General features: G+C 46.1%; 1 protein-coding gene and 1 long non-coding RNA gene across 3 annotated transcripts; one reads left to right on the top strand and one right to left on the bottom strand.

Moving 5' to 3' along the window:
- Window positions 1-26,884: 26,884 nt before the first annotated feature.
- On the bottom strand, window positions 26,885-29,613 carry Jun (Jun proto-oncogene, AP-1 transcription factor subunit). The gene has a single exon (XM_041651928.1). It carries the CDS (start codon window positions 28,551-28,553, stop codon window positions 27,549-27,551), a length of 1,005 nt encoding a protein of 334 aa, XP_041507862.1. The 5' UTR covers window positions 28,554-29,613; the 3' UTR covers window positions 26,885-27,548.
- An 892-nt stretch (window positions 29,614-30,505) lies between these two features.
- LOC121448149 lies at window positions 30,506-61,084 on the top strand. 2 transcript variants are annotated; one of them, XR_005974345.1, is made up of 5 exons: window positions 30,506-30,764; window positions 41,406-41,565; window positions 41,940-42,051; window positions 47,294-47,445; window positions 49,084-49,176. It is a non-coding gene; the product is annotated as an uncharacterized LOC121448149 (long non-coding RNA). The 2 variants fall into 2 exon arrangements; XR_005974344.1 differs by lacking the exons at window positions 47,294-47,445; window positions 49,084-49,176 and adding an exon at window positions 60,521-61,084.
- The last annotated feature ends 10,768 nt before the right edge of the window (window positions 61,085-71,852 follow it).

Below are 71,852 nucleotides of genomic sequence, written 5' to 3'. Positions count from 1 at the left end.
TTCTTGGAAAACTGGAAGACCACGTGCAGAAGAGTGAAGTTAGCCTGAGCTATACCACCTCGCACAAAAACCGACTCCAAATGGATCAAAGACTTAAAGTGAACCCTGAAGTTGGGAGGAGAAAACTTAGTGTGGTATACTATACAGATGTAGTGAAGGACTTACTGACTAGGACTGCATTTTGTTCAAGAATTAAGGCCAAAATTTGACAAGTGGGACTTCATAAAACTAAAAGGCTTTTGCAAAGCTAAAGAAACAATCAACTGGTGAAGAAAAAGGCCACATAAATCGAGAGAATCTTTTCCAGATATACATCTGACCAAGGATTAGCCTCCAGACAATATATGAAACAAACAAACAAAAACAAAGAATAAAAAAAATTACTCAAAAAATGGGTTAGGGACCTGAATAGAAGTCTCAAAAGAAGAAAGCAATGACTATTTTTAAAAAAGCCTTAAAAAGTCTTCCTCATCCCTACTAATTTAGGGAATGCAAAGCCAAAGAACTTTGAGATTTCATTTTACTCTAGCAGGAATGGTGAAGGTCTAGAGTAAAACCACAACCAAAGCTGGGGTGAGTACGGGGAGAGAGGACCCTCCTTCACTGTTGGGGAGTTGTAAACTGCTCTGTTGCTATGTAATAAATGTGGAGAAATCTCAAAAAGTTAAAAATAAATATACCCTATGACCTAGTTATGCTACTCATTGGTGTGTGCCCAAAGGGCTTGACACCCTACTCTACAGATGCTTGCTCAGCCATGTTCGTTGCTGCCCTATTCACAGCAGTTAGGAAATAGAAACAACCTAAATACCCTTCAGCTAACAAATGGATAAGGAAAATGCAATATACTGTTCAGCTGTAAAGAAATTATAAACTTTGCAGACAAATGAGTGGAACTAGGAAAGCTCATATTGAGGAGGTGGCAGAGACCCAGACAGACCAATGCCACATGTTCTCTCTCATTGGAAGCTCCCAGGTCCAAATCTTCAGATCTGCATGCATATCCTGGAATGACTGCAGGCATCAGGAAAGTAAAAAGGGTCTATTGCAAGGTTGGGGGTGGAGAAGCAAATGGCAATAGCAGGGCATTGTAGCACAATTAATAAAAACTCAGAGACAGACATTGGTGTTCAAACAGAAGGTCAGAAAAGAAAAACAGCCACCCACAGGCTCTTACTTCTACCTCAGTCCGAAAATGGCCGTCCTGTCTCCAGGAGTCTCAGAATGAGACTGAGATTGAGAGCTGTCTCCTCCTCTAGTTTTTTATTCCTCTCTAGTGCTGGGGTTAAAGGTGTATACACTACTGCCCGGTTTCTATGGCAAAGTAGTTTGGCTACTGGGATTAAAGGTGTGTGTCACCACTGCCTGGTCTGTAGGGCTGATCAGTGCAGCTGTTTTACTCTCCGAACTTCTGGCAAGCTTTATTTATTAAAATACAAAATGAACAATCTGATCAGGAGAAATGAGAAAAAAGGCAGGGGAGGGGCATTAAGTAGGGAGAGGAGGAGCATAGATGGAGAAAGAAGAAAGAGGTAAAAGAACAGAAAGGATGATTGGAAAAAGTCAGTAGGAATCCTACTACTAACTACCTTAAATATAGTACACATAAATATATGAATAAGTATACATATGTAAGTTAGATGAAATTTTCTCATCTGGGCTGACAATACTCCCACCAGGAGCCAAAGACAAACTAACAAAAGCTCAACACCAGGCATGAGATGTCATCTTTGGAGTTGTTGGTCAAGGTTGTCCAGTAGACTCCCTAAACATTATAGGCTATTCCTATTGCCTTTGGTTATCCCCCAGAGGTGGAAGGTAAGTCCCTTTTGCTGAAGACACCATTGCACTTCAGACACAGGGCCCAGAAGAGGACCTTGAGTTGGAATTGACTTTAATGCCTCCTCTCCCTGAGGACTAGCTGTAATGGTAACATAAAGCACCACACAAACTTGGTACCATGAAAGCATCCAAAGGAAGGAAGCTACCAACAGTAGTACTACCTGCTATGAAGCCTATGAACCATACCAATGATCAGCATGGTATGATAAGCTTAAGGATTCAGTAGTAACACACAACATAACCAACAGTTCTCGAATTGGACTTCAGACCTGCCCAACACAATGGAAACCTGGTTCTTTAAACCTAACCAACTACCCAGAGAAAGTGAGGTCATGGATCTTGGAGGAGAACCTACAACCACCACTTAACTAAGCTAGCACAAAATCTAACTACACTCCAGGCATCTGTCCTTCTACCCACAGGTAAGTGTAGTTCTCAGCCCTCACTCGGGAAACGTCTCTTTGCAACAGATGAAGATCGTTATTAAAAACCACAACCAATTAAAATATAAGAGCGGTGGAGCCCAGTCTAAAATGATACATCTACAAAACAGCTCTTTGTACAGAAAGCCTCAGGGAACTTTGTGGAAGACAGAGTAAAAAAGATAGGAAAAGCCAGATGCTCAGAAAGTTTGCTGTGAGACTGTGTCTCTTAGTAATCTCAGAAGTTATACCCTGAAAGTCTCACCAACAAGGCCCCTGAAGCGTGAGCAAGGACAACCACAGACATGACACAGTAGAAAGGGGAAAGGCCTCGAGGCCTCAGCTCTATCCAGAGAACTAAAGAATGCTGAGAGACGGAGAAATGGTCTTCTCCAGGGGCAAGCACACCCATTGGTTATCCAGCCAAACAGTCAGCCCTGAAAACATACATACAAGCAACATCACACAGACCGAGGAGGTTAAATTTAGGAATACATTTGTATATTTAAATACATATATGCCTATCACAACAATTTTTAAAAGAGGGGGCATGAATTTGAAAGAGAGCAAGGAAGGGTTGCTGGAGGGCTTTGAGGGAGGAAAGGGAAGGGGGAAGTGGTAATAATTATATTATAATCTCAAAAACGAAAGAAAAAGGAAAAAGGCAGAAACGGACATTATATGAATGATGTTCCTTGATGTAGAATAAAGAGAAATAACATATGAGTATAAATGAAAGTTGAAGAAAATGAAGATTAGTAATCCTATTAAATATTACTCATATCACGTTTTGTGTGCTTTATTTTAGTGTTTTCCTGTACTTTAGGTGCACATACATGCATATGCATAGGTACGTCTCTCTTACGGAAATCAGGGTGTACCATTCTTGGAAAGGTACTACATGACTGCCAATATTAAGGTGCACTGGATTTTTTTTAACTTCTTTATTGAATCTTTGGGGGTTTCGCAACATGCACCCCAATTCTGTTCAAGGTGCCCTCTTTTTTATTTCCATGTTACTTCCTTGTCACGGGTTGTTTCTAAGATCCCCCATCCAGCCTTCTTGTGTTTTCTTTTCTCTGGGTCTGAGCGAATCCTTGGGTACTTCTAGCAAAATAATTAAAAGCTGGGCTAAGAGAATATTTTTAAAATATATTATGCCTTTTTGAATGAAATATAATTATATCATTTCCTTCTCTTTCCTCCCTCCAACCCCTCTCATGCACCCTATCTCCCCCAAACCTTACACCCTACTCTCAGTCCTTTTGAATTTATGCCCTTTTCCTCTAATTGTTACTGCTATATATGTATCTGAATTCATAAATATATAAACACAGCCTGCTGAATTTGTTTAAAGTTCTTGTATGTGTGTAATTTCTGAGTGATCACTTGGATAATTAGGGGGCTTATCCCTGGGGGTGACCAATTCCCCTCCTGTGGTGGTCTGAATGAGCATGGCTCCATAGGCTGCACAGGCTGGTATGCTCCAGTGGTAGAAAGAGGAGGAGAAACGACCTTGTTGGAGCAGGTGTGTCATTGGGGTTAGGCTTTGAAGTGTAAACAGACTAGTCCCGTTTCCAAGGAGCTCTCACTGCCTTCCATTTGTGGATCAAGAGGTGAGCTCTGGGTGGTCCCTGTGCCGCGTCTTTGTTTCACCATCCCGAACGCTAACCCTCAGAAACCTTATGCCCAATTAAATACTTTTTCCCCTAATTTGCTGTGATTATAGTATGTCATCAGAGCAATAGAAAAGTAACTAATGCACCACCTTTCAGCAAACCTTAGCTGCCCATTGTTGCTTGTCTAGGGATGAGGCCCCATGAGGTTTGAATATCTGTTGGTTCCAGCAGCCATACAGTTGCGGTAGGTATTATGGGTACAGCTTCCCTGTCACTTCTAGGACACAATTTCACAGCAGACTTCCAGGTTCTCTGGCTCTTACACTTCTCCCACTTCTTCTTCTGTGATGTACGTGCAGGAATGGTACTGCAGATGTGTTCCTTGGGGCTGGGCACCCCATGATCGGTTATTCTCTCTGTTTGGACCAGCGGTGGCTTTCTGCAATGATCTCTGTCTGCTGTAAAGAGAAGCTTCTCCGATGAGGGATGAGAGCTATGCCTTGGGTATAAGGTAAGTACTTAGGGTGCAGTTAGACATTATTCAGGTGTAGTAAGTGGTGAGAGACGGTTCTCTTCTACGGTCTTTGACCTCACTTGTCTCAGGTAGTTGGTCAAGTCTCTGGTACAAAGCCTTCTTTTCCCTCTCTTGAATGGGCCTTAATTCATTAAGTTTGTGTGTGTGTGTGTGTGTGTGTGTGTGTGTGTGTTGGGGGGGGTGGTTCTGAGGATAGAACCCACGTTGCCAGGCTTGTGCAGCCTATTCCATGGGCTATCTCAAAAATAAGATATTTTTTAGCACCATACTGTTGAGCTTGAAAGAATCTCATCAGCTTATCAACGTGCATTCAATGACTGCTTCCACTTACAGACTAGCTCTAGGTGAAAGAGAGACGAATTTGTTATAGATCAAGTCATCATTGTGGTTAAAATATGAAACTTTGGGGCATAGCACCTCCCAGCTCAGCCTGCTAGGGCGCTGGGACCGAACCCAAATTGGGAGGGCAAAGCGGAGGGCGGTAGTTCCTTTGTCACCATAGCCTGCCTGCAGCAAGCAGGGTGGGCCCTTTGTTTGCGAGCTACCCAGGCAGCATGGAGTTTCGATCTGGGCACCGGGAGAGACATCATTGGGGTGAGTGAGTGCGGCGGCAGCCGGGAACAGGGAACTCAGACGTTCCTCATCCCTCCTACACTTCCTGGTCATCCTGCAGGGGCTATACTGCCCAATACCTTCTCTCTCTTCCTATCCCATCCAGCTTACATCCAGATCCCCCCACCCCCTGTTTCCCTCCCTCCCTACCCTCTTTGGCGGCATAGCACCTCCCAGCTCAGCCTTCTTGGGCACTGGAACCGAACCCGAATTGGGAGGGCATAGGGGAGGGCAGTAGTTCCTTTGTCTCCATAGCCTGCCTGCAGCAAGCAGGGTGGGCCCTTTGTTTGCGAGCTACCCAAGCAGCACAGAGATCCGATCTGGACACCAGGAGAAACATCACTGGGGAGTGACATCACTGGGAAGGTACATCAGTGGGCAAGAAGAGCTGATCCTGTAAGAGAAGATCCCCATAGGGGAGCATTCGGAGGAAAAGATGGGCAGGCGCCAATGCAAGAATTCACCCAACAATCTGAAAAACAACATGAAACCACCAGAACCCAGCGACCTCACAACAGGAGGACATGAACACCTTAATCAAGAAGAAGTAGAAAAAACTGACTTCATGAAAGTGATAGAGGCCCTTAAACAGCATATAAAAAAATGCCCTTATAGAAATGGATGAGAAGTGTAACAGAAAGTTTGAGGAATTGAGTAAATCAGTGAATGATACCCTAGGAAACCAAGGAAAAACAATCAAGCAGATAATGGAAACAGTTCATGACTTGAAAACTGAAATGGAGGCAAAGAAGAAAACACAAACAGAGGGCCGGCTGGACATGGAAAATCTAGGTAAACAAATAGAGACTACAGAAACAAGCATAACCAGCAGAATACAAGAGATAGAAGAAAGAATCTCAGATTCTGAGGATAACATAGAGAAAATAAACACACTGATCAAAGAAAACAGCAAGTCAAACAAACTCTCATCACAAAACATTCAGGAAATATGGGACACAATAAAAAGACCAAACCTAAGAATAATTGGAGTGGAAGAAGGAGAAGAAATGCAAACCGAATCCAAGAACACATCCGAAAAATTATCCATTATGATCAAGTAGGCTTCATTCCTGAGATGCAGGGCTGGTTCAACATACAAAAATCTATCAATGTAATCCAGCATATTAATAAACTGAAAGAAAAAACCATATGATTATTTCATTAGATGCTGAAAAAGCATTTGACAAAATTCAACATCCATTTATGTTAAAAGTCTTGGAGAGATTAGGGATACAAGGGTCATACCTAAATATAATAAAAGCTATATACAGCAAGCTGACAGCTAACATCAAATTAAACGGAGAGAAACTCAAGTTAAGCTATCCCGCTTAACTCAGGAACATGACAAGGCTGTCCACTCTCTCCATACCTCTTCAATATAGTGCTTGAAATTCTAGCAATAGCAATAAGACAACATAATGGGATCAAGGGGATTCGAATTGGAAAGGAAGAAGTTAAACATTTGTTATTTGCAGATGATATGATAGTGTACATAAGCGACCCCCAAAACTCCACCAAAGAACTCCTACAGCTGATAAACAGCTTTAGTAATGTGGCAGGATACAAGATCAACTCCAAAAAATCAGTCGCCCTCTTAAACACAAAGGATATGGAAGCAGAGAGGGAAATCAGAGAAGCTTCACCATTCACAATAGCCACAAACAGCATAAAATATCTTGGGGTAAATCTAACCAAGGAAGTGAAAGATCTATTTGACAAGAACTTTAAGGCATTGAAGAAAGAAATTGAAGAGGATACCAGAAAATGGATGGACCTCCCTTGCTCTTGGATTGGGAGGATCAACATAGTAAAAATGGCAATTCTACCAAAGGCAATTTATAGATTCAATGCAATCCCCATCAAGATCTCATCAAAATTATTCACAGATCTGGAGAGGACAATAATCAACTTTATATGGAAAAACAAAAAACCCAGGATAGCCAAAACAATCCTATACAATAAAGGATCTTCTGGAGGCATTACCATCCCTGACTTCAAACTCTATTACAGAGCTACAGTAATGAAAACAGTGTGGTACTGGCATAAAAACAGAGAAGTCGACCAATGGAATCGTATAGAAGACCCGGATTTTAACCCACAAAACTATGAACACCTCATTTTTGATAAAGGCACTAAAAGTATACAATGGAAGAAAGAAAGCATCTTCAACAAATGGTGCTGGCACAACTGGATGTCAACCTGTAGAAGAATGAAAATAGACCCATATCTATCACCATGCACAAAACTCAAGTCCAAATGGATTAAAGACCTCAATATCAGCCCGAACACACTGAACCTGATAGAAGAGAAAGTGGGAAGTACCCTACAACAGATGGGCACAGGAGATCGCTTCCTATGTATAACCCCAGCAGCACAGACATTAAAGGCAACATTGAATAAATGGGACCTACTAAAACTGAGAAGCTTCTGTAAAGCAAAGGACACTGTCACCAAGACAAAGAGGCAACCTTCTGACTGGGAGAAGATCTTCACCAGCCCCGCAACAGACAAAGGTCTGATCTCCAAAATATATAAAGAACTCAAGAAACTAGACTTTAAAATGCTAATTAACCCAATTAAAAAATGGGGCACTGAACTGAACAGAGAATTCTCAACAGAAGAAGTTCAAATGGCCAAAAGACACTTAAGGTCATGCTCAACTTCCTTAGCAATCAGGGAAATGCAAATCAAAACAACTTTGAGATACCATCTTACACCTGTCAGAATGGCTAAAGTCAAAAACACCAATGATAGCCTGTGCTGGAGAGGCTGTGGAGGAAGGGGTACCCTCATCCATTGCTGGTGGGAATGCAATCTTGTGCAACCACTGTGGAAATCAGTGTTTCGGTTTCTCAGGAAATTCGGGATCAACCTACCCCTGGACCCAGCCATACCACTCTTGGGAATATACCCAAGAGATGCCCTATCATATGACAAAAGCATTTGTTCAACTATGTTCATAGCAGTATTATTTGTAATAGCCAGAACCTGGAAACAACCTAGATGCCCTTCAATGGAAGAATAGATGAAGAAAGTATGGAATATATACACATTAGAGTACTATGCTGCGGTAAAAAACAATGACTTCTCGAATTTTGCATGCAAATGGACGGAAATAGAAAACACTATCCTGAGTGAGGTATCCCAGACCCAAAAAGATGAACATGGGATGTACTCACTCATAATTGGTTTCTAGCCATAAATAAGGGTCACGGAGACTACAATTGGTGAACCTAAAGAAACTAAATAAGAAGGTGAACCCAAGGTAAAACATATAGCTATCCTCTTGGCTATGGGAAGTAGACAAAATTGCCGGGGAGAAAATTGGGATCTTGGGGGTGGGGTGGGATGGGGGTAAGGGGTGATGGGGAGAGAAAAGGGAGAAGGGAAGGAGGGGGGAACGTGGGGAAACAGGAGGATTGGGATAAAGGAAGGTTGGACAGGGGAGCACGGAACCACAATTCTTAGTTAAGGGAGCCACTTTAGGGTTGGCAAGAGACTTGAACCTAGAGTGGCTCCCAGGAGTCCATGGTGATGTTCCCAGTTAGTCCCTTGGGCAGCTGAGGATAGGCAACCTGAAATGACCCTATCCTATAGCAATACTGACGAATATCTTGCATACCACCATAGAACCTTCATCTGGTGATGGATGGAGATAGAGTCAGAGACCCACACTGGAGCACTGGTCTGAGCTCCCAAGGTCCCAATGAGGAGTGGAAGGAGGGAGAAGATGAGGAAGGAAGTCGGGACCACGAGGGGCGCACCCACCCACTGAGACAAGGGGGCTGATCTATTGGGAGCTCACCAAGGCCAGCTGGACTGTGACTGAAAAAGCATGGGATAAAACCGGACTCTCTGAACATGGCAAACAATGAGGGCTGATGAGAAGCCAAGGACAATGGCACGGGGTTTTGACCCTACTTCATGTTCTGGCTTTGTGGGAGCCTAGCCAGTTTGGTTGTTCACCTTCCTAGACATGGACGGAGGGGGGCGGACCTTGGACTTTCCACAGGGCAGGGTACCCTGACTGCTCTATGGACTGGAGAGGGAGGGGGAGAGGAGTTTGGGGCACGGGGAGAAGGGTGGGAGGAAGGGGAGGGAAATGGGAGGCTGGGAGGAGGCGGATACTTTTTTTTCCTTTTCTCAATAAAAAAAAATATGAAACTTTGAATCAAACAGATCTATGAACTTGGCTGAAATTCTGATTCTATTTCTATCTCCCTAATTCATGGGCAGCAACAGCTACTAGGCTGGTTATGGTAGGGGTGAATATAGGTAGGGGTGAACGCATAAAGTTCTTGGTGTAATGCCAGCACAGAGGCTCAGTAAATATGTAAATAAATCACGTGCCCCTTCCCCCTCTTCAACCATGGCTGCCCTCTCTCACTCTCACAGACTACTGCCTGGCAATCTGGGAGAGGGGAGACAACAATAGTCAGGCTTTATGACGTTGTACCCCACAAAGTGTGGTCCCTGGCCAGAGGCGTTTCTCTCTGAAGTGGTGGAAGATGCCTCATCTGCAGCCCTAGGCAGACCGAAACTAGAGTTCTTAGCTTTGGAAGCTGTGAGACCATTTGTGTTCAGAAGGCCTTGGAATAACTAATTTAGCTTTCTGACTCCAGTTTCATCACCTGTAAACCTGGATCTTTCATTTTCCTTAAGCCATTACCCCGGATAAGCAATGACACAGCAGGAGGCTCTTTGGCAATCTATAGAAGCACAGTAAGTAAGGTGCTCAAATCCCATGGTCCAGGTTTGGATCTTTTAGCTCTGCAGCATGCGTGCTTCAACTCCTTTAGCTAACTCTAAAATGGGGGTTTTGATCAAATAGCTTCTTTAAAACTTGGCGTCTCTAATGACGGCTCCACTCCACATGTTCAAATCTGCATGGGCTCTCCCGTGTAGGAAGCATTGAGGTGATATCTGTCTATGAACCACCTGAACTTCCTCTCAACTCAGAAACGTGAAAACACGGGTGGATTGTCTATGCACCGGACATCTTTTCAATCTGGTAAGAACAGGAGCTGTGGAATGTCGTTAAGTTTACACATAATAAGGGCCAGCAGTGAGGTGATACACTGTAGGTCCTTAGCATAGGGTGGGTAATTATACCTCCAAGATAGGACCTTGTTTGCTTGCTTGATTTGATATCGTTCTGAGGATTGAATCCAGAGTCTTGAGGATGCTTGTTAAGCCTTTTTTGTGTAGTTACATGAAATTTGAACTTCTAGAGGATTTGGTGCACACTTTTTGTATTAGAAGCTCTCTGATTTGCATCAGAGAATCCTATAGACCACCTCACAGGGCAAAGGGGAACAAAGCCGCATCTTCTCACAATTAACAATAGGTAGCTGGGAAATATCCAAACTTTCCTCTCTTCTAACCTTTGTGAAAGCAATATAGACATGGGAGATATACTCAAAGTAACAATCAGAACCCATGAGATAAAGATATTAATCAAAATACAATACCTCATCCATTTGTGCATTTATTTCTCTACTCTCCGAGTCTTAATGGAGTCCCTAGTATGAGATACACTATGGCTAGGTATACAGGGATGAAGGATTAGAGCATGAATAAAGATAAATTAGACAATTAGAGTATACTCTAACCAGGTGAGACATATATCTAGGCAGGTTTAATCAAGGTCAGAGAGGCGTGTAAGTCATGAACTATATCAGAACATTTTGCTAAAAAGCAGAGCTGAAGAATTGGCCCATTCTCTTCCTGCCAATCATGTATCCCAGTATGAGTGTGTTTCTATCCACGTTGGAGGAACACCTTCTAATACTGTGTGAGGGGAGTTATCTGCAAGGATAGACAGCAACCAGCATGGCAGACATCAGGTACCTCACAGATTAGGGGAAGTGGGAGACTAATGTTGTTAAGGCCAGGATCAGAGTCCCTGGATGACAAAGTCGGGTTCTACAGAGAAGGGTGCAATGAACACCCATCTCAGTTTGTTTACCATGTCTACGGCCTTTCCTGGACTCCTAACCCCAGGAAGGATCCTGCCAGTGGCTCACCCTTCCTGTTATTTGATTCTTTTTTCGGATGCCTTTGATAAAAGTAGATGTGGAAACCCAACCTGTGAAAGAGCAGAACTACCCTCAGAGCAACTTAAACCTTAGTCTCCCATGCCTTGGGTAAGAACCCAGGAGCCCAGGGCAATTGAATGTTTGTTCTGATCTCCATCCTGAAGCTAGATGCTTTGTTCTTTCACACCTTCCCCTCCCTCATCTTTCCTTTAACAAGAAATTGTCTGCGCTTTCTCAGTCAACAGAGCACACCCCAGAGGCTCAAAAATAAGCTTCTTAACCTGGATTTGGACTTCTTGCCTTTCTTTGGTGTGGGTTCTTGGGAAAGTACTTAATATCTCTGAACTTCACTGCCCCCACCCCTCCCAGAACATTGGCCTTGAAGTGGGACTGTGGCAATTCCAAGGAGGTCACCGCTCAGCATCTGGTGTTCAGACCCCATTTTTCTCTTAGGTTACTTTCTGCAACCCCTGGATCTCCTCATCCTTTCTCTGTTCTCGAACGTTTAGGAGGGATCAAAAGAAAATTCGGTTTGGAAACTTTTCATAAATGCAGCATAAATTCACCATATCAAATGAACCTAATCTTGAGAAAGAACTGCAATCCCCCTAACTTTTCTCTGGGATTCCAATTCCTAAGATGCAAATGGCAGTTGAACCCTGCTCCACACCAGTCTTCTATTTCTCCAGACTCCTTTTATAAAGCGGAAATAAATCTTTAACTCCTTAAGGCTATTGCTACTTGGCTCTCACATATTTGTGCAGGCTAATCTGATCCTGATTGAGTTGATTCTTCTTTTTTTAATTTATTTATTTATTAAAGATTCCTGTCTCTTCCCCGCCACTGCCTCCCATTTCCCTCCCTCTCCCCCAATCAAGTCCCCCTCCCTCCTCAGCCCGAAGAGCAATCAGGGTTCCCTGCCCTGTGGAAAGTCCAAGGAATCCCCACCTCCATCCAGTTCTAGTAAGATGAGCATCCAAACTGCCTAGGCTCCTACAAAGCCAGTACGTGCAGTAGGATCAGAAACCCATTGCTATTGTTCTTGAGTTCTCATTGACTTGATTCTTATCCCTTTTGACCGCAGTTGGTGTTCACTGAATATCTGTGCGTCTTTCTACCCCTCCCAGTCTTCCTGGCAGGTGGATTGGACCTGAGCAATGAACTCCAGACAGAAGTCACACTTTCGAGTTGAGGCCAGGGGCTTTCTTCTGCTGCCCTCTCTCCTCTGCCATAGTAACAGTGGAGGTGAAACGATGAGGTGGGATGTCACACAAGAGAAAGAACAGGATGCCTACTACCATGAATATAGAAAGAATGAGATGCCTGAGACAGTGGAAGTACAGAGACTTCCTTTGATCTGACTTTGTCTGACACTTGGAATGACTAAAAAAATTAACCTTTTTTACGTTCTGAAATCTCAGTCTGTTAACTCAGCATACTTACATCTTGACTAATAGGCCCCATTTTAAAGATGGTGAGAGGGGCTGGAGAGATGGCGCAGTGGTTAAGAGCATTGCCTGCTCTTCCAAAGGTCCTGAGTTCAATTCCCAGCAACCACATGGTGGCTCGCAATCATCTGTAATGGTGCCCTCTTCTGGCCTTCAGGCATACACACAGAAAGAATATTGCATACATAAATAAATAAAAAATATTTAAAGATGGTGAGAGTAAATTTGTAGGTAATTACATAATATGTCAATCAAAGGGCAAAGGAATGACATCTTTCTAGTTCCTCATAGCCATGCTCTATGGTCTGTGTCTTCCTTGGGGCTGAACACCACTTGTCATATCTTGCTTTTGTAGTTCTGTTTGCTCTCATGTTGGTCCTTCCAACTCTCCCTCTCTTCTCTTTCTTTGGTATAATAGAGAGAAATGTGAAAGGCCTAGGCCTTAAACTATGACATGAAAAAAAAAACCATAGAATTTCTTCTCTTGGAATTTATCTTGAGTCTTAACTTCTGAAAGTGGCTGCTTAGTATCTGGCTCCCGTTTAATCTGTGGCTAAAACGACAACAACAAGACACCCCTAAAATTCATCTTCACCAATGGATTTGTAATATTTGATTTTACTTGTTGAACACAGCAGGAGCAAGGTGGGATACGGCCATTATACTGTAACTGAATCATTTAGCTTTTTGATTTGGAGTAGTCTGTTCACAGGTAAAGTTCACGTATTCAATCATTGTTATCAATGATTGGGACAGTGACAGACCTAGAATATGTGGAAAAATCTTGGTGGCATAGCTCTTACTTTAAAGAAATATCTAAAGCCGGACTGTGGCGGCGCACGCCTTTAATCCCAGCACTTGGGAGGCAGAGGCAGGCCTGTGAGTTCGAGACCAGCCTGGTCTACAGAGCTAGTTCCAGGACAGGCTCCAAGACTACAGAGAAACCCTGTCTTGAAAAACCAAAAAAAAAAAAAAAAAAGAAATATCTAAGATGTGTGTGTGTGTGTGTGTGTATGTGTGTGCACTTATAGATGATATAGATGCAGACACATATGCTTATATCACAAATGAGAAAACTATTTTGCTCACTTGATCCCGATTCTCACAATAATGGGTTTTAGCAAGATTTTGAAAAGTTGCAGAATACTGAGTGTTGAAGAGCTTTCCATGCATCAGCCTCTTCACTCCATTACAACTGCTTCATCTGTGCAGTGGATAACCAACTTATTATTCAGCAAAGCAAGGAGATCTGCCCAGAGCCTCATACATAAAATTCAAATTCAGTGCTTCCAACTCTAGAACTTGAAATCTTTCCCAGCATACCACGAGAGTAGCCCAAGCCATCATCCTAACACGGCAAGTTTCCTTTACCTTATTGAAGATGAACGTGATGAGCCCAGTCATCTTCCTGGACTCTCTGAATTCCTATTTCTCAAGCCCTCTCTACCTGCTGAGTCTTACTCTTCATTCCTGAAATAGGAAATGTCCTATAAATAGAGTCTGGTCTGGCTTCCAGGCCCCTGGCTGGTGGAAAAGGGTATTTCCAATGCATACTCTTTACCAGTCTGTTCAAAAATAGTGTTTATATACTTGGTCCTCTAAGGCTGACAACACCTGTACTTATGACCCAGCGTAGGTCATAAGCATGTGTTGGCAAGGCCGTCTAATCTTTAATTGGGGATTAGTGGGTGGGAGGAACAGACACCGTGAAGTCTGGACTCTGACCCCATCTACAGGCATTGGTTCAAACCCAAGGGTCCTGTGGAGGAAAGCTGTGATGTATTGACTTGATACATTGGATTACTCCTGCTATTTTATTTGATTTGTACTTTTAATCCTTGGGCTAGCCAAATGGAGAAGAAAGCATATAGCGAATCCATTTCGCTTTAAAGACCCTCTGTACTACTTTGCCCATTCCAGTGATTGTGATTCCAGTGACTTTCCTTTTCCTGTTCTCTCATCTCAAAATGAATATTTTGTTTTTGTTTCGGCTTCAGAAAACGGGGCATACCACAGGACACCTGAGCAAATAGGGGCTCTGGAGGACTCGTGGTGTAAGGAAACTCATTAAGTTTCGAGTCTGTTACTGTGAACCCACAGTGAGCACCAAACCCCCATTAAGACTCAGGACATCTTCAAAGGGTGTTTCTCCTTTGTCCTGGCACTTGGCAGCTAGCTGCTTCTAAGAGTCTTTGGGCAGGAAAAAGAATCACATTTGGATACCTAGGCCTGTCAGGTCAAAAGCAAGTCTTGAATCCAGACCTCAGGAACCCAGAACAAACTGAAATGGCAAGCCCTCCCCATGTCAAAATATGGCCTTTCCTCCATACAGAATGCAGCCAAGCTGCTCGGTGGGGTGCTAACTAACTGCAATGTTTGATATATTAGAAAATCTGACTCCTTTTAAGTTTCTATCAGATCTGCCGAAAATTTAGTGCCTTAGCCAACAGTGTTTTATTGTTGATGTTTTTGTCTGAAATAGAATCTCAGACAACAGGGCATAAGCCCAGAGAAAGACAGAAGAGAAAAATGTAACCTCTGTGCTTTCTCATTCTCCATCTGTGCCAGGGAAAAGGGCTGATACTCCTGGCAAGTCTACTATGTCTCTGGTGTTACTCAGGAATATGGAGTTGCTTGGAATCTTACACCATTTCTAACGCTCTGGGTCCTTATGACCGTTTGAATATGACATGTCTTCCACAGTCTCATTGCTAGCCAAGAGTGCTTTTTGTGGAGGTCTGTGGGCCTTAGGAGCAGGAGGCCTACCAGCAGACATATCCATGGGCCTCCTATTTTGCTTTCTGCTGCTGTGATTAAAAACATTCTGATAAAAAGGGTAACTGCAGGGAGGAAAGGTTTACTAGGCTTTATCCATCATTCAGGGAGGCAGGGATACAGCAGAAACTCAAGCAGCTAGTGACATTACATCCACAGTCAAGACAGACAGCAATGAACCCCGCCATGCTTGCTTTCTCTCACCTAGCTTTTTCCTTTCTTATATACTTCAAGACTCTGTGCATAGGAAAATGGTGCCACCCACAATAGGGTGTGTCTTCCTACACCAATTCACAGTCAGTGCCCACAGGCCAACCTTATTTAGACAATTCCTCAGTTAACATTCTCCTCCCTAGTGATTCGAGGTTTTTTGTGATGTGGGATGCCCTTCTGAATAAGTATTGCTTTTATTGGCTAATGAATAAAAACGTTTTGGCCAATGGCTTAGCAGAGTAAAACCAGACAGGAAATAGAGAGAGAGGAGGCAGAGTCAAGGAGATCCCATATAGCTGTGGAAGGAGACAGACCCTGGGACCTTACCAGTAGGCCACAGCCTCATGGTGATACATAGATAAACAAAAGTATGTTAATTTAAGATGTAAGAGCTATCTAGGAATACACCTAAGCTATGGGCCAAACAGTGTTGTAATTAATATAGTTTCTGTGTGATTATTCAGGTCTGGGTGGCAGAGAAAAGAACGTGCAGTCTCAGGTTCGTTTTGTGGACATTTAAAACTAACTGTCACACTATGGTCAGGGCTTTAGAAGCTGAGGTTCTCTGCTAAGATGTGAATGTTGCAGCCGTGATGGGCAGAGCTGAGCCAGGTGCCATGGTGGACTGAGAACTGAAGCGAGCATCTCTCTTAAGTTATTGTCATCTGGCATTGGTCAGGTCGGCAGGGAAAACACAACCACATCTTTAGCAGAGATAGCTAGTGACCGAGAGCTTTGTCTTCAAGACAAACTTGGTTCCTGTCCCTTAGCGTCCTGGGACTTTTTTTTACAAATCATACTGCTTTGGTTTCCTTGTACGGTATAGAATCTATAAGGCTTATATGAGGAAATATGAAAATTGTGTGTCTGATAAGAGCTATAGAAGCAGCACAGGTTTCTCAGAGCCAGGGACCCAAGCTCATACATTAAAAGGAGGAAGTGTGCCTTCAGGAAAAGAGCGTTCCTGGTTAACTTCCATATAACTTCTGAGGCTGTTGAAGACTTGAGGGTTTGGACACTAAATTTGGTCATGGAGTATTAGGTTGAATTCTTGGAATCCCTGTCCAGTGTGTTTATCCTTCCCTGGAGGGAATTCTAAGTCCTGACTATCCAGGTCTCCTGGCTGCTTCTTACACTTACCTTTGCCACAGACAGGTTCCCACCCCGAGGTGACTAATCCCTCACATCTCAGGTGAAAGGTCATTTGTAGTGACTAGGCTGACTGAGTCCCCTCACCGCCACTCCCACTACTCTGGCCGGGCTTTGACTACATCTGTGGTGACACTGTTTGCTCTATTCCTGCAGTCCTTTGCAGATTGTCAAGTTCCAGAGAACCAGTGAGTCACAGCTATTTAAGAGTTCTTTTTCTTATCTGGTGATAAATAAATTCATCTCCATGCATTTGGGCTGAAAACAGTTGCGCTTTGGCTGACAGGCACTCTGAATTGTATGCTCTTTAGTCCCTGATTGCGCCTCACACTACACCACCATCATCCCGTTTTAATGTCCAGCTTTTACTCGTTCCTTTAAGTCATAAGCCCAAGGAACTTCTACAGCAAAGGAGAAGCTATTCAACTCTATTACACAGGTATCTGTTCCCACTGTGTCCCCTGCTATGATAGCAGTCAACATGATTAATGCCGCTAGTTTTTGATGTCTGCGTTGCTTCTCTCCTCCGGGGTTTACCTCTTGCTTATAGAAGAAGAGGAAATCAATACTCATGGGGTGAGGGAGCAGAATTAGCAGCATCTTTTGCAAATCGTGGGAAATCAGTCCCATATTAATATCTACTTTACTTTTCTCATTGCTATGGCCAAATACTTGTCAGGAAAGAACATGAAGGGACAAGGCTTATTCTTATTCTGGTTTATGGTTTGAGGGGATAGAGTTTATTTTGGGGGCGGGTTGGCTTGGTGGCAGAAGAGTGAGTTGCTTGGTCACTCTGTGCCCACAGTTGGGCAACAAAGGGGTGTTGTCATGTGATACACCTTCTTTTCCTCATCATCTTGGGACTTCAGCCCCTGGGGCAATGCAGCTAACTGACATTGAGAGTGGATCTTCTCTCCTCCTCACTTAAATCTCCTTGGAAACACCTTCAAAAGATGTTCCCAGAGGTATCTCTTCTAGGTGTTTTCAAATGTAGTCAAGTTGACAGTGAAGATGAACTTTCACAGTATCCTAAATGGAAAGCTTGTAAGTCTATTTTGCCACAAATTACCCCATTTTAGCCTAGAATGGTTTTAAGACATACACCAGTGATCGATCTGCTATAATGTTTCATAGTTGTAACACTGGATCTACCATTCACATATGATTAAAGTCAATTTTTATTACTAGGAATTTTCAGGTACTTCCCCCACATTCTAGATTCTGGGTGTCACGAGCTTTGATTCATCCTGAGGAGGAGGAAATTAAAGTTCCTCAGTGTCTCCTCATAATTCGGTCACGATAATAAGTTATTTCATTCTTCCCCTTTTGCTGCTCTAGTGATGGGATTGTAGAAAGACTGTTGGAGACATTGATAGTGATGACATCAGATAAGCAGGTAAATAGAGGAAAATAAAAAGCCCAGCGTGGGTTTTCAAAAAATTGTCTAAAGAACACCAACTCTTTGCTTAATGTGTCTAAATGAATCCATTTTAATAGTGATCATCATAATAGCAGCTCTGCTAATTTTATTCCCCATGGCTGTGATAAAGTGCGCTGACAAAAGCAACTTACGAGAAAATTCGGTTCTATGTCAATCATGGTGGCCGGGAGAGAAAGGCAGGAGAAACTCGAGAGGCAGCTAGTCACATTGTATCTACAACATGAACACAAGTGTTAAGCTCACTTTCTCAATTCTTAAACATTTCAAAACCCCCTTCCTAGAAAATGGTGTCACCCATGGTAGGCAAGTCTTCGCACTCAATTAACATAGTCAAGATAATGTCCCACAGACAAGTCCACAGGCCAGCCTAATCCGGACAGTCTCTCAGTGACACTCTCTTCTCCGGGGATTCTAGACTGTGCTATGCTGACAATTAAAAGTAATCATCACAGTAACCAAGTCCAGCTCCCTTTACCAAAACCTCATGTATCTTGTATCATTTAATACAATCCTCCTGGGTATTTGCTATTAGGGAAGAATGAGCCACTAACTAATTAAGAGGGACCAAAGAACAGCTAGTGAATTCTGACCCAGAATAAGATGTGTATAGCTACCCCTTTGTCCTGTCTACAAATCCCTGCTAAGGATAAGCACGAAAATCACCAAATCAGCTCAGGCATTAGACATGTTCTGTTTGACCCTCCAGATCAGTTCCTGACCTATTCCCTTCTAGATCTTGATTTTTCTTGGAAGATCTCCTCCAACCTTCCTATCTGGCCACAGAGCTTTCAGAGACTCTGTGCCTTGGTTTCAGAGATGGGTGGTTAACAACTTTTTAAAAAAGGCAACTGATATACCTCCCACCCCTTGTGGATATGAGACCTAATGAGACCAATGAAGCATAACTCTGGGGGCACGTGAGGAAATGCTGCACCTATCTCATTTGTGTGGACAGAGAGCTGAACTGCAGATGCCAACCAGAGACAAGAATGAAACTGATCATCCCTACAGTGGGCGGAGATACAGAGACAGACCAAATGATGCCATCTGACTTGCGTATATACCTCCCCCAATGGCTTTCCAGTGAAATCCCTCTGTTGAAACGGAATTATCTGTCAATGGCAGTCAAGAAGTTCTAATGGATACATCTATGCTTTGACAGTGATAGGCCTGGCCCTTTTCCACAAATTAGTTTACTTAATTCTTGCAACAATCCAAGAGGAATATGTTATTAACTTCATTTTAGAACTAAAGCAACTGAAGCTCAGAAAAGCTAAAAATTTTTCCCTTCCGGGTAGTGTTTTGTTAAAATGCTGCTCCAACCTCTGTACTACTTTCTCTAGGAATGGATTGTAATTGGTGTGAGCATCATGTCCCTTTCTCGGAATTCCATGTCTTCACTCCTTTCTGTCCCTTCGCAACACTCCCAATTCATTCACTCTCTCTCCTCTCTGCTCCTACACTTTGACTTCAGGAATACAAGGAGTGGATATTAGTCACACAGAATTAGTCATTCTTCCTCTGGAGGCAGAAGGCTGGCTGGCAATGATGACCACAGTGTACTCCTGAACAACACGCTGGGTGCTGGCAACTCTTTCTTTTCAGGCACTCAGCCATTCTTGAGGGCTTCTCTGACAACATCTGGATGACGGGGAGGACTCTAGTCTGATAGATACCCTGCTTGGTTTTGGTATTTCATTGCTTGGGCATTTGTATGCAGCCAGTTGTGTTTGAAACCCTGCCTCTTTCTGACTTCACTTCCTAAATGTGCTGACATGCCTGTGAGCCAAACCAAACAGGTTCACAATGCTGTGCCTGGAGAATATTCCCCTTTGAATACAGCTGGCAAAACAAAATTTTCTCCAACCTGCAGAGAGGACTTGCCAGCCCTTGTATGACCGAGACACGGGCCCTTGGAGACCTCATTGGATTTTTAATAGGAAATGGTTTCAACTCAGCTATCATGGTGTGTGTGTGTGTGTGTGTGTGTGTGTGTGTGTGTGTGTTCATGGTCATTTCCTTCTGAATTAACAAACCCACACTGAAAAAATGCCTGATAGTCACTAGCCTGCTATAGATAGGTGTTTTGTAAAAATGATCATCCCAGCAGCCATTTGTTGATGCTATGGTTGGTTTCTTTTTAACAAAAGGAAAAATTGGGGCTTGGCAAGATTAAAGGACTTGCCCCATGCTCCCCAGCCACAAGAAGCAGAGGTCAGCTCTAAGCCAGCAGTGCTTACCTTCCAAACTTGCCGCTGCTGCCGCTAGATCTGCCTTCATCCCACCCCCACCCCCCATCATCAGGCTTCGGTTCTTTGTACATCCAGCAGAGTGGTAAGGAGCCGTGGGAGGGACAGGGGTTCCAATACCTTCTCAACTCTGTAAAGTTTAGCCAGCTTGTTTTCTTTTCTGAATCTTTAATTTTTTTAAATATACGCAAAATGAAATGACAAAGTATCCGTGTGACAGAGAAGTCATGAGATCAACAGAGGCAGACATTTATATGGCAAGAGTACTCCAGGGCAAGGTCAATTCTTTGGAGTCAGCTTATGAACCTTCATTTCCTCATACATAAAGACCGACCGAATATCCTCATGGTGAGTCCTAGTGTAGTATCTACACTTATAAATGGTATCCACTATGAATAGTATGTAGATGCCAATTGCTAGTATAAAATACTGTGGCAGATACTTTTGGTTCCTACTGGAAGTTGCTGCTGCAGAAGTTTGGTTCTCAATGGAGTTAGAAGAGGCTTGACAATGCTACTGTACACACAGTCCTCTAATCTCAGCATTCAAAACCAACACGTTCTAGTTTTTTGTTTGTACAATTAATAAATATTTGCCATAAGATAAATATTCAAGGGTATTGGGGGGACTCTGATAAATATCTATATTATTTAGGAATCTATGTTGATGGATACCCCATTCTGAACACATTGAATCTCATAGTCACTGTTAAGTCTCTGCTTGGATAACATTTATATTACTGTGGTTTGAACTGAATGGCTAACACAATTCAAAAAGCTTTCCACATCGTTCGAGGAGATTAAATAGGGAAGGGGAATGGTGGGCTTATTCTCTTGTCTGGGATAGTCTGTAGACACATAACTTGCTCCTGGTCAATGGGACCTGAGAAGACATCCATTGGGGTAGAAAAGGGTTACAGAGAATGGAAAAATGAAAGGAAAGATTATGTGCTGTTGGTAGTTGTTGCATTTACTTGTAAAGCTAGGAACTGCCACAGGTAAACCCATTCCATGGAAGAATTTCCCCTAGTACACCGAGAACAGTAAAATAAAGAAATCAAAGATAGCTGGACCATGATACTGCCAAACTACTAAGTTTGCCATCTCTGGACCTGTTTCCTATTTGGATACCTATTGAAATTTTTTCTTCTGTTCTAGTCCCTGTAAGCAGCCTAACTAGTATAAAGATCAATTATATCACAACTCAGCGGTCTGCCCACCTTCTTGTAGGATTTGAGATAAGGTAGGTCAAAGTTCTTCCCAAACTGAATTACTACATTCTGGGGGAAATTAGCCATCGGTAGGAGCTGAGAGACAGATGGCGCTGAGATTTGAGAAATATCCAAATTCTATCCAGGTGGCTCAGAAGCACCCACAGCCTATGAAGGCAGAAACTTAATCAATGATCTGATAACCCAATTTTCTGAAGCAACAACGAGTGAGCTCTCAAGCAAAGGCTTTGCTGGGCCGTTCACTAAGGAAGTTTACATAGCAAGAAACCGCCAGGGCTTCGCAGCACTGGGTATTCCATTCCCTCCAGGAAGGGAGGGTTTGCAGCAGGGCATAGAAAGTTCATTGGACGCTGCTGAGACACGGACAGAATCTCTCGGGAGACTATCTGGTTACCTTTGCTCAGATGTTATGCACATCGGAGAACCTTCTGAAGAGTTATTCTGCTCCTCGGGGTCCTCCGTGGAGAACTAAGCATGTGTACTCAGTGAAGGATCCAAGGACACGGGGTCATCTGATGCCCATCACAAAACAGGGAAAGAGTAGGATTGTTGAGGCCTCGCAACAGAATCACTGCCCCAGAATTGTGATTGGACACGTGGCCTCAACAGCAGCACTCAGCGTTCGCTAGGAGCTTTGGCTTCTAGTCTCACGAACTGGAACTCTGATTGGTACCCAGGAAAGTGGGGAGAACATATTAAAATAGACGTATTTAGGACTGTCCAGTAGAGATGCCGCTGTTCTCCATGCTCCCCTTTGCTCGCTTCACTCCAGTGACCTAGGCTCTGTCATAGCCCACAGAGTGCTGCCGTCTTTCCACAGCTGTCTCGCAGGCTGCCCCTCTCTTCGGACTTACCTAAGTCTGCCTTCCTGTTCTCCACCTGCCCAGCTCTTTGTCATCTGAGAATCCTTAGCTCAGGTTCCTCTCCCACCATCTTTGCTCCCTACTCAATTTAAATTGTCTTTCTAGTCACTAGCATCCAGTTCTTCGCCGAACTGGTCCGTATCCAACCATGCACTTACTTGCCTGCTTTCCTTATTGTGATCTTTCTTATTAGATTATAAAATCCAAGAGATTGCTAAAATCTCTTAGCAATCTCCCTCCCCACCGTGTTCTCAGTGCCTCACACAGAACAGGCACGCCATGTGACTTGTTGAGGAAGATGAGTGTTGTGTGAATGTAAGACATTCAAATTCCCATGACATTCATAAAATTGTTGGCCTCTTTGCCAATGCTGCAAAGAGTTTGGATAACTTTGATCAGTTCTGGGTGGCTAGACAAAGTCAGGCTGTATTCTGCTCCCTTGAGGACCCACTCTGAGTTCTCACCCTAGTGGCCTGGCCTAGATGTCGCAACTCCATTTCTTTCCTGTGTATTTCAGGAAGTATCTGAAAGATGACTTTCCTCCTAGAGGTCAAACTGACATTGGAGACGAAGACAGGCGGGAAAAACAGCAAGGATAAGGGGCCTCTTGACAGAACCCTTTAGGTTTAATCTGCCGGGTGACTTAAGAACAAGAAAAGTGAATGATGTAGCTGGGACCAAGACATCATCTGCCCAGTTTGTCCTCCCAATTAAACCTTTTTGTTATTATTTCCTTTATCTAGCCTCTTCCCTACCCATGAGTCCTTGCAGTATACGTGTTTCCAATATTGATAATGTCCCTTCTCAGCTTCACCTCCCTCTGCATTTCCCCATTAACCACAACACAGCGTGGACTAGGTGCCACGACATAAGCTGACCCTAACTCACTCCCATTTCATCCCCTGCTTTTCTTCGCACAGTTTGCTTTCTGGCCTCTTCAAACAGATCCCACACCCCCATCGCATGGTGCTCTATCGTGCTGCTTTGAATATACACTTCTCTGCCTGGATTGGTCCAAATGTCACTTCTGTGAAATCTTTCTTTCCAATGGCTTCTTTGCCCCTCTCCTGCCATTGCTTTCTTAGAGCATGCGTTGTGTACCGCTGGAATAGTGTCTGCTTTATCCCCTGCGCCCTTTTTCCAGAGTGAGTTTCTTGCAAATAAGGGTGGCGGCATTCTCAATGTTACCTCATAGCCTGATAGGGCCTTAAAGAGATCCAGGCCTAGTGGCTGCCTTATATCTAGGATGTCTTGAGAGTCCAAAACCAAAGAACTGAATCTGTTTGCCACAGGTAAGAAGTATTTTTACTTCTGTGCCCTTCTCGGCTTCTCTTCTCCTCCTCTGGAAGACTGATCCAGCACAGAGTGGATAATGGAGGGAAAGGGCGGCTAGATTGAAAAGCCTTCTTTCCTCCTCTGCGAAGTCAGTACAGTTCTTTTCTGACAGCAAAGGACATGTGTGTTGAATGATCAGTGTGACTCTTGTCTCAGCAAGCAATTACTGAATATTACCTCTAGATAGACCCCAGCCATGCATCCAACTGCAGAAAGTCTCCTTTGTCACGACCAACGAAGTCAGTTGTTTCCACTAAAGTCACTCTTGGAACTACTTTCTGTGCTTGCCTGGTCCTTCCCGACCTCCACTGCCACGCCTAATGTTTCAGGTAGATCGATTTTATACAAGATGACCCCTTGCATTAGTGAAGGCAGGAGGGGTTGCTCTGTATGGCATCTGGTATGACCAGGCTGGCAGCCTAATTCTTCAAGGAACACTAATTGAGAAGTAAGTGTTAGAACTTTGTTGTGGGCTAAGTTTGACTTTGGGGGCTAGCTTTGATCCACCTTGTATTATACAACAGAGCATGGATAAAATATACCCCTTTAGAATAATTAAGTTCGGGAATAAAGTTGAAGAAAGACCTTCAGTTTTGTTTACTCGGTTATCAAATGTTATTTTGTGTCGGCCCATTATGCGCCAGGCCCTATAATAGGAACCCGAGAATCCTCTGATTAGCAGGATAGAGTTTTAGCCTTGACGCAGACATTCACCAATGCTCACATTTTCATAAGAGTTATGATGCTACAAGGGGGATTCTTCACTCCACAGGAACATGGAACCATCAAGGAACATTTTATAGAGAAGGTGCCATTAAGCCAAATTTAAGCTCTAGTTACCTTTCTGATGCTGTGACAAAACACACTGCGCATAAACAAGAAATTTTAGGGAGGAAAAGGATTTATTCTGGCTACACTTGGAGATCGTCATCCATTGTGGAAAGAAATCCAAGCATGAGCTCAAACCAGGACACCAAGTAACCTTAGAGAACTTAGGCGAGAGTGATCGCTTGAAGGGGAATGAAAGGCTGGCCAGAGGAGGAATAACAGGACCACAAGTTTGGAGTCTGAAATGCCCAGAGACCCAGACTCACACAAACAGACTTCTGATGGTCAACATGTAGTATTGATAGGCTCATTTTACCACAGAGCTCTTGGAAGGTAAAATAAAAGATAATACTATTTCCATGTGGACATTCCTAACGATTATACAAACCCTCTGTCACAACGGTTATCTATGAATTATACATACTTATATACATAACTAAGAAAGGATTAGTGACTTTATATGCCATTTTCTTCATCCTGAGTGCTACCTAAAGTCTAACACACTGAAAGTCCATAATAGAACTGTCTGCAGTAATTAGCTAATTCTCCTCTTTTGAAGTTTACAGGATACCATTGTTTCGTTTCCTCTGTTGTCATTATGTTTTTCTTTAATCTCTTTGGGTTAGAATAGTTAGAATTTCAGGAATGTAACTCAAAATATTAGTTGAAAGGGACAAAAACAGGAATAAGCTTGAGGCCTTTTTTCTTTTCCTTTTTTTCCCCCTCCTCTTTAGTCAGCTGCAGAGCGGTGTGGCATTTCTCAGTTGTGCTGTCTGGGCCTAGTCTAGCACTCTGGTTATCAGTTTCCCAGCCTGTTTACAGATCTACTTTGCACTTGTTTAGCTTCCACAGAGCCACACCCTAAAGTGCTTTATTGTCCCTCTGCTACTCCTAATATGGTCAAAGATCAACTCACCTTCCGGGTTGCTGACATCAGCAAATTCACTGTGTGGCGAAAGTGCCTTGGCTCCCAGTAACTCTTTGTTCCAGGAGTATTATTACAACGGAGTGTGTCTGACACCCAAGCAGCCTGTCCAGGCCCCTGCAGACCTAAATGTGCACCGAGAAACTGTGTTTGGATTTACCGCCACAGGCACTCCCAGACATGTTGCATACTGGAACACTGCTAATGAGCCAAGAGCCAGGCTGAGTCCTCTGTGAGGTGTTTCTGGATGTCAAATTGCTTTTGCTGCTTGATAATTACAGCAGCTCGTGGGATGAGAAGGAACCTGGCAAAAAATGTCCCCTTGTTAAATACACACTTGTTGATAACCTGTTGTATCTGTAGACACAATTCAAGTTTTCAGTCTCCCAAGAGCTGAGATTACAGATGTATGTGTTATATAATCAGTGTTGGGGGGCATTTCTCTTGTGAATCTGCCCCCACAGGATTTATGATGGCATCTTCCTAGATTGGCTCTGTAATTATTTAAGTCAGATTATTTTGAAATAAGTTTAAAAAAATAAATACGGGCTTGGTACACTGGTCACTTCCCTGGTATTGGGGAGAGATGGGGATAGGGGTTGACAAAAGGGGAGGGAGAAGGGAGGGTTGGGAGAATAGTCCACCGGGGCCCCAACTTCTTGTTTGACTCTTCCTAAACTCTTTGCCTCTAAATTCACTAGGTTTAGAGTGCAGTGATGCTAACCCCAGACGCTGGGAAACCTTCAGTATTTGGTTCAGGAATAAAAAGGTAGCAAAGGGAAAGGAATTCAAGATTTTCTAAACCGTTATTTGAATACATTTATTGCAACAAGAATGCTGTTATAAATATGCACAAGCAAAGGCCATCTTTCTCTCGGAGTTGTCGGAGTCCAGGTTGGAAGGAGACATCTGTAAAAACTTCCATGGGTTCCTGCTTTGAGAAGAAGCAGCTATTGCTAAACCTCTACTAGGATTATAAATGAGCACAGCACATGCCTCTTGAACAGTTCCAGCTCTAAACTGGTGTCTGCTTTCCCAGTGGGGCGTCCCCTCCCTTGCACCATCCCTGTCTTCCAGCCTCTAGAAACACCATACCATCTTCTGGTTAACAGTCTGGACTCAGGGGTTGCTGGGGGCAGGGCGGGGGGGGGGGCAGCGTGACCCAATGAAAGCATGCAGGGCGTCTATTTCTACAATCAAACAGAGAACACAGCTTTTACGCTAGATCTGACACTCAGCTGTTACTCCATCTAGCTACCATTATCTATTCATAGTGCAGCCAAGAGGTTGGGGGCTACTTTTCAATACTTTATTGTATTTTCTTAAATATCCTTTCTGGAAATTTTCAGAAACAAAACATAAAAAAATTATATACTTTATTACAAATGGTAAACTCAGAACGCTTCAAATCTCTTATTTACAAACAACACTGGGCAGGACACCCAAACAAACAAACATGGAATAACTTACAAAGGCAGGAAGCTGTTTATTGACAGTAATCAGCTTTCATCAAATTAAAAAAAATATATATGTACATACACAGTCGAGGGAGGCAGGCCAGGGAAGTTCATCTGCGGTCTAGCCTGGCATTCACGAGCCTCCCTCCCCTCCCTAGCCCTCCCTGCTTTGTGTTCTTAAGGAGCACTACAGAAGCAATCTACAGTTTGCAGTTTGTAACCCCCCACCCCCCCTTTAATACTGAATGAGATCGAATGTTAGGTCCATGCAGTTCTTGGTCAATGTTAACGAAAAGTCCATCGCTCTGGTCGCGCGGGCACAGCCCATTCGCCAGGCCTGTCAGCCAATAGGCCGCCGCTCTCTGGCTCCACGCCAAGGCAAGGCGCGCCACGTCCTTCCCACTCCAACACACTGGGGGCGCCGTCAGGACGCAACCCAGTCCATCTTGTGTACCCTTGGCTTCGGTACTCGGGCACTTTTGTTTTTCTTTCGCAACCAGTCAAGTTCTCAAGTCTGTCTCTGATATTTTTTTCTTCCATTACCCCTCAGCCCTTACAGTCTGTCCTCAAAACGTTTGCAACTGCTGCGTTAGCATGAGCTGGCACCCACTGTTAACGTGGTTCATGACTTTCTGTTTAAGCTGTGCCACCTGTTCCCTGAGCATGTTGGCCGTGGACGCCAGCTCCGAGTTTTGCGCTTTCAAGGTTTTCACTTTTTCCTCTAGTCGGGCGATCCTCTCCAGCTTCCTTTTCCGGCACTTGGAGGCAGCGATGCGGTTCCTCATGCGCTTCCTCTCCGCCTTGATCCGCTCCTGAGACTCCATGTCGATGGGGGACAGGGGCGGGGTTTCTCCCGGCATCTCGGGCACCGTCTGTGGCTCTTCCTTCAGGGCCTGCAGCCGGGGGTGCTGCACCGGGATCTGTTGGGCCAAGTGGTGCGGCGGCTGAGGCGGCTGCTGCTGCTGCTGCTGGGGCTGCGACGGAAAAGCCAGCCCGGCCGCGCCGTAGGAGGGCGCCCCGCCGCTGCTCAGCGCACCCGGGTTGAAGTTGCTGAGGTTGGCGTAGACCGGAGGCTCGCTGTGCAGGCTGGCGCTATAGCCGCCGCCACCGCCAGCGCCGGCTACCGATGCCACCGCGGGAGCCACCATGCCCGCCCCGCTGACCGGCTGTGCCGCGGACGTGACGCTGGGCAGCGTGTTCTGGCTATGCAGTTCGGCCAGGGCGCGCACGAAGCCCTCTGCGAAGCCCTCCTGCTCGTCGGTCACGTTCTTGGGGCACAAGAACTGGGTGGGGGTCGGCGTGGTGGTGATGTGTCCATTGCTGGACTGGATGATCAGGCGCTCCAGTTCGGGCGACGCCAGCTTAAGCAGCCCAACGTCGGGCGACGTGAGGAGGTCCGAGTTCTTGGCGCGGAGGTGCGGCTTCAGATTGCCCACCGGGTCGGCCAGGTTCAAGGTCATGCTCTGTTTCAGGATCTTAGGGTTACTGTAGCCGTAGGCGCCGCTCTCGGACTGGAGGAACGAGGCGTTGAGGGCATCGTCGTAGAAGGTCGTTTCCATCTTTGCAGTCATAGAATGGTCGGTCAGTTCACGCGGGGTTGGCCTGGGCTGTGCGCTGAAGTTTCGGGGCCGCAACAGCGCGCTGGGGAGCGGGGGACACCCGTGCGTCCCTGCTTCGGTGACAAGTAAAGTTTGTCTAAGAGCGCGCGCTCCGGTCGGCGATGCTCCCCCCCTGCGCCCTCCTCCCCAGCTCGCTCCAGGGAGAGCAGGGTTAAGAAACCGCCTGCGCTCACGTTGGTCAACTCCCGCGCGCTGCCGCCGGGCTTTGAAAAGTCGCGGTCACTCACCGAGCGCTCTCGGATGGCAGCGGTTCCTCGGGGACTGCGGACCAGCTCCAGCGACAGCGACTCTCCGGCGGCGCGAACCAGTCGTCAGGGAACTCTCGGTGGAAGCCCCGCGATCGGGCTCCGCCGCCCCGGACTCTGACAACTGTCCCCTCCTCCGCGGCGAGGGGGAGGGGGACGCTCGGCGGCCGCGGCTAGCGCTCGCCCAACTTCAGCCGCCTGTGCGAGCCTGGCTGAGTGTAGGTTCCTCTTCTCCCTTTTCTTTTACGGTCTCGGTGGCAGCCTAAGGCGCAGCAAAGGTTTGCAAAAGTTCGCTCCGGGCCACTTGTTCCCGGTCTTCTGGGTCAGGAAAGTTGCTGGCCGGCGTAGCCGCTCGCCTATTTCCTCGCGCGGGCAGGCGCCGCTCTCGATGCTGTCAGCAGCGCCGGGACTTGGGAGCTTCTCCGGGGAAGGCGGGAGAAGGGACTCTTCAAGTGCTCCCCAAAACACCGATGCTGGAAACGCGGGCGCTGGATCCAAGGAGTCGGTGAGAAAATGAAGACAAACAGATGAGCAGCCCGGAGTCCGCGGCCGTCCAGGTTGACCGAGTCCGTCCGTCCCTCTCTCTGTCTGCCTTTCTGCTTGAGCGCGTTCCTACCAGGTCGTCTCTGCCACACTCAGTGCAACTCTGAGTCCTTATCCAGCCTGAGCTCAACACTTATCTGCTACCAGTCAACCCCTAAAAATAGCCCATGATGTCACCCCAAGGCCTTCCCATTGGCTTGCGTCGCTCTCAGGGGGGCGGGCCCGCCTGTCGCCATGGAGACCTCACCCTAGAAGATTCTTCTCTGGGCCCGCGGAGGCTCACGGGATGAGGTAATGCTCCGCTGCGCTCCTACAGTTGGGCCCTTCTTTCTCCTCCTCCTCGTCCCTCCCTCCCTCCCTCCCTCCCTCCCTCCCTCCCTCCCTCCCTCCCCCCTCCCGCGCGGCGCTCGGGCTTGTGTTCCCGGGTTCCCTCCCCGGCGCGTCTTTCCCGGCCCGCCCGGTGCATTGTGGGCTGACGTCTTGGTTTGGCTGTCTAGTGACGGAGGCTGCCGGGTCGGCTGGACCCTTGCGGCGTCTGTCGGGAGGCGGGCTCAAGTTCAGGGATGGGGACCCAGACCGAGACCCGAGACGAGGGGATCCGGAAAGCTGGGGAGGCGCTCTAGTGGCCCGGGGTGGAAGGCCTGGGAGGGGAGTGGAGGTGACGCGCACAGATGCACACACACACACACACACACACACACACGCACACACACTCACACACGTGTGAAGCGACTGAGCGACCTGAGCTTCAGCAGGCTCTGCACCCCCGCACTTCCGGGAGGCAGCAGCGCGGGTTAAGATGGTTGTGTGTGCCCCGGGAGTGCGAAAGTGGGTTGAAGTTGAACGGGCTTAAGAGTGTCCCACGTCTTGAGCACGCGTGGAAGTTTGTCTCTTGGTTAAGTTCCGGCGGGGGATCTGCGCCGCCGTGTGCTGTACCTGGAAGCCAGAGATGTGCGGTACTAGGAACCGGACTCCTCTGGGTCCTCGGCACAACACGTCACCCTCTGGGGACGTGCGGGGAGGGGCTCGCTTTGCCTCGGAGGGACGCGTTTTCTAGATGTGAAATTAAGGTGTGAGTCCCAGCACCCATGGGGGGGGGGGGGTGTCAAAACCAACATTTAAGCGTTCAAAACTCGGGAAACCCCGGCGATCGCCTGTGCTCGAGCGCACACACGGTCCCGCGCGCACTCAGCTCGCGCCCGCCCTTTCCCCCTCCTGATTTGCTTCTGGGAAAACAAGTCTTAAGAGCCGCCGACTCGCCCGAAAGTCACGCTGCCTAAGCGGGAGTCCCTGGTAAGAAGCAGGCTAAACGCTCCCCTCCCCGCCCGCTGGTGGAGCTATATCCTCTGCGGCCTCTAGGAAGCGCTAGACACATGTAAGTGGTTTCTTTCCTAGGGCGCTGCTATCCGACCTCCATCCTCCACCCCTTAGGTCTAAAGAGGTGGCAAGCCTGGCTCTCTCATGGCAGAAGTGCAAATCTCGGAACTTCTCTGAGCTTTATTGGCCTCTCTACAGGTAGAGCGGGTGAGGTCCGCCGTCTCGGGCTTCCAGGCATTAGTGTTATCTTCCGTGACTCCAGGACTAGAAGGTGGTCGACTGACTGTCCCCTTCCTTGCCCCCTTCGGCGTCCCCCCCTGGGCCTTCTCGGGAGTACCAGATTACAGGGGTGTGATTTGACTGATTTGGTAGGAGCCGGTGAGCAAGGTAGCAAAAGGCTATGCGCCAGCTCTTCCCCCAAGCCTCCTTTTCGCCCATGACTTAAGGTTTGAAGTTAGACCTTTTTTAAGTTCCGAGGTTCTAATTTGAACTTTGCTGCCTCGGAACTCTGCCCAGGGTTTGTAGCCTTAAGATGTTTTGCCTTGGAGCATTCAGAACCCAATAGCAGCTGGTATCGGTGGGAAACCGGCCAACTCTTTCTACCCTGCCTCTGCGTGCTCATTTCGCTTTCGCTCAGACTGCAGAGGGTAACTGACTGGCTGCTGCCAGCCAGGCACTGACCTTTGTGGGGGCAGGGTAGAGAGAGCAGGGTTTCTGTGAAGTCCAGATCCATTTACTTCCCCCAAAGAGAGAATGAGTTCCCCTAATCAAGGAGCTCATATTCTACATGATTTATGATAACAGTAATAAAAGTAAGTTTTGTCCATTAAACAGCCCCTATCTGCCAGTTAGCCCAAGCACTTTAAGTATGCCGTTTCCTTCCCACAGCCATCTTGAGGCACGTACATTTTTACCTAGACTTTACACAGGAGGAACTAATCCCAAAGAGTTCATGTGTCTTGCTTGGGGTACAGGGACAGCTGGAGAGTGACCTGAAGTCTGTGTTACATTCCTTTGTATTTTCTCCACTCTGGCAAACTTTCTCCCAAAGCTTTGGTTGTCTGTTTGGGAAGGATTGTTGATGGCCTAGAAGTTGTTTTCTTGCTCCTGTATTTAGAAAGTCGGGGACTTAGGACTGGGTAAGTATGTAGCTTTTGCCCAAGGGTCCTGTGCCTCTCCTGCCTCCTGCGGCCTAGAAGGCTTATTTTCTACTTCGCTTAAGAAATAGCACATTTCATCCTGGGCGGAAAAGGTTGTGCTCTTGCTAATGCCTCTGCTTGCAAGCCACCATCCACTTCCTCTTTGTCTGGGAGAAGGGGTTTTTCCAGCAGTCCAGCCAGCCACTGCTATCTAGCCTCATCTTGCTGGAGGCTCAGTTGCAAAGCACTGAAGGGGAATACACTGAGAGTCACTCAGAGCTTTGCTGAGGTCCCCCTTCAGTCACAGCTGGTGAGAAGCTGGACAGTGGACAGAGTTCCCTGCTCAGCCCCAGTGGGCAAGTAGTGGGAGGGAGCAAGAAACCATCATTTACTGACTTCGGCCTCTGGGGTGATGGGTTTGGGGTAGCATAGCTGAGCCTCCACATGGAATACCTTGTATCCTACAAGAAACTACACCTGTATGGGAATTACAATCAACCTGCATTACAAAAGACTATCTTCAAGGTCTTATATCTTTTAAAGCCCTGGGTCTTTATTAAGTCTTTGGAAGACTTCAGGCAAACCCAGGGTCACAGAAAGTGGTCGTAGGAGCAGAACCAGGCCTTAATTGCAGGAATGGATTGAGGGGTGGGCGTGTTCTGAAAACACTCAGGGGCTAGCATCTACTGTGCCCTCAGGACCTTCCCTTCCCAAGCAGAGCCCTGTCTCTGCCCCATCTTATAATGTGAATGGGATTCAGGGGAGCTAGTTCTCCCTCAGAGGAAGACACACCTGGACCTAACGCCTCTCTACACTACCTCTCAAAGCCTGGATGTGAACTTCATGCTGTTACTGAGGGGTTGTTGGGGCTGATCCCCCTGAAGAAGGAAAGAAGACAGGAAGGACCCCTTTCAGGCCCTGAGTCTCAGGCATGGCCTCCTGACTGGCTTTCTTTCTCATATGCCGCTGGCCAAAGCTGAGAGGCAGTGCGAGTAGCCACAGCAACTGTTCTTTTCTGGTCCCGTTCCAGTGGTTTGCTCTGTTTCTTTGCTTTCTTACTCTTCTGCCTCATGTTCTGCTCATCTCTTTCCTTTTGCTTTTGGCTTGGTTTTGAGTATGTTAGCCTTAGGAGATGGGAAAGTTGTACCTTTCTTCTCCTCTCCAGAGCTGAATGAACATTGGGTACCATCATTCAGTATACCGAGGGGTTGGTTTGGATAGTTTGAGACAGGGTCTTGTTATAGCCCAAGCTAGCCTTGAAGGCAACCCTCCTGCCTCCAACTCCCAAACACTGAGGTCACAGTGTTCACCGTCATGTTCTGTGTGTCTTGAGAGTTTTAACAATAGGTTATTACCCCTTGAACAGATCCTTGCTGCAAGGCTGAACTTATCCAGACCCTTCTCTTGTTTATTTTATTTTATTGGGATTGCCTTTGTTCAACCTGCAAACCTCCAAAGTTTTGGATTTTCTGTTTTCTTTTGTTCCTACTTACGATGTGGCCACATTGACCTAGATCTTACTTCAGTCGCCACCTGCAAATGCTCCTGGCCTGGTGTTATAACCTCTTGCTTTCACCCATTAGGTCCCCTTGTAAGGCGCTGTCCATAAGATAGTTGTGCCTACTTGGAAAAGATCATCACAGTTGGGCGTGTGCTGTTGACATTCCCTACTTGGAAGGAGGGAGAGACAGTGTCACTGGACCCTCACCAGAGCATCCAGTCACTCCTTCCTGCCATGTGTATGCAATTGTACACTAATTGCATGTGGCGGTGGGGTCTCCGGGTGTGGGTGGATTGTATAGTCTGGGGAAGACTTGGGGAAAGAGTCTCCATCCACGCAGCCACAGGGGCGCTATCATCAATGTTGGTGCAGGCCTTGCAGCTCAGCTGCTTTAGAGTCTCCGGCAATCCTGCCTGTAACCGGCCCCCTCCATCTTTTTTTTTTTTTTCAGTTTTTGTTTTTATATTTTTTTTATTGAAAAAAATTTCCGCCTCCTCCTCGCCTCCCATTTCCTTCCCCCTCCCCCCACTCTTCTTCCCTTCCCCCCCACTCCTCTTTCCTTCCCCCCACTCCTCTCTCCCTCCCCCCACTCATCTTCCCCTCCCTCTCCAGTCCTAAGAACAGTCAGGGTTCCCTGCCCTGTGGGAAGTCCAAGGTCCTCCCCCCTCCATCCAGGTCTCAGAAGGTGAGCATCCAAACAGGCTAGGCTCCCACAAAGCCAGTACATGCAGAAGGATCAAAACGCAGTGCCATTGTCCTTGGCTTCTCAGGCTGATGAAAAACCCCTCCATCTTCTATAAGGAAGCCTAATGAACTCACTGGTTTCCCCGGTGAAATGCGGTAGAATCAAACTTTGATTTGTTGGTGGGCCCTTAGGAGTTGGAGGTAGGTGCTGCTTAGTCTCTCCATCTCCAATTCCCCACCACCCACCCAGGGGGAAAATTCTGACAGGTTCATTATCTGTCTCTTAACTTACGACAGGTGAGGTTTGCCAAAAAGATCACTATCCTCTCAGCCTGCGTCCGTAGCCGTTGGCCAGTTGAGATGAATGGTTGGCTTTTATGTTTCTTGGTTTTATTGTGTTACCCCATGCCATGTTTTAAATGAGTCAGGTCAAGTGCAGTTATACTGCTATAACACAGAGCTCTAAAAATCTCAGTAGCTTATAGAGAAATTTACTTCTTGCTCATTGTATATGCCCAGGTTCGGAAGGGCTGTGTTTAATTGTGTTTACCTCATCTGTAGAAGTTTTCGTCTTGAGTCGTGCTTCCGGAATCATGATAGTCATCTTGGTGGGGAAAGAAGGCACGAGTCCATGCTGACTTTAAGAGCTTTTTCCAGGTGTGATGCACATTATTGAATTCATAGACTAGAAGCTGATATGAGCCACATGGCTTGTTGCCTGAAAGGGTGCAGGGACATTCAGTCCCACTGTATGCCTGAAAGCCAGGAGTTTGAAGTGCCCACTTCTGTCTAGGTGAGATGACTGCTGTGGAAGCCGTCCACAGATCTTCCCGGATTACAGCCTCAGGGTTATTTCCCACTCGTGCTACGTGTCTACAGAAGTCAGCTCTGTCTGTACTTGTACACACATGTGGGTTCTGGGACCCCAGCCAACAGCATCTTCATTCTAAACATTGCTGAGAGCAAAGACTACACAAATCTTAAAGCTCCTCCGGAGAGCAGTTCACGTGGCCACGCCTGACGTCACAGGGGAGGGAAGCAAGTATTTGTAAATAGAGATGCCATCCGCCACACCCTACAATCCACATTCCATCCATACCTCAGAGCCTCAGCCTCTCCAAACACTTTATCTTCCTCCTTCATATATTTTTATTCTTTATCAAAATGTGTACTGGCTTAAGGCGTCGCTCAGTGGCTAAACAGGCTTGCCACCAAGCCTGGCAACCTTGGTGCAATCACTGAGACCCAAGGGTAGGAGAGAATGGATAACCCAAGTTATCAACTGACCCCTCCTCCCACACACACACACTAAAATAAATGTAATTTTATATAAGCTATTTATTCTTCAAGAGTTAGATCAAATCATCACTCCTCCGAAAGCTTTCGCTACCAATCTCCCAACTCACACAAATCATTTTATCCTCTTTGGCTCTCACCACAGTGGGTAGGTAGCTAGGAGATAGAGTCCCTATTACTCTTGAATGTCTTCTTTAATCGTTGACTCAAAACCCAGAAATGGTGTCTTTCTTATTTTGTATCTCCAGTGCTTAATAAATATCTGGCACATGGAAGGATAAAGGATGTTGGGTAAAAGCTTAGTGATGGATTGTTAAAAAAAATTGCCTTTGCATGTGGAATTATGGGTGTTTTAAAAGTGAAGCAGAAATATTACCTGGACTTAGTTCATAATATTTGATCATGGCAAATTTTCTACCTGGATGGCTTAGCCTGGGCATCTCTTCCTGCACCGCTTCATCTTTGTCAAGTTAACCACCTCTCTTCCTTTGTTCCTCTGTCTCTCTACACTGCTGTACCCTCACTTCCCTCCGGCCTCTCCTCATACCTTCTCCTGCACCTGTTTTTTCCAGCCACACTGCAGCTTAAAGTAAGTTTCTAAACTTGAGTGACTTGTGACAAAAGGTGGATTTCTTTTTCTTGCTTTGTGTCTGTTAAGGTTGGCAGGGTCTCTAATAATATCACCTTCCTCTGGGACCCTAACTAGTGGACTGCCCGCTTCTAGGATCCTGAATGCTGTCTAGATAGAGGGAAAGAGAGAGTTGAAGACTCATGTCTGAACAGTTCCATGCCTTTGCTTTAAAATGTTACATATCACTTCTCACAGTTTCATTGACTAAAACTTATCTTCTGGCCCTCTCAGCCATCAGGGAAGCAGGAAAGCAAAGGGCTGGTAATATTTGGTGACCAGTCAAAATGATTCCCACTCTGGTCTTGGGTTCCCCAAATGTGACAAGCAGTTTGAATGAACATTATATCAAAGCAACTACTTTTGGTATCCATTAATCAAGTTCCACGTCTTTAGAGTTGCTGAAGAGGGCTGGGTATGCCCATCTGCCCAGGAAAACCTTGTAGTGTGCCCTGGGCCCTCTCCTCTTCTCACCTGTCTATCCAGCTAGTCGCCTTTGTGAACAGGTGTTTAACCTCTACAGAGTGGACGGATGTGATGTGTGTGCCTCTACAGGCTTGCTTCAGAAAGTCTTCTCATAATTCCTGGGAATGTACGGAACTTGGAGGACATACCAGAAGAACAGAGCCACAGGTAGAAGGAACCTTGATCTCTGAAGAACCCCATGGAAGGATGTCCCTGCTGGACTTTGAATGACCAATCAGTTTCATTGTGCTGGTCCACTGGAATTTTGGAGTAGAGATGCTAATGTCTTCTTATTCCTGTAGCTGCTTTTAGGACACCCTCCATGAGAAGAAATGCTGGGCTGAAGTTGGTGCCTTTATCCTGGCTGTCCCAGCTTGAAAAGAAAGAGGATAGTGACAATTATATATTGGTGTGTTCCTGTTGAGTTTATAAGCTGCATGAGACATACTAGTATGTCTTTTATCTTTTTTGTATTTAATCTTTGAGTGGGCATGTATTGAAATGTCAGGTTTTTCTTGGGGGGGGGACTTTCAGAATACAAGTATCACATACTGCTAAATATTTTATTAATACATTCAATATTTTTGAGTGCTTGATGTCTGTTAGACACTGGCAATCAATCATTGCTAGACAACAGTTTCAGGGCCTGACCACTGGTTGAGGTATAGCAAGGAAAATAGATAAGAAGGGAAGATAAGATGAGCCCAGCTTGATAATGCCCTGAGCTACAGGATTCCTGGGTGGAGGGGCCTTCTGTCCAGGATGGTTGAAGAAAGTGCTTTGGAGAAAATGGTTAATAAAAATCTTCCAAAGTAAGTGGAAATCGGCAGGGGAAGGAGAGGCAGCAAAGAGAAGAGGAAGAGCGGGTATGTTCATGAAGGCTTAGATGCTAGGGACCAGGGCATGTTTGGAGCTGTAACAGAGGGATGGGAAGAATGAACTTGGGACAGATACATCTAGGCACATGCTTAGATGCCTTGGTAGGCTTTGTCATGTGGCCAGTTGTCATATGCAAAGTTTCTGCTAAGAGCAGATGTGGCATAGCCATCAAGATGCTTACACTTGTGATATCTGTGTAGTTGCTACTTTCTTCATTATGCTACCTTCTTTGTTTCGGTTTTCTACAGTGAACATGTATTACACTGCCAATTAAAAATAAAAAAAAAACATTTTTAGATGCTTGCTGTGACTCTATCTTCCATCCATCTTTAAAGAAGTCCTCTGAGAGAGCTGGGGTCCAGAGCTCATTCACAGTGAAGGTAGCTTTAAACTTAGGGCGACCTCTCATTCTCTTCACCTCTCCATTGCCTTTGCCTTCCGTGTGGCTTCTAAAAAATCCTGGTGGTTTTGTTAATCACAGACAGTGCCTGTGTGTTTGTGTGTATGGAGTATGCAGCTTAAGAGAAATCAGGACAGAGATTCTATGATCTGTCCCTGCTTAAGGACCTTCCCTACACAAGTGATGGTTTGTCCTGGGCTGCAGGGACTTGCCTTTTCTGTGACACTGTTACGTCCACTCCTACTGATTTGGCAATTAGTGGGGAAGTAACCGATAATGTTGTAAATGCCGGGAAGGCCGCTGTTCCCAGTAATCCCTTCAACCCATATCTTCCTCCAGCATTCTGGCACATGGCTAACCATGATGGTGTTTCCAGTGAACATCCAAACACTTGGACGTCTGGAAGTGCTGGGTCAACATTTTCTATCTTGTTGGAACAGTGATCAGCAACCTCAGAGCCTTAGAAGAACGCGAGTTTGTTTTCTGTGCTTGCCTGTTTCCACTTCATCCAGGCCCAAATGTTTACTCTTGAGGCGCAGCCTGGAAGAGCCCTGCCTGAGACACTGCTAGTGTGGACCGAAAGAGAGAGGTTATACCACTGAGTGACACTTAAAACTTTGCTCAGAAGTCACTGCCGTTCATCCTCTGTGGGCTAAAGCATGCCACGAAGATGAGCCCGACACAGAAGAAGAATGTGGGATCTGATCGGGAGGGCAGCTGATATTTCGCAGTATAAATCTTAGGTTCTCTATCCGGAAAATGAAAAGAGGTAAAACAAGCTAATTTTACGGTTTGTTCGAATATTATAATTCAAACCATGGACTGTCATGTAGCCACTTTGAAAGATGAATTGTCTTGAAACTATGAGCAGGCCTGGAGGAGCCCATCGATGGCTTTAAGTAAGAAAAGTAAGCTATACGGCCATAAATGAGACCATGTAAACATGGTTTTATTTTTGGATAAATTGAAAAAGCCATAAACCACGCATGGTGGTACATATCTGTAACTCCAGCACTTCGGAGGCTGAGACAGGAGGATTGCTACAAGTTTGAGGCCTAGCTGGTCTACACAGTGAATTTAAAATGTCTCAAAACAAAAAACAAAAACCAGAAACCAAACCAAGCCACCCTGCAAGTATATGAGCATGCTGGTAGGAGATTACTAATAAAAATGCCTTGTGAGTCCTTTCTTAGGTGGACAGCATTATATTAAAATGTTTTGTGTTGTTTTTAACATATATTTGCTCATTTAATCCTAGAGATAGAGAAAAGAGAAGGAAATGGCTTGAACCAGGTGGTTATTAGCCACTTTAATTGGAGGGGAGGAAAGTTTGCTTCTGCAACCACCCCGAATGTGCCCCATCTTGTCTGATCTCAGAAGCTAAGCAGGGCAGGGCCTGGTTAGTACTTGGATGGGAAAGGGGATTTTTCTTTAAAACTAAGATGATTGCTTTACGTTCGTGTTGTGCAAAATGGGTCAACTAACCAGCAATTATCAGGAAACAAACCACCACAAAAATCTAAGCTTCAGCCAGCCTCAAGCACGTTATTTTCTGCTCATTGGCCTGTAGTCAGTGGAGGCGGCTTAGCCTTCCCCAGGCCCCATTCAGTCTTTTCTGCTGTCCACTGTGCCTTCCAACCACCCCTGTGGTTTTCTATGTCATGATGGCTTTTCCTGGAATTACTGCCTTGTTGTAGTGTTGCGTGCATATGTGATATGCAAGCTGGAGAAGCTGGGCTTTGGGTCAAACTCCAGGCTTCCTAATGTGGTCATTGTGGTTGTTAGAGAGGCAACCTCTATTGGGGATACAGTTTCAGGGCCCAGAACATGGGAGGTGGGCAGACACCAAGCTATTCAAGACCCAGGCTTCGCTCTGGTAAATCGTGGAGATTGTATAAGGAAAAGAGGCAGCGTTTTCTGAATAGTAATCCACCACAGTAGATGCGATCGAAAACCAAAAAAGCAAGAAGAAGGGTACATGCCAAGGAGGCTGCACTGGGCATCATCTGAAGCTGTGCTATGCATTTTGGAAAAAAAAAAAATACACATTCAGTGCATGAAATACTGAACACAGTGATGCAAAAACGGCCCTTCAACCAGAGTATTCATTGCCTGGCATGGCAGGTAAAAGTTTAAACCAGCTTGGCTTGTGCAGCTTCTGGTGGGGCATTAATAATAAGCAAAAACCAGAGGCTATTTCATGCCATCTGTTTATATTGTTGCCACTTGTTATAAAGCCCCAGTTTCCAGAATTGGAAGGCTCAGGTGCTTATGTTAAGCAGGTATTCCTAACTTAGAGAGAAATTGCTTTTGCCAAAATGACCATTTTGGGCAGGGTTTGTCTACACTTCTAGAAACTGATTTGTCACTGAAATTCCCAGCTGTGAGTTAGCTGAGTGACGCAATAACTTGGTGGCCAAAAATGGAATGGGAAGAAGTCAGGTATCATGGGTGGACCCGGAGTCTTTGATTGTTTCTTTGCATAACCTAGCCAGCAAATATTTGAGTCAGTTGGGAATATTCACTAGGTTCTGAGAAGATCCTTACAAACTGCAGTGTCATCTTCTGTCGCTTCCTCAGGCCAGCAGAGCCAAGTACAGCCCTGAATCAGCACACCCAGTGACCCAGGGCATTAAAGAGCTGGAGAGATGACTCAGCAGTTAAGAGCACCTGCGGCTCATGCTAAGGACCCAGCCTTGTTTCTCAGCACCCACATAGCAGCTCACGTCCATATGTAATTTCAGTTCCAGGGATTTTGACATTTTCTTCTGGTCTCTACAGAGACCAGGTATGCTTGTGATGGTCAAACATACATACAGGCAAAATCTGAGATGGGGTGGGGGGGCGGGTGAGGCAAGTGGTGAAGGAGAGAGAAGAGAGATTAATTTACTTAAAATGTTGGCCAGGAAATCAGGCATGTTCTAATTTCCATTCTCTTCCAAGTAGTTTGGAAAGTACGGGCTGATAGAGCTTAGGAGAACCGATCATATTCTTCCCACATAAACGTCTTAGACAGTAATTTATTGTTAGGAAAAATCTTAGGACTAGCCGCTCCACTGACACAAACGAACGCCAATCAGACCAGATTAGACCAAATTAAGTGCCTGTGTTTAATAGACAGCACACTCCCGGGTGGCCAGGAGAGCATGACGAGGGGAACACAGAGGGAACACACGCACAAACCCAAAACCACATGTTCCTTGTTCCTCTGTGACCCTAAATACCCTGCGGGTGTGGTCAGCGCTCGGCAGGCTGGGCGCAACACTTCCAACTCAATATTACATTTATCAGGATCAGATTTCTCAAATTTCAGTCACTCACCCATCAACCTTTCCATTTTATGTGTCCACTAACATATTTAAAATCTATTTAATTCTTCTCTTTACATGTCTTACTGTTTGAAAAGTCAAAGATATTCATGGGAGATGATACACAATTGTTATTGGATTGTGTTGGGAACTACAGTTCACTGATAACAAGTGATAGTTTGCTCAAACTTTTAGGCAAGTATAAATATAAATACAGAATCATTAAGTAGATGTGTTCATGTATGATTGAACATTGCCTCTTATTGTAAAAGTGATAGAGATCCTCTGTTGATAGGGCAGAAAATTATGGTTCAAAAAACAAAATCATTGACATTCCTAGCTCGTAGTGGGAACTTAAACACAACTTAATTTTCTTCTTTCCCTTGCTTTACTTTTCAGACAGTGTTTATGAACATCACCAAATAGACGATAGGGATGGTGTTGACTTCTTCTAGAAGAGTTTATCATCCCATTGCTGGCCACAAAGTGCTGAGGGTAAAATGAAGACTGAGTAGATGGAGTTGAAAACGGGGCTCAAGGCCTGATTTCTCATCATAAGGTAAATCATTTAAGAACCCTAAGCCTGTTTTTGTCATGTGGAAGATGATGATGGTGATTGTTATTACCTCAAAGAATTTCGATGGGAATGCAAACAATACCAAGTGGAAAAGTCGCTGCTTAACTGATAACATTTCTGTTTTGATGTACATATATCATGTAGCATGTATGTGTTGGTATGTGTATTCCTGAAACAGCTTGTGCTCAGCAGAGTTGAGCATTAAAAATAACTGTTTTTTTTTTGCAAAGCCCAGTTTGGGGCAGACCATACAACCTGTTAAAAAACCATGGCCACAATGCTAAGATAAAACTGAAAGAATTAGAAAGACCTGTTGAATTAGAATGAGCAAATACATCTGCACTTACATGTTACAGCTAATAAAGAATTATCCTTTGAAGCTGGCAAAATCGGCTTGACAGAGGCTGAGAAAGGATGAGGCTCCTGAGTGAGACAGAGAATATGCTCAAAGACAAGAGACACTGCACAGTAAGCTCTTCTAAGATTTATTATCATTGCTGGGGGGGGGGGAGCTCTTATACTGCTGCCATCCCATTGGTCATCAGCCTTGCAGTAACCCTGTCTTGCTGTAACTTGGGTTACAGTACCATGCATTAGAGCAGTGCGGGCCACATTCACCTTGTTTGTTTACCTTCTTTCAGGCCTCCACAATCTTCTGAACTTCATTGTCAGGATAGGCGATCAATCCCAGAGGTAGTAGTCAGTAAGAGATGTATTTGTGCCCCTGTCCTTCCTTCCCTTCTTCGCCTGATCAGGTTCTGTCCTCTCCTCCTTTGCTTTAGGGCTCCTCTTTTTTACCAGCCTGTGAGCTCCTTGAACAAGGTGCCTAATGATCATCTTTGTGCTCTAAGGATTCAGCATAAGGTCCCTAGAGCAGAAGTGTTACATTGCAGTTGAACTTCCAGTAGCCAAGGCAAACCTCTGGACCCTTTGAGGTAGCACCAGGGTTCGTCTCCAGGCAAGCTGAAGATTGGAAGCTTTCAGGGACAGTGTATGACTCCACTGTATCTCTAGGGATGCATCTGTCTCTTTCAAGTATGGCAAGATAGATCATGGGGTCTCCATCCTTCTTCAACCAGGAGAGTCAAACAAGCAGCCTTCTTCTTCCCTCCCTCCCTCCTTCCCTCTCTCCCTCCCTCCATTCCTCCCTCTGTCCCTCTTTCCCTCCCTTCTTTCCTTCCTCCATCCCTCTGTACCTTTTTTCCTTACCTCCCAACAACTGCCCACTGAACACTGCTCCATGACAGACTTTGACAAGGCCCCGAGGATGGAGTGGTGTACAGTAGGCATGTAGCTTCCATATTTTTTATGGTTTATGTGCTAGTTTCTGTCCCTAGGTTGCTGGGAAGGGATTTCTGTCTGTATCCTTTACTCCGTGTACAGACTTGAGCCAGTACCTCTCTGTGTCCCAACCCCTTATCTATAAAGGAGGCTCATGGGAGAATCTATTTCAGATTGTGAATGTTCAGCAAGTTTCTGTGTCCATATGATACTAGCTGACATAGCAAATACCTAACAAATATGAAAGGTAATTGCCAGTGTTATAGTTGCTACGCAGAAGTAAGAAATCAACCAATCAGCATAGATCACAATAGTAAATAAATGCTATGGGTAGAAATATCTGGGCAGGAAGTACGTATGATGTGATTATGTTGAATATGTAAACAGTATCTGATGGGAGTTATTGAACCTGTAGCTCTGGGAGATCTCCAAATACCCATCTGGTCCTGAAGATGAACAATGAGGACCGTCTTAAGGGAAAGCATCAAGGAAGGGTTACGATGTAATACATAAAACAGACGGAGAAGAGGTAGCATGAGCCGGAAGAGAGATGGGGACCAATCCCAGGCAAGAAAAGAGGCCCCATCAGTGACCAGATGTTGAGCACTTTTCTCTGTGGAGTCTGCACTTGGCCAATACTGCTAAAGGAATTTTGTTCTTCAATATCTGTTCCAGTGTCACTGGAGACCCTGTTGGATTTTTTTTTCCATTACTGCATGGGCACTGGCTCTTCTCATATCTGGAGGACTCAGAACTCCACACAAGACATTTTTAGAACCCCTTCTGCCATGCCTGCTAAATCCCTGTGCCACTGAATCCCCTGCGTGATTAGATTTCTTGTTGCTGGTGGTGATGTGGTGTTGGTGACTTCTTTGTTGTGTTTCTTATTTCCAATGATATAAATCTAGAAATCTAATGAACAATGATTTCTAGGTACCGTGGTCCCTATCCCTGCGTCTAAATGAGCATTTGATGTCAGAAACTAAAGCATGGATAACCTTGGGTACTTCATCTTACGTGCGGTTTGGTTTGTAGACATTCATCCCAACTGAGCAAGGAGCATGTGCTCTAGTGACGAGTAGTAAGGTCACTTTAAGTCTCAGTTTCTTCATCATGGAGCCTCGGCCAGATCACTTGTCTTTACCAGTATTATGGTAAAAGTGGGTTCAACTTTATTGTCTAATATTAATAGTTTCAGCCTCACTCTATGACAGAAAAGGGTAAAGGGACAACTATCAGCTGGGGATTTTATTACCATGCTCCCTGTGAAGGGATCCCAAACTGATAAACACTGTTCTCTGGTCCTTTCTTGGTCTGAAGGTCTCAGGATCCCAAGATGGTTTTTCTTTCTCTCTTGTCATTTCCCACTGGCCAATATACGTGTGCCTAGAGTCTATATGGCCCAGTCCTTGGTCAGACCGCGTATTAACCCTTTAGTGTTGCTGTGTAGAATGTCTGTCCTCCTCCCGTTGGCTTCCCCTCCACCTACAGACCTTCTCAGAGCTCTCCTTTCAAGGGACCTTAACTGTGTTTACATGGCTCCACTCTGAAGGGCTTCCTCATCTTCTAGGCTGTGTAGTTCTGAAACAGACAGTACTCACTAGTAAACTCATCTGCTGCCACACTGACTTGGGATAATCCTGGGTCATTTGTGAGACTCCTCATCCTCCACATGGTTTTACTAGACTAGGTTCTGAGCCGAGTAGGTTCTTACCAACCACCCACTGCTGCGTTGCTTGGGTTTGTGTCCGTAGGAATACCAAGGGCAATTATTTATAACATTAGCTTCCTCAGATCAAGGAGTACTTCTGAAGATTCTTTTTGAATTTAGTACTCCAGATTTTTTTCTGACAACCACTTGTATTAGTACTCTCTCTTCAGTGAGCCAAAGAAAAAAGAGACTGGGCTGCCCAGCTCTTGAGTTTTTGTAGTTCCACGCCAGCCTGGTGTAGGCTGGGACAAGGATGATGAGGGAGGTGGTAGTGATGATAGTATTGATGATAAAGATAGCAATAATCGTCCTGTGAGAATACTATTATCCCCATTTTACAGATAAGAAAACTTAAGGCTCAGAACACTGTGGTAACTCCCTCTGCCACACAGGGAGGACTTAGCAAAGGCAGGATTTACGTCTGCCACGTGACTCAAAGGCAGAACTCCTTCCCTACTCAACTGCACTCCGCCACTCCCCTGGTGGATGCGCAGGGTCAGGAGCTTCCTGAGAACAACAGGTCTGTCAAGTTCTGCAGGGCTGAGCTGTTTATCATTGTGGAGGATACTCATCACTGCACTAATTACATTAATTGCTGCCCACTCTGAGGCCAGGTGGGTGGCTTAACAACACCTAGCAACGTGGGTAATGATGCCTGGGCCTGCCTTTATGCAGAAAACATCTGACTTTTTTTTTTTCAACTCCTTCCTGTGATGGCCAAAGACGGTAATTATAGGTTGGATTGGTTGGAAGCTAGATGCTCTACCATGTAGGGGAAAGGTCAAACCTATGAACTTTGCTCTTCTTCAGACTCTTTACTGGAAGCAGGGAGGCAGGATGAAGGTTTCCGAAGCATCTGTTGTAATTTCCTGCTTGCACAGGAGCAGGTACTCTCTTTCTCTCCATCTGTTGGAGAGAACCTGGTCAGCTGCTTGGGATCAGAGAGCTAGCGGGGAAGAGGAGACAGGCTTAGGAACTAGGAACTCGCAGAGGGACACACTGAATACGAACACCATAACACCCCTTACTGGAACACTGATCTTTCTGGCACCCAAGTGGAGCTGAGTAAGTAGTAGCAGGGTCTTGCAAGACACCAGGAAGAGTGTTGTGTGGCATTCTCCAGCCCTCAAAGATGAGGGCTTGAGATCTCAGCTCCCCTGCCTGCTTTCCTGAGCTTATAAGTGTACTAAACACAAATTAAGTTAGATGTAAGTCAGAATGTTTTCTCGTTGATATGTTAGGTAATTTAAAGACAAGTTTTACATATTTGTTGAGAAGAGACAGGTGGCTTTGGTAATTCGTCCTAATTGAGTAAGTGACTTAACTTCCACAGAAAGCAGAGGATAATTTGGGAAGTCACTGGCTTTGGAATGCTGTGCATTTGTGTACTTTATGGGTGTGTCCATATCATATGTGTGGGTATATATGTCAACGAGTTTATTCTCTGTGTGTGAGTTCTTTTAAAAGTCTTAGAGCGGGTAAATGACCTGGCTCCCATTGTAACTCCTGTGAGGGCTTGGATTTGAATGTTCCCTGAAAGCCATGTCCCATACCAAAACCTCTAACTGTGAGTCTCCTTCAGACTGACTTGCCTCAACCTTGCTTACAACAGACTAAAAACCTACCACCTTTCTGTGAGTGAGGTTTAAGGTATATTCCACTAACTCTTCGAACAAGTACGTTACATAACAATATAGGGAGGCAAAGATATTTAGAGATAGACTAGGGTTTGAATCTTGGCATCACTTTTTATTAACTGTTTTGCCCTAGACAAGTCATTTAATCTCTCTGGGCATTGATTCTTCTCACTTCTAAAAATAGGGATAATAACAGTTCTGACCTGATGGTATTCCTACAGGCTAGGAGGTCTCTGAAAGCAGGAACCATGTTTACCTGCTGCTTTGTCCCCAGCCAGAATGAGGTTTGAGCTGAGCAGCCTTTGGACTCAAAATAATACTTCCATTCTTAATCTAATACTCCCCAGTTGGCTGTGCAACCCGGGAGAAATTAATATTCCTGTAGAATTTTCATTCCTATAACATAGAGCTTTGTTATGCTTCCTTGAAACGCTTGCTTTATCACACAGGGGCTTGAATGAGGGGGCAGAGGAGGTGGCTGGCCCAGCTTCTCCCAAGGTCTAGTCTCCATCCTACAGTGTTTCTTTCAAGAACAGCTGATTGAATTTCCACTTTCCAAACACATCCTTTGCTCTCACCTGCCGTTCCCCCTTTTCCAGTTCTTTCTTTCCTGTCCCACATTTTCCCGTCTTCCCCTCTTGTTTGGCTCTGCTGTGACTGAGTTCTCCCGTCTGGACCAACACCTGCCCCTGGATGCTCAGCAGCTTCCTCGCTAGCCTTGCTTTCCTCAGTCCCTCCTCCCACAACCCTGGGCAGATCTGTCACCCTAGGCTGCTTCCGGCAGAGGCTGCCGCCTCAACACTTGCCTGTTGGCTGGCTACCTGAGTGTTCCGGAAAACTCTCTAACCTTAAGATGGCTGAATAGTAGAGACTGAAAAGGCAACATCAGTATTAACATGTGAAAGAAGCTGATTAACAGAAGAACTGAACACCCTTTTCTGCCTGGGCTCCAGACAATGAACAGAGCAGGCTCAAGAAATACATTTGCATGGGCCTAGTAAACAAGCACCGGCCAGGTAGGCCCAGCTCACTAGCCAGTCCCCTTTTCTTACTAGATCATCCTATTTCTGTTTCTAATCAGGTGTCCCATATCTAATTCCTTGCCGTAAGACACGGGAACCTGGATGCAGAATCACATCTGCGCCGCTGAGACCGTGCCCAGCTGCGGGCTCCCTCTGGATGCCCCCTCACCGAGGGCTCCAGCTGTGACCGGAAGTGTCCAGTCCACTCCTGGTATGGGGCTTTGCACCTGTAGTTCCTTCTTCCTTCTGAGACTGTTGACTGGCACTCTGACTTCCTCAAGCCTCAGCTCACAGGCGGCCTACTCAGAAAGCCCTCCTCCACGATTTATGGGAAATGCCACCACAGTCCCCCCAGTCCCTCCATGTTGCTGTCTTTCTTCTCACCTCTGTGTGATACAGTATGCATTTATTCATTTTTTACTTTTTCTTTTTTTCAGTAGTGGGGGTTGATGCCAGAGCCTCATACATGCTAAGCCAGTGTGATTCACTTATTTTTAATTCTCTCTCTCTCTCTCTCTCTGTCTCTCTCTCTGTCTGTCTCTCTCTCTCTCTGTGTCTCTCTCTCAGCATATGAATTTACAAACACAGGTTGTGTGTGCCTTCTGCAGACCATGGCACATAGTAGGCACTCACTGAATACACACTGAGGCTTGAATGTGTGCAACCCCTTATGAAGTGGTAGGGAGGGGACTACAGGGTGCTATAGGCAGTTCCAGGCCTTACATGACCCACTGAGCAAATGGCTACTGGCAAGGCCTTATGTGAAAGTCCTACTGTGTGCAAAATAGGTGCGGGTCAAGACCACGAACAGCACAGTTTGTCCCTGTGGCTCCTATAACAAATGACTATAATGTATTTTTTTGGCACCATTCTAGATGCTAGAATGTCTAAAACTAAGGTCTTAGAAGGGCTGTGTTCCCTTGGGGTCCCCATTTTTGGGGGGTTGCTTAATTTATAACAGCATAACTTCAAACTGTCTTCACTGCATCCCAAACCTGCCTCTCATTTCTCTAATAAGAACACATCAGTGAATAGAAAGTTCACCGTGAACCCAAATGATCACATCTTAAAATCTTTAATTCTTTCTGCAAGGACCCTGCTTCCAAATTAGGTCCCGTTTATAAGGACTGGAGCTTAGGACCTGGCCACACTGTTTAAAGACACAATTTAACTTATCACAATGTCTTCCAGGAACTTTTTAATTCGAGAATGGGACAGACACAGCTTAGCAATCAGTGTTCCAAGCAAGAGTAAGGCAAATCCTTATGGCCCTGGGTAAAGAGATTATTCACTAAGTTTGGGTCAGGAAACATCCACGGAGCCCCTGCTGGGAAGCAGAAATGAGAAAATGCAATCCCTGCCCTCAAAGAATTCGTGGGCCCATGAGAGGAACAGAAAAATAGATCTGCCCATGTAACACTGAAGGGCTGTGGTGGAGGTAGGTTAAGTTCCTGGGAAATGAACAGGCAGGGCTGCTACCTTGGAAGAGAAGTAAGGAGAGCAGGCTGGAGGGAGGGGCCAGAGAGAGCTTCTCAGAGGGGGTGTTGTCTCAGCTAAGGCCTCTAGACTGAGAGAATGGGAAACAGCTAGGCTGAAAGGCAGAAGGGTCCTATGAAGGAGGAAGGAGCAGAGGATGATGAACCTGGCCCTGTGGATTCCAAACATAGACTTGGAAAGGGGAGCTGCCGACAGACAGAAGCTCTATCGGGGTGACACTGGGGAGCCATGGGAAGACCTCGGGAAGAGATGGTGCAGGGTCTGCATGTTAAAATAAAAAGTGGAGAAATCCTGTGGAGAACCGTGATTTCCTAGGAGCTTTTCAGATCCTATTTGTGATTCGTTTTTAAAGAGTCTAACCTACGTGCAGAAAAGCGCCCAAGACACAGGAGCACACCAGGATGGACAACTGCAAAGGAAGCCTGCCTGTGTGCGCAGTGAGGACAGCCGGGAGCGTGTGAGCAGTGGTGGAGGAGGCAGGGACCGAATCCTGGAAGCTCTGCAGCACGGGTCTACCCACAAGTCCTTGCAAGTGTGTGTAAAAGGAGAGGGTGGGGGCTGGTACTGGTCTAGAGCCCTCAGGTATCTACCCTGGGGTGGAAAAAATGAGGATTCTATCTGTGTGACCGTGGCGAATTGCTCCATTCTGCTCTCTCAGCCTCTTTCTCCTCAACTGGCTAGCTATAGACTCACCATCCTCCTCCTTTCTTGTGCTCAGAGCCCAGGTGGCTGCGGGGATGGGATGAGAATGTATTTATGGTTTAGGGTTAGGGCCCAACTCAGGACGGCATAGAGGCAAAAGTAGTAGCTGGGGGTTGGCTCCAGACTCTCTGGGAGCTGGATCTCCCTCCATACAGAAGACTGGGGAATTGGAGAAGAGAGGCTTGAGCGCTCTCTCTCTCTCTCTCTCTCTCTCTCTCTCTCTCTCTCTCTCTCTCTGTCTCTCTCCCTTCTTTTCCTCCCTCCCTCCCTCTCTCCTTCCTTCCTTCTTTTTTTCTTCCTGATTGTTTCTTTTGACTCTTAAAACCATGGTTCTTTTGTCTAATTGGAGGACCTGAAGCAATCTGTAGGACATGAATGGTTTATTTGATATTTAGGTCTCCAGCATCAGACACATGCCCTAGTTACTATAATAAACACGGTGATCAAAAGCAACAGGGAGGAGGGATTTATTTTAGGAGTTGTTCTCAACCTGTGGGTTGTGACCCTTCAGTGGGTAGAACGACCCTTTCACAGGGGTTACCTGAGGCCATTCTTAAATGCAGCTATTTACATTATGATTCATAACAGAAAATTATAGTTATGAAGTAACAACAAAAATAATTTTATAGTTGCGGGTCACTACAATATGAGGAACTGTATTAAAAGGTCACAGCATTAGGAAGGTTGAGAACCACTGACTTAGAGGTTATAGTTCTGTAGCGAGGGAAGTCAGGGCTGGAACTCAAGGCAGGAACTGAAGCAGAGACCATGGAGAAGCACTTCTTCTTGGCTTGCTTCCTCTGGCCGCTCAGTTATATTTCATTGTAACCCTGGCCTACCTGACCAGGGAGGGTGCTACCCACGATGGGTTGGGCCCTCCCATATTAATCAAAAACAAGGACATGTCCTCACAGACATGCCCACAGACCAGTCTGATGAAGCCTCCTCAACAGAGGTTTCTCTTGCCAGCCAGCTGACTGTACTGTCAAGTTGCTGAAAACTAACCAACCAACATAACACACATTTGCTGAGGACAGCATGCATCAGCGCACCCCTGTACACAGTGTCACCCCACTCCTGCACAGTAGTTACCGTGTGGTAGTGCCTGCCCCTGTGTGACTTCTAGGTGACTATAACTGTATTTCAGGGGATTCTCTTCATCTCAGGTGGCAGAAGACTTTCCAAGGCTCTGGGAGAGTATCAGTAGCTCAGAGTACAATGACAGGCATGACACACGAGCTAAAATAGTGGTTAAGTAAATAAACCAAGGCAAGGACCTTTAGGCAGAGAGTTGGTAGCAGTTCCTTGGAGTCCCGGAAGATTGCAGGAGCTTCCGAAAAGGCTACGTGTAATTGCCAAACTGTTTTGTTTGGTGAGGCATCTGCGGATGACAGGATCTGTCCCTACATGCCTGGTTCTCAAGAGGGTCACTCACTGGAACAGGGATGGCCTCCCATGCCATGTTCGTTCCCAGGCTGGAGCAGGTGTAGATGCTGGGACTCGAGGGGAAAGGAGCGGCCAGGGAATAATACCAGTGTTGGTTAGCATCTCGTCACACACTGAGGACCCTTAGAAGTTGCGGAGTGCCCCTTCCTCTCATCAGAGGGGCTCTGGGCGTCTTGAGGAGTGTACAGCTGGGAGCGCTGGCCTCCAAGCTGTGGTCAGGCAACTCACTGGTGGAAGCTGGTCTTCTAAGATGGAAACGGGGATAGAATATTGGGCAAAGCATTGCATTTCCCTGAACCAGTTTTCCACCTGCTAACCACATTCTCATGGTAGATGCCACAGTGGATCTGATGTGTCACAGACATCTCTGCTAGTTTTAAGCATTGTAAACCTACTATGTAGTATTTGTAACTCAAATCTGGGGTCCCTGGGTACTGTGTCTGTCTGTGTATATCACTTTCTTTCGAAATGACTTGAAACCTCATGCTCGTTAGGATAGGACTTCTGAGGGCCTGGATCTGTTTGGGTCAAGCTGGTATCTCTGGTGCCTACCTAGAACTGATGGTCCAGTAAGCACGTTGGCTTAGTAAGCCAATATCGGCCTCTGGCATGTGTTACACCCCCGTGGATCTCATTGGCTGCTGTGGCCCCTTACATCCTGTCTACTTTCTTCCTGGGACTTAAAGTTGAGCACAGAGCATGGAAGTCGCCTGAGGATCCTCAAATATTTGCTGGGTGGCCCTCGGAGCTATAGCCCTAGTACCTGCCATGGTCCAGCTGGCTGATTAGCTGGTGGCTAGTTCTCTTGGGAACCAGAACAATCCTCAGGCTCATTGAGTAATCAGCTTCCTTTTCCAGCCTGGGGCAAGAGTTGGCACAGGGAAAGTGAAGAAACCTGTTTGGGGCTGCCGTGGGGTGGGCGTGGGCAAGGCCCTACCCGGAACTCTGTAGCAGGACCAGTTTCCATTGCTTCCGAACCGGATGCGGGGTTGTGATCTGGGCGGAGACCAAAGAATTGCGCCCGGGGGGTGCACCTGTAAGTCCTTCTGAACGACGTTTGCCAAGGGTAGGGACAGGACCAGCGTCTCTGGGTCAGCAGTCACTGGGCGCGCAACTTCCGGTTGCTAAATCGGCCGAGCGGGTGGGGCCAGTAAGTTGTGTTAGAGTGGAGCCGCAGGTGAATGACCCTGCCGCGGGGCGTGTGTGTTCCTGCGTGTGTAGGGTTGTGGGGGTGGCGGGGTGGCGACGGTGATGCCCAGAGACACTGCCACCGCATACATCGGCTCTGGCGCCTCTCTGGGCAGCGCCATTGGGTAGGAAAAGGTGGAGACAGTAATTTGGACCCAAGCTACTCCATCTGCCTGATTTTCGTATTCTTGGGCAAGTGATTTAGCCTATCTGGCACTGCGCTTTGCCAGCTGAAAAACCGGAATGAAGCAATGCATGAGATAACAGCATAACTACCGAAGCAGTACTAGTAGGTGCTCAATAAAACGAGGTTCCCTTCTAACAGGCTTGCACCCCCTGCCCTGCCCTGCCCTACGGTCGTGCCCACAGGCAGAGCACACAGACAGAAAGTTACGGGAAGCAGGTGGCTTGGCCTGGAGACAATTCAAGAGCCATTTTAGCCTCGGGTTGCTTGTCTAGCCAGCAGGATGGGGCGTGCGGGCGGGTCCCTAAGGTCGAATTTCGGTCGGGTTTCTGTGATCCTGGGAGGGAGTTTCAGTGCATTCTTTCACGTACTTACTCGCAGATTCTTATCAGGCTGTTTCTCTTTACCTCCCCCAGTGGCCCTCCAGCGTTTCATCCATACAAGGCCAGTTTCCACCCTGGCTCCCTATGTAAACAAAGTCTGGGCTTTTCAGCAGCAGGTCCCCACAGGTCTAGCCCTCTGTGCCAGCCACGCAGGAGGTAGAGCCAGAGTCTGTCTCCATGACTCCAGCTCCTGCACTGCTACCAAGTTCCTACGGGTGCCCCAAATGCCTGAGTGAGACATTCTAACTCAGTGTGTCTGATTACAGAGCTCAAGCTGTTCTTCCACCTTGTGCACTATCAATGACATTGCGAAAGTACTACCTGTGGTAGGGAGTAGGGGTAAAATTGGCCCATGATGATTAAGAGATGGACGAGAGCCAGAATGGACCCTCCACGCTCCAACGGGTGGGTCAAATGAGGACTGACCCGTCCTGTAAGCCGCCGACTGATCCTCCTGTGTGACAGTCTAGTCCTCAAGTCACAATTATGCAGTCTTATTAAAACAGTATGAAGAACACTGTAAAACTCAGTTTAGCTGAAAATAGGAGATACAAAAAAAATCCTGGCAGTCTCTACTCTTTCCTCTGCTCCATAAATATACTTGATGCCCTGTGGAGTTCTCCCAACCCAGGCCTGGCCCCACCTGCTGAGAGGAGCGAAGATTTCAGACTCTCTTCCCAGGTACTTTGGGAGGCAGGAGAGACTGGCATTGAGCAACCAGAGCAGCTGAGGCTAAGTGCTGTGGGTTTAGATGGTGGGCAACAGGCCTTCTCCAGAAAGTTCCCTCTGTGGGAACCTGCCTGCTTCCCCCTCCTCGGTGTGTGTGTGTGTGTGTGTGTGTGTGTGTGTGAACGCGCGCCTGTGCGTGCATATCTCAGTCTCAGGGTTCAGGTCCCTGCTCCTTGCTAGTTAAATACAGCATAGCTCAGAGTCCGAGTCTTGTGGCCAGTCTCAGGGAGCAAGGAAGGGCCCGTCTGCTCTTCAGCCTCTATAAGACAGTCACCAGCTCTATGGTCTTGAGAACATTACTGGGTCTCCCTCAGTCTTGATTTCTGCATCTTTAAATTGGGGGTTGGCAACACTTACCTCATATAATTGTTTTGAAAACTGAATATATACATATCTATAAAGCCTGGGACATTTAAAAAACAATTAACGATGTGTTCTGTTTCACTTGTTATTGTTAGGCAGGTCTAAGTAGGACTCTCAGGCCAATTAAGAACCGGATGACCCTGCCAGGTGCACTTTCTGCAGACACTGGGTGGTGGTGAGGATAAGGTGAGCTCAACCATCTGGCAGGTTCGCGAGCAGTGTGCACAGGATGGAAACCATTGTCTGAACTCTTTCCGCTAACCAGCTCATTTATTTGTACAATTGCAGTATGAGAGAGGTCTTACTAACATTCTATTTCACTAGGGGACATGGAGGCACGGAGAGGTTAAGTGACTTGTGTAAGGGCATGTTGCTAGGAAGGATGATATCCTGCTGCCCACAGGCTATGAGGCGCTGAATAAGGAGATGGGGGTGCAGCCAGTAGAGGCACAATTTGGAGTTACCTCCTCAACAAACACAGGGACTTCTTATCCAGGTTTCAGTGAGTCTTATACTGTAACACGATCAACATAAGGCACTTTGTACACAGTAGATACTCAAGAATGCTAGTCTCTCTGCCTTTATGTTTTGCTTACTTGGAGAATGGCGATGTCTCTGGATGGTGTGCTTGGTCTAGTGGGGTTGTCCAAACCAAGCCTCAGCTCTTTACTGCTCTGTACCTAGCGAACTCCTAAGAAATAGGCTGAACTGGCTCATGTTCAGGCCTTTCATACTAACTGCCTCGAAGACAGTTCTCACTGTGGGTCCCAGAACTAAGGATGATTCACTGTATTTACCTCACAATTATTTCCCAAACAGCCTATGTTAACATCAGAGGGCCAGAGCTCTCCCTTTCCTTTCCTCCCTTTTGGAGGGAGTCCTGTTCTAATTCTTGTGGCCAGAGCTAGGAAACAGTAGGCTGTAGGTTCAGAAGGGATATCAATCTTGGCCAAGCTTTCTCAGTCTCCTGATAACCCAAGCTGCCCTAGATAAACACCTCACAGCCACTTTTAATGAGTTTCAAATTCCAAATAAACATTGTCCTTCAAGCGAGTTGAAGCAAAGACGCAACAGTTGCAGTGTTTTCTCTTTAACCACAGCCCCTCAGAGCCTGTAGGCGCTGTCCTCCATCCTTGCTGAGAGCATGCCAAGGGAGAGTGTACTTCTTTCCACATTCCTCCCAGCCTCTTGCTCCTTAGGGGGTGAAGCCAGAGAGGATGGGATTGGTGACACAGTCAGTTTTTGAACTTGGGTTTGTCCCACACCACCTGGGGTAGCCTTTACCACAACATCTGTTTATCTGGCACCTGGTCACTGTTATGTTCTACTAGTATAGGAACCACACCTGAATCTGACTCTGTCACGTCTGCGTCCCAGAGAGTTTGTCATCATTCCATGACTTTGCCCAGGTTGCTCCCCTGCTTGGAGCACCTTCTCTTCCTCCTCCACAGGTTTCTTAGTCAGCTGGACTCATCAGAAAACTCTGAGTCTGTATCCAAATGAGGAAGATGGATTCTCTTGCTGTGGAAGGCCATTTCTCAAGCTTGCTAACACTTTAAAGGTTGCTTACAAATCTCTCTTTGTTGCCGGTGACAGCCGTAGGTCTCTCTACACGCACACATATTATTCCCCTTCAGCTACCCCCACTCCACGTTCCCTCCCACTTCCCCCACTACACACACTCCATACCCTTCACATCCCACACCCCGCCAGCAGCACACATTCACACTTCCCTACACACCACATGTCACACACACCACATCTCGTATGTCAAGCACCCCACACCATATATGCCACACGCCGCCATGCCCTGCCACACACTGACTATGGCGTATTATTTGATTTTACTTTTCCATGTTTTGTCGTGGTGATCGGGGTCTTACCATGTAGCTCTGGTTAGCCTTGAACTTGATATGTAACTCATGGTGCCCTCAAAACATCACACCCTCTGTCTTTGACCTCCAGGCTTTTGGCCACTATACATAGCCAGATTGTTTTAATGGCTTGAGCCTTCAGCCAGGCTCTATGTTCTTAAGGGTAGCTGTCCTTTGTTGAAGCCCTAGAGAATTATTGCTGGCTTCTGAGATCCTCAGTAACTACCGGTCTCCCCAGCTCCAAGCACTCTTTCTTGTAACCCCTTCTCCAGAAAGCTTTGATCTTGTAAATGCAAGGCTGAAGAAGACACGTTTTTTATTCTTTGTTTCTTAGCAGAAACAGACAGAGTCCCTGCAAACATTCATACCATGGATTTAGCAGGGAAGCAGACAGACCAAGGACGACCTTCTGTGGACTTCACTTTCTTCGGGGGGGGGGGGGGAGAAACACAATAGATGACGAAGAACTGGATGTAGCAACTCACATAGCAATAACACATCAGCAGAAAGACCATAAGGAGATGGGTAGCGAGAGGAGCCATTTGGACGATGACCTCAGGATAGGCCCTTTGAGGAGGTGGCCTTTGCGGTTGAGTGCAGTTGCGAAGATGGGCTGAAGATTGGGAGGAAGAACATTAGAAGTAGATAGGGACAGCAAGCGTAAAGACTGTGACATGGGGACACACTGGACATGTGGCAGCAACAACAACAAGATGGCTGAGGTGACTGCATAGGCAGGGGCAGGAACAGCCACACACACCATTCCCACCCTAATCTGAAAAGTGTAACACAGAGCTCGGCTGCGGTCACCTGAGTGTGGCACCACTTCAAAGTAAGTCCCCCACTGTAGGCTCAGGGAGACAAGACAACTGCTTGTCTTCCAGAACAACAGCTGGCACAGGCCAGTGAAGATACCCACCGAGTACCCTCTACTCCTAACAGCAAAACAAACCCCAGGTCAGGGAGAGGGATCAGCAGGTAAAAGTGCTTGACACCAAGCCTGTTGACCTGAGTTCAAGTCCCAGGTCCCATGTGGAGCAAAGAGAGAGCCAGCTCCTAAAAGCTGTCCTCTGAACTCCACACATGTGCTGTGGCACACACGCTCTCCCCCATCCCCATAAAACAGCTGCAATTTTAGAAAGAAATGCAAATTTTTAAAGAAGAATCCCATGAAAACCTGGGTGAGGCATGACATCTGATAGGCTCAGCCTAGTCAAGGGGCCAGGCTGGAAGTCCGTGTGTCTCTGACTGCAGTGTTCAGCAGCTATTGTTATCCTATAACAAGCATGGGGTTCCAGGCAGGAAGAAGATAGTGCCTTTAGAGGTTTGCCACCTCTTGCCTTTGAGGGAGGATAGCTATGTCCCCAGAGGGCAGGCTAGCAGCCTGAAGCCTGAGGGGCCTGGGTTCTCCCTCTCTGCACACCTCTGCAAAACTGGATGGGCTTCCATGAGCTCCTTCTCTGCTCTCTGCCTCACTTCCCTCCTAGAACACGGAAGAAGTTCCACAAGCAGGTTCTCCCCACTTTACCGGTCTCTCTGGGACTCTGGCTCTTTCCCCACCCCTGAAGCGATGAACATGAGAACTCCTGCTTTTCAGGATCCACACCGATCATGACCAGATAATGCACATGTTATTCCTGGCTTATACGTCATCCAGTGTTGTCTGCTTAATCCTTGTGCATACAGGGTCCCGTGTGGAACTCTCCAGATCTATCTGCAGCAACTTTACACCTTCCTTTAGAATTGGTGGGGGACTTTAAGGTGGAGGATGAATGGGAGGAGGAGAACATATAATCTGAGGTTTCGTAAGATGTGATAAGCCGGGTGTTTACCCCTAGAACCTGAGCTGAGCAAAGGGGAAGGGAGTTCAAGGTCAGACTGGGCTATGTCGTGAGACCTCGTCTCAAACAACAATCAAAACAATCTATGATAGAGGTAGAGCTGATTATCTACTTTTTATTGGCAAAGCGTCTGAGATCGTTGTGCCGTCTCCCCCATTTCTTCCTCCTTTCCTCTGTCCTTCTCTTTTTTCCTTGGTTTTGAAACAGCGTCTCAATCTGTAGTCTAGACTAGCACAGGAACTTAGGCCGAACTGTGTGTTTTTGTCTGGCAGAGACTCTCTTTAATAGCCAAGTATGACCTTGAACTCTTGAACTCCTTCCTGCCTCTGTCTTCCACAGCCACCTCAACTGGTCATCACTTCCACTGGTCAATACATCTTTGGTCCTGTGTTCCCTCCCCATTTTGCTTGCTGCTTCTCCTTTCTTCTTTTCCCTCTCCCATCCCTTCCTTCCTTCTTCCTGTGTGTATCTCATTATGTAGCCCAGGCTGGCCTCAAGCTTGAGCTGTTCCAGCTGCTATCTCTGAAGTGCTGGGATTCCACCGTGCAGCACCACAGCAAGTGAGAACTGCGTTTTAATATGATGATTTGGTGGTGGCATTAACAGGACATCAGAGCTGCTGGAGGGGGTTGGCTTTCATTGGCAGACCACGTCTAGGTGTTTGGCAGCCCTGCTTAAATCTGATGCTGAAAGAATAAGAGCATGATTACCCATCCCCCTTTATCAGAGAGGCTGTTGAGTGCTCCTTCTGAGGCCTGAGTTCTGTCCCTCTCTCTTGTGTCCTCTCTGAATTCCAATTCTTTATCTGTGAGGCAGAGGTCCCACAGTGCCCCGCCTCATTCCTTGGGTTGTGCTCCAGCCACTAGGACACTGGGCACTCACACCTGTCTGTGAAGTGAGCCACATGAGTGCAGGTGACAAGGCCACAGCAGACCACAGCTAACGTGACTTCAGGAAATGGTATCACTTCACTAAAGCTTCTACTTTTCTTCTGGAAGAAGAGATAATCCTGCCCCCTCCAAACAAGCAGACATTCGGGAGCAGGAATGAGAACCATCTTAGAAAGTAATACTGTTTTCTTCTTCTTTGTCTCCTGGCCTTCAGTCTAACTCTTCTCCCCCTAAAAGACCACTGGGGTTCCTCTGGGTACCTACCAGGGTGCTGGGTGCCTCACACGGTTTCTCATGAACACCCCTGCCCTTCCCAGTTTACATGTCTGCATCGTCGCTGGAAATGCCTAGCACGGAGAAACGTGTGTGAGCAACCTCACATCCCCTGTCAGCCTTAGCAGGGTTCCCAGAACAGCGTGTCCACTCAGAACCTGGGGCTGGCACAGACACACATCCTTTTCTGGAGAGCATAGCCTCGAGGCAGGAGGAACTCAGGGTGACTCAGCTTCACGGGTGACCAAGAGCCTGTGAAGTAAAACAGACCAGCGCTCCAGCAGGGCTGCCTTCGGATCCCAGGAAGGAAGGGGCGGCTGGAGAACTCACTCCTCAGGCTGGTAATGCCTACCAAATGTTTGCCCTCCTGCTGAGACCTTAGCACAGTGGGCAGGGAGGTTAGACATTTCAGCCTGGGTTACACGGGAGACAGCAGAGTAGGGATTTGAGCAGAGGCTTCTGACTTAGATGCCCTCGTTCTTCCCACACGTCAGGAAAGAAATGTCCTTTCCCCAACCCCCACTTCCCGTGACACTGCAGAGTTCCCTCTGTGTGATTAAAACAAAACAAAACCTGACCCATTGAAATTTTTTTTTTTTTTCACTTTTGAGAGTTTAGAACAGATAATACCCCCAGGTCCTTTTACCAGCTGCACTCAGGTGGAATGTTCCTCTCCTCCCACCCATTGTTTGGGACTGGCTCATAGACAGGAAATGTACAAGGGTGGGCAGGGGGTCCTAGGGGTACAGGGATGTGCAGAGGTGTGCATGGGTGACAAGAGTAAACAGACAACACTTGCCTCCTGGCAGGGCAACAGATTGGCTGCTAGCAGACTCGTTTCCGTGGATCTGTCCAGCACCCGAGTCAGAGCTACCATCTACCCTGCTTTGGGGGTCAAGGGTTGGGAACGCCACTGTTAGGGAACATTCAGAGGAGATGTGGCCCGGCAGGAAGCACAGGGCCATGCCAAACAGGAAAGAGGAGGGCGAGCCTGTTAGGCACCGAAACGTCACCAGGATGCATGCCAAGGCTGGGCGGGCTGAAATACTGGGGCAGAGCCGCTGGGCACATGACTCTGTTGAAAGCCTCCCAGGGAATGACTTCTAATCCCTGCCTTAGTGAAGGATTTGAGGAAGGCTCCAGCCTGCCGACTGCTGGGCTGGGCCATGGGGGGGAATCCTGTGCTGGCCCTGTCCTGGCACACAGCCACAAGGACACTTCTCAGGGAAAGCCTTTGGCCCAATAAGTCTGTTTTCTCTTTTCTTTGGAAACTGGGATTTGGAATCTGCTCAGGGGAAAAAATGTAACCTACAAACAAATAGCCCTGGCCATCTGTGCCTCCCTTGGAGCCAGGTCAAGGCCAGGGAGAGCTCAGCGGCTCTGGACTCTCTAGGTGCCGGTCAACCCCTCTAGTCAGTCTCCGGCTGCCCTAAAATAATGTCTCCTCTCCATACCCCTCCCCCAGTGGTGCTCTTGCCCCAAGTCTTTGCATAGTAAATGCTCAACAAATGTTGCCTAATATCTTTATTAATTTCCTCAGTTCTGTCATAGCCTTCACAGCAGATATGATTTGTCTCATGCAGTTATCGCGTGACAAGTTTGTGGGCTTCTTGAGGGCAGGGATTGTGTGTTCATTCTCCAGTGTCTTCAAGCACATGTTTATCCAGAGGAAATTCCATGGGTGGCAATCTGGTCATTCAAGTTGGTGATGAAATGCACAGACTTCCGTCTAGAGTTCCTAAAGCAGTTTGGAGTCACTGTAGCCTGAAGAATAGAGACGAGGGCAGGACACAGAAGATCTTAGCTTACTTCTGTTTCAACCCTCTGCTAGTTTCCTTAGAAAGATTAATCTTTTTTGAACCCTAACTACCTACTTTCCAAAATGCAGATAATGGTCTTGTTTGTCTTCTTCACAGGTCTGCTGTGGGCATCAGTGAGCGTGCACACAGGGGATGCTTAGTTGGCATCTGTCTTAGCTGTGTGCTGATTATTCTATGAGTCCCCTTGGAGGCCACTGCCATCACTCCCACTGTGATTTAAACAGGAATGTCCCTCATTGGCTCTCACATTGGAGCGCTTGGTTTCCAGCTGGTGGTGCTGTTTGGAAAGGTCACGGAGCCTTGAGGAGGTGGTGTCTTGTTGGAGTCACAAGGGTGAGCCTGGAGGTGGAGTCCTGTCTGTGCTCTGGATTCTGACTGTAGATCAGTGTGACTATCTGCCCTGAGTTCCTGCTGCCATGCCTTCCCTGCTGTGATGGACTGTGAGCCAGAAGACACTCTTCATCCTTAAGTAGCTGCTGCCACAGCAATGCGAAAAATAAATCTACAACTGTTAAACTTGTCAGAACAGGAGCTGTGGGTGCCGTAGTGGGTAGACAGGTCAGCCTGACTTTTTTTTTTTTTCTGTTTCCTGTGATCCAAATGTGGTATAGGACAATTCTGTATTCTGTTAATTGTGTTTTAAATAAATACTGATTGGCCAGTAGCCAGACAGGAAGTATAGGCGGGACAACCAGACAGGAAGTAGAGGTGGGGCAATGAAAACAGGAGTATTCAGAGAAGAAAGAAGTTCTTCCCACAGTCCTGTCCAGACACCTAAGAAAAAAGATGTAACCTACCCAGCTGAAAAAGGTACTAAGCCATGTGGCTAATATAGAAAAAAATAATGGGTTAATATAAGTTACAAGAGGACTACTGAGAACTCAAGAACAATGGTAGTGGGTTTTTGATCCTACTGCACATACTGGCTTTGTGGGAGCCTAGGCAGTTTGGATGCTCACCTTACTAGACCTGGATGGAGATGGGTGGTCTTTGGACTTCCCACAGAGCAGGGAACCCTGATTGCTCTTCGGGCTGAGGAGGGAGGGGGACTTGATTGGGGGAGAGGGAGGGAAATGGGAGGTGGTGGCAGGGAAGAGGCAGAAATTATAAATAAATAAATAAATAAATAGAGTTAATAAGAAGCCTGAGCTAATGAGCCAATCAGTTTATAACTTATGTAGACCTCTGTGTGATTTCTTTGGGATTTACCAGCTAGTCAGGACAAAAACCCCCAACAAGCAGGCCCTCATGTTACACAAATGTGTATTTCTTAAATTTGGGGATAGTCACATCATGCTTCTCAGGGGTGAGGGGTTGACTTTAACCTTTGAGAGTTTGTTTTGACTGTGCCACTTTCCAGCTTTACTCCTGACCTAATATTTCGGAGTCCACTTTCATAGGTGTCCCATAAAATGTGACCTCAAACACTTACAGTTTGCTATTGCATGATTAAAGAAGGGAGAAGCCAGGGGTTATCTGAAGGTGTCGAAAGAAGTATGAGACACAGTCTTAACTCTGAAGGAGTTTACACTATGGCTTACTAGCCACAGCAGAATTCTAGACTGGTAGGCAAAGCGCATGATATAATAAGGATGGTCTGTGAAGACTCTACAGGGAAATGGGCTTTGTATTCAGCCTTACAAAACACTGATGCTTGTGCTGGAGTCCTGGGAGGTCGGTGCCACTGGGCCCTGCTGATAATAAAGGTATGGGTGGAACTGCAGTATTTTTTTTTTAGTTTCTGAGCATAATACATTTATGTATTCATTATATCTGAGCATTCAGACATTTTAGCAATGCAAGCATTTTAAAAAAAATATCTGAATCCCTCAAACTGTTGACATTCTGGGATTGCTGACTTCATGATAAGAATGTGTGTGTGCATGCGTGTATGTGTGTGTGCATGTGTTTCATCAGCCATGATATATTTTACCTAAAAGATGCCATCGAGAAAGCTATTTGCCAAAAATTTTTAAATTTTATAGCTTCTGCATAATGATAACAAGTTCTTAGGTCAGTTAGGTCAAGGTACAATGTGAGCTAATACGTTAATAGTAATTCAGAAAAGAGTGATACAAAAACATGCAATTATAAACCATTTAATAAACTGAAAATAAAGGTACTTGATATGAAGGCAGAACACAGGCATAGTCGTAGTCAAAAGTTAAAAGTCAATTCCTAGTGTTTGTGTTCACACCTAAAAATTAGAATGAATGAGATGTAAGCAACTAAATATCTAACCAACGAATCTGGAAAACAAGATGCAAAGGAACATCAAGACAAGCTAAAAAACAAAACAAAAAAATGTACAAGGTTGAAAAGCTACCTTAAAAAGGACTAAAATCATAGAATTCAGAGAAAATGTATAGGAAAACAAAATAGAATCCTCTAGAAAACTCGCTCAACAACCAGGGGGCAGGAGGAGGGAGCAAGCAAGCATCAAATAGCTGGTGTCTGAAAAGGCTGCAAAATCCCAGCTCCTTACCACTCTCGGTCACTGAACTGATGCTGTGTATCACACATTTGTGTTTCTATTTCCTCTAACGATCAAACTGAGGATCCAAGAACCGAGGTTACTTTTGATGCCATTCAACCGGTGAGCAGTAAAATCAGTTTTTGAAGCCATGTCTCCTAAGTTAGTTGTGTATTTCCTCAATAATCACACAGCATTCTTTAGGGATGAGTGTAAAAGAGGAAGAATAGATAAGCGGCATTCCCGTGCCGACCTATGAGAGGTTGTAACAAGTCGCCACAAGCCAGAAGACTTAACAACCACGAACTCCGTTCCCACAGTTCTGGGGATTAAAAGTCTGAAATCAAGGAATCAGCAGCCACGCTGTCTGTGAAGGCCACAAGGGGGAAGCGGTCCTCGTTCCCAACAAGGTTGTAGCGGTGGCTGGGATTCCTCGCCAGTTCTCAGAGTTCTGTGCGTTCTCATCTCTGCCTCCATCATTGCATCGTCTCTTCCTACAATAGTTCATCTTCACTTTCAGCCTGACGGGATTTAGAATCACCGATGTGTCTCTCTGAGAGTGTCCCCAGGAAGATTCGCCCACCCAAGGTACCTCCTATGGGCTGGGATTCTGGAACTAACTGCAGGTATTTCTTTTTTCTTTTCTTTCTTTCTTTCTTTCTTTCTTTCTTTTTTTTTTTTTTTGGTTTTTTCGAGACAGGGTTTCTCTGTGGTTTTGGAGCCTGTCCTGCAACTAGCTCTTGTAGACCAGGCTGGTCTCGAACTCACAGAGATCCGCCTGCCTCTGCCTCCTGAGTGCTGGGATTAAAGGCGTGCGCCACCACCGCCCGGCTAGGTATTTCTTAATCTGGGTTCTTGGGCAGATGTCCTGACTAGACACCTCACAGTCCTGCTGCCATGCCTTCCCCGCCCTGATGGACTGTGTGTTTTCTTAAACTGACCAAAAGAAATGCTTTCTTCAAGTTGTTAATGTCAGGCATTTGTCAGAGCAGCGCGAAAGGTCACTTAAGCTACTCCCCGCGTCTTCATGTTGTCTCTCCTCTGCCTTAGCCTCCACGGTTTTCTCCACTCGCAAGACGGATTAGTGCCCTCATACTAGAGAGCCTTCGCTCACATCTGGAATAGCTATTTCTGTAATATTATATTCTGACTTTCCAGGTGGCTATATATTTTAGAGAGATACTATTTAACCCCAAGTTAACTAAAAATAAATGTCTTTACTTCTTGTGTTTTCAACAATCTTCATTCTGCATCCACCTAGGGAATCTGTGTACTGTGCTTAAAGTGGCAACACATTCATACGTGTGCTCGTGCACGCGCGCGCGCACACACACACACACACGATCACTGGTCATATAGTTAAGCATTTACTCAAGAAGCAAGAGGGTGGAGGGCTAGTTCTACACTACTGTTCAGATCAGGCAATTTTCAAGGGAAGGGAAGTAGAACAAACTTAGAGGGCAGTGAGCAAGATCTCAAAATCTAAATACCCTGGCCACCATTGAAGGGACTGGTAGAAGAGGCAGGGAAGAAGAAAGTTATGTACACATTTTTTCAATACTTGAAGGACCGCTAGCTGTCTGAGTCTGGGTTTGGCTTTCTATGTCCCTAGTTAGAAAGAACACAATCGATTAGTAGAAACTACAACTACTTTTTATTTATTTATAATTAATTAATTATTAATTTATGTTTTGGGGACTGCTGTTCATTTAACCCAGAATCTTGCTCACAGAGGCAAGCACTGTACCACTGCTCACTTGCAGCCCAGAGGTTTCCATTTCAACTATGTTAATGGAAGATCCTTACTAACTAGGAATGCCTAAGGTGTTAATAGAATTGGATTAGGCGGCCCTGATTCCCGCAAGTGCGCAGTTGTTTCAAATGCCACAGTTGCTAGAACATAGCAGGAGCTGGAAAGAGCAGGGCAGGGAGGGCTGCTGACGGATTTTATTACTTGCTGACCACACCAAGCCAGTCTCTAGATAGAAATCTCTACCTCAAAGTGGGAAAAACACATACTTTTAAGGCCTTTTGCCCAGACATAATGCTTCTCAATAAAATACAGCAGTTTTCATAAAATCAAGTTAATTTCACAGGAAGCTATTATTCTAGGGTGTAGCAAGCTGAAAAAGTCTTGGGTCCGCAGGATAGTGAAGTAACATTGCATAGATCCCATTAGTCAAAGCTGTTGAGGAACTGCATATGTAGTGGATATCTGAAGAACAGCAGTTGAGGGAGTTGCTTGTAAAACTTTTTGGGTTTTTTGGACTGGTATTGATACTGTTACTGCCCAGTGTGCTGAAGACTGAACCGGTTCTCAAGAAGCAGTAGCTCTGTGCTAAGACCAGGCAAGCGGATAACTTGGTCACATTGATTTTAGAGTTTTACGTTAAATTCTTTAAATTTTACTTTTATTTCTGAGTGTGTATGTATATGCATGATTTGTCTGTATGTATGTGCACCACATATGTGTCTGCTGCCTGCAAAGTCAGAAGATGGTATCAGATTTCTTGGAACTGGAATTAAGGATGGTTGTGAGCCTCCATGTGGGTACTGGGGCTCAAACCCAGGTCTTCTGCAAGAGTAGCCAGTGGACTTAACCACTTAGCCTTAGCTGTATCTCCGGTCCCTGACTTACAGGTGTTTAGAAAGGAAGAAAGGCATAAAAGTAGGAATGTATTCAGTGCTAGAGCGCTTGCCTAGCTTGTGAAAGGTCTGAGATTCAGTTGCCAAACATGGGTCTGATGGCACACACAAGTATCTTGGTGCTTGGGAAGCTGAGGCAGGAGGATTGTCATAGGTTAAAGTCCAGCCTGGGCTACATAATGAGTTCAAATACAGCCTTGGTATGTGACAAGATCTTAAAAAAACAAAAATAAATACATAAATAATTTAAAAGGGAGTATGGGATCCCTGATCCAAAAATAAATACATAAATAATTTAAAAGGGAGTTTGGGATCCCTAAACTTCTTAGGCGTCTGTCCTGCTTAGATTCACGACACCTATTGTTGGCATCGGTCAGACACATGAGCTGATTCATGTTACATCAAAAGGCTCTTGTGCTGAGCCCTGAAGGCTGTGAAACATTTGACCATAAGAGAAAGAAGTGTGTGAGGGCAAGATGGCAAACATAGAGAACCTGGTGCAGTGACTGAAAATATAATGTCTGTGTGCTCTGATCTTTCCTGTGGCTATTAATATATTCCTTGGGGAAAGCCCTTGAAACAATAGGTCTCTTATATCTGCTGTACTCTTTTTTTTATCCTCAAGACCCTAACCTCCCTTTTTTGGCTTCCTTCCATTTTCTGTGTTGGAAAAGACAATACTCTCTGTAGAAAGATGTCGTTAGACATTCTTTCAGGTCAAACCTAGGTGCAAATTAATCATCCAAGAAAATATTCTGCAGACAGAGTTGGGAGGGTGAGATTTGGATGAAGGATGAGAGGTAATTGAACAGAAGAAGCAGGAAGGAGCTTCAGGGCTGAGAAAGAAATGGGTACTGCTGGGAAGTATAGTGGGCATTTCTTTCCTTCTGGATTTCCAATGGGAGAACAAAACATGATTTTTTTTTTTTTGAGGCAAAAAGAAGAAAAGGGGAAAAAATTTTACTGGGCAGCTACTATATACTAGGCACCCTTGGGAGATTACATGCACACACACACACATACAACACATATACACATTCATATACACATACCATACACACATACACAGAACACATAACACTCCACATACATATACACATACCAGACACCATCCACACATATACCACAAACACACATACATACATGCACACACATACATACACATATACATACTACAAACACATACACACATATGCCACAAACACACACATACACTGAAAATAAACACAAATTCACACATACACAAAAACACACATATGTACACATATACATACATATCATACACTTATATGCACACACATACAGATACAGACACACACACATAGACATATACCACATAAACTCATAAATTTTCAAAGATGACATTAATTTTACTTCATGGATGATTACATAGAGAAATAAGATATGTGGTGGCTTGACCAACATGTCAATTATCAGTGGGTCCAGATTTAGGACTGATTTTGTAGGACTTTACAAAAATCATTTCCAATTTCCCATCGTTTATCTACATCTCTGCCAATGAAAGTGGAACCTTTTTGCAACATCCTGTCGTTGCTTCTGCCTCTCCTGGGAACCTTCTTTCTCAAGTGTCTTAGTTAGTTTTTTATTGCTGTGAAGAGACACGATGAACATGCCAACTCATAAAATAAAGCATTTAACTGGGGCTCGCTTGTAGTTTCAGGGGTTTAGTCCTTTATCATTACAGTGGTGAACATGGTGGTGTGCAGGTAGATACAGTGCTGAACAGTAGCTGAGAGTTCTACATCAGGATCCGTAGGCAGCAGGAAGACACAGAGAGAAACACTGGGCCTGGCTTGAGCTTTTGTAACCTCAAAGCCTACCCCTAGTGACACAGGTCTTCCAACAAGGCCACACCTCCCAATCCTTCTCAAGTATTGCCACTTCACTCCCTGATGAATAAGCATTCAAATACATGAGCCTCTAGGAGCTGTTCTTATTCAAACCACTACACCAAATATCTCAATACAATAGACTCTTACACCAAGGTTCCCAGAGGCTGCTGAGGCCAAACAATGTGTGGTAGGATTAGATGCTCTGTAGGGAAGTCCAGAGAGGTCTCAGCGTGGAACCGTGAAGGAGATACATACTACCCTCCTTAGAGTTGGGTGTGAGTTGATACTCTAATCATGACAGGATCAACTCAGAGAAAAGCCTCTGTCTGTATTTGTGGTGGAGTTTCTAGGCTGGGTTAACTAAGGTGACAGCACCTGGACTAGAGTCCCGGGCAAAATACAAAGGAGGAAGCAAGCTGAACACAAGCATCTCTCTCCATCCTTCTGCAAGACACAGCACTATCAGCTGCCTCAAGGCCCTGCCACCATACTTTCTCACCAGGATGGAGTGTGCCCTCCAACTGTGAGCCAAAGTGAACCCTTCCTTCTTTAAGTTTGCTCTTGTCTGGCATTTTGTCATAGCAGTGGAAAAATACCCACAGCAGGAAGTGGAGAGGCTCTCAGGAGGCCTTGTTTTCAGCACATAGAGCCATGAGATTTTAGCATGAAGACATACAATGCCATGGAGACTCTAGCATAGGATCTGGCATTCTGTAATAGCTGTGGGACCCAGGTCCCTGTGCTTCTCAGAGCCTCAGTTAGACAACCTCTAAAATGGGTGGATTTTACTTGCTTCACTGAGGATACAATATTGGAAGTTTAGCTTGCTTGCAGTAATAAGTAATATATCAGAGAGTAAGACTATTGAAAAGTGTTTGCATTCATTCTTTGTGGGACCCAGTGGACATGAATGAAATAAGAAGAGGTATTTATTATATGTTATTTCCTGATGGCCAATAAGCCCAAGTTAAAGAAACCCAAACACGATCTAGCTAAGCTCAGATAAATGGTGATAAGGGCAAGGATGGATCCAGCCTCATGGGGCTAGCTCCACGTGTCCCACATTGGGGCCACTGTGCCTCTAGCAACCTCTACTTATTGTCTACTCAGATTTCTTTCTGACATTCTTTGACTTAGTCACCATTCTATTGCTGTGAAGAGGTACCACAATGAAGGAGATTTACAAAAGAAAGCTTTTAATTAGGTGATGTGGAATTCCCCTCTTTAATGTTGTGAATACCATTGGCTAATAAAGAAACTATCTTAGGCCTGTGATAGGGTAGAGTAGAGCTAGGTGGCAGGGGAACTAAATTGAATGCTGGGAGAAAGGAGGCGGAGTCAGAGAGAAGCCATGGAGCCACCATCAGAGACAGACACACCAGAAACTTGCAGGTAGGCCATGAGCCTTATGGTAAAATATAAAACAATGGAAATGGGTTAAATTAAGATGTAACTAAGAATCTAGAGCTAATGGGCCAAGCAGTGATTTAAATACAGTTTCTGTGTGGTTATTTCAGGAGTCTGGGCAGCCGGGAAATGAACAAGTGGCCTCCTTACTACAACTAGGGGCTTCTTGCAGTTTTGGAGGGTTTATCCATGACTATCATGGTGGGGAGCTTGGCAGCCGCAGGCTGAGCTGATTCTGGAGCAGTGACTGAGAGCTTAGTCCTGATAGTCAGGCAGTAGGCAAAGAGAGCAAGACTGGCCTGAAACATCAAAGCCTATCATAGTGACACACTTTCTTTAACAAGGTCATCTTTCTTACTCCCAATCTTTCTTACTCAGTTCCACTAACTATGAAATCAAATATTCAAATATCTGAGTTTGTGAGGGCCCGTTTCCATTCAAATCACCATAGTACTTGTGAGCTTCTTACCCACGGCAAGCAGAATGATTGGCAGGGCTCCAGGTTTACCTCCCAATGCTGTGTGGCTCTTCTTCAGATTTGTAGGAAGGAATATGCAAAATAATAGAAGATGGTACCATACATACAGTGTAGCTTTCCATTTTCACTTCGGTGAGTGAAGGGAAGATCCGATAGGAAAGTCCCATAGCTACTCTGCCATTGGCCTGGCTGGGTCACATGCATGCCTTGCGTAAATCACCTTGGCCAAGGGTAGGAATTAAGACTGGCTTGCCTCGAGTCTCAGGCTTTCTCAGTGTGTCTGAGTGGAGGAGAGAACACACAGAGACACAGCCACCCCCATTCGGATGCACGACAGAATTTAAACTATAAAAGATCCAGAAGAATCTGGCTCTTCAGTCTGTTCTAGTTCTGGAGACACACGTGCAGGTCTCTGAAGGAAGGCTGCGCTGATGAGAAGTTTTGTCAGCCCTCTATTCAGTTTCAGGTTAGCCAGGGGTAAAGAACAGAATAGGTACTTACATGTTCACTCTGTCAGAGCAAGGTAGGGAATGGAGTGAGTGAACGGCCAACTTACCAGCATCGCAGGGATGGACAGATATCTACACTGCAAATGGAAGGTCTGGAGCACCCAGCGGCATGTGACAGACCCACCGGGTACCCAGCAGTAAGTGTCAGAGTGGGAGAAGGCCTTTGGGGTGCATGGACTCACATATGTAACAGTCCAGGGTTAGAAAAGTACCATCAAAGGAGTGCATGAGGCCCGGTGCACCCTGCTGCAGAAGCTTATGGGGAGAAGAGGGGCTCCGGGGAGAGAGGCAGGAGCCTTTTGGGTACCTGGAGAAATTGTCCAATGTCTTGTTCCCAGTGAGTCTTGCCAGTGCCGTCTCTCGTCTCTCTGTCTGTGACCAGAAGTGGCCTATGATCTTTACAGGAGGCCCATGGCTCGGCTCCCGGTTCCCCTGCATTCTGCCATGGGGTTGCCCTTTTGAAGAACAAAACTTAATACTGGAGGGAAGCTCGGAAGTTGGGAAATCACTGCAGGACTATTTCACCTTTCAAAAGAACTAAGCCCGACTGTTAATAAGAATGATCATTAATGCTAATCATCACACTCGACACCTCTGTTGCCACAGAGCAGACCGACCTTCAAAGCTCCAGGAGCAGTAATTACTCCTCCTGTCTCCCCTGTGCAAGACCTAAATTGGGGGTCTGAGCACAGGACGTGGAGCCATAAAGTCCAGGAAACCAGACTGCCCCCTCCCCTCTTCTTAGCAGAGAAACTACGTCTTCCATACAGGGCCCATCTAGCTCCCACGGTTGAAAGGAGAGGCAGATCTGGGGGAAGGGGGAAAGGTGGGAAGGGCAGGAAGGTGACCATGGCCTCTGAGGTCATGGAGACGCTTAATTAGAAGGCCCAGGGTGCACTTTTCATGAGGAAAAAGTGGCTGAGATCCTCCTTCCCCACTTCAAGCCCCTCAGGGAGGCGTGGCAGTGCAGCAAGCCCTCTGAGACCGCCTCTTGTGTCTGCCTCTGGGTGGCTGACTGGTCCAGACTGTTCTCTTCCTCTTGACCCTGAGGAGACAGTGGACCAACCCAGGTCTTCATTTCCGCTTACTTCTTCCTGCTTACATGCTCCCTGGGACTGGGAGCCTCCAAGGACTCAGACTGTTTGCTTAGGGTTTTGCTTGGCTCTGGAAGGAGTTTGAGCTTGGAGTTGTACCATTGCCAGTATCTTTTCTTCAGATACATTCACTCATTCAGCCGTCACTGGGTAGCAAGGCGGTTTTGAGTAAGCAGGAGAGGAACTTGGCTTCCAGATTTTTAGTTTGTGGGTAAACAGAAGCCAAAAGGGCAGATACCAGTTAGGGGTGCTATGATTTGAGAGAGGGAAGCTAGGAGTCTGGGGGACCCTGAGAAAAGCGACTCCCTCCCTGACCATCTGCAAGGAGGATTTGAGTAGACCTCCTAGAGGGCTAAGCAAGCCTAGCTGGGCTCTTCCTGGTGGCCCGCTACCCCAGAAAAGAAGCTTTCTGATACCTGCAGACTCCCAGGTCTCAGCCTCCTCAGTCCTGCGCTCCTGAAAGTCCATGCGGCAGTCACTGCACTTCCAGCCAATGCAGGGAACACATCTTTAGGTATAAAGTTTCATGTTCGATGACAGAATTAATAAGAAGCATTGCATTCCTGAGGTTTGCAAAACACTCAACATTCTGCTGAGCACGTTCACTGTACAGGAAGCTTGGCGTTAAAAGGCTAGTCTGGGTCCAGGTTGCTCCTCCCACCTGTACCTTCTCCTAGAATCCTGCTTCAGGTGGGCAGAGGGCAGGTGGCAAGGGAGTTTCTTGTCATTATTAACACAAAACCTTTATGTCTAAAGAGGTGTCTTTGAACGCAGGAGTGGACAGACGTACTATAAGCACGGCACAGACTCTCGGGGTGCAGGAAGCTTGGCACAGACTCTCAGAGGTGCAGGAAGCTTGGCATAGACTCTCAGGGTGCAGGAAGCTTGGCACAGACTCTCAGAGGTGCAGGACTGATAAGAGGCAGAGACCTCAAGTCTGGGGCATCAGAAAAGGCTTATTTTCCAGG

This window comes from Microtus oregoni, unplaced genomic scaffold (assembly GCF_018167655.1).
Source record: "Microtus oregoni isolate MIOR12 unplaced genomic scaffold, Mior012 000005F_ref0000423, whole genome shotgun sequence".
Classification (NCBI taxonomy): domain Eukaryota; kingdom Metazoa; phylum Chordata; class Mammalia; order Rodentia; family Cricetidae; genus Microtus; species Microtus oregoni.
Note: the sequence above shows the minus strand (reverse complement) of the source record. Positions and strands in the feature narration are given on the sequence as shown.

What these genes read in the sequence shown, in the direction of transcription:
- Jun (XM_041651928.1), bottom strand. Translation starts at nt 28,553, where the DNA reads ATGACTGCAAAGATGGAAACGACCTTCTACGACGATGCCCTCAACGCC.